At 33.9% G+C, this 72,089-nt stretch overlaps 1 protein-coding gene and 1 pseudogene across 3 annotated transcripts; one reads left to right on the forward strand and one right to left on the reverse strand.

Annotated features, from left to right (window-relative positions):
* The first annotated feature begins 23,567 nt into the window (after nt 1-23,567).
* Nucleotides 23,568-30,309, forward strand: LOC107949703 (probable aspartyl aminopeptidase; annotated as a pseudogene).
* Nucleotides 30,310-30,393: 84 nt separating this feature from the next.
* On the reverse strand, nt 30,394-34,902 carry LOC107949701 (calmodulin-binding protein 60 A). Of its 3 annotated transcripts, none has more exons than XM_016884434.1 (7): nt 34,764-34,902; nt 34,035-34,113; nt 32,618-32,670; nt 32,035-32,522; nt 31,503-31,663; nt 31,147-31,353; nt 30,394-31,052 (listed from the first exon to the last, which is right to left on the reverse strand). In XM_016884434.1, exons 1-7 carry the CDS (start codon nt 34,817-34,819, stop codon nt 30,516-30,518), a joined length of 1,581 nt encoding a protein of 526 aa, XP_016739923.1. In that variant the 5' UTR covers nt 34,820-34,902; the 3' UTR covers nt 30,394-30,515. The 3 variants fall into 3 exon arrangements, with proteins under 3 accessions (XP_016739923.1, XP_016739922.1, XP_040946065.1); XM_016884433.2 differs by having other exon boundaries at nt 34,418-34,894; XM_041090131.1 differs by having other exon boundaries at nt 30,394-31,078; nt 34,418-34,894.
* Nucleotides 34,903-72,089: the final 37,187 nt, after the last annotated feature.

Raw genomic sequence — 72,089 nt, forward strand, 5'->3', positions numbered from 1 at the left:
TAAAGTTTTTAAACTATCGAGTTGACGTCATGACTTCAAGGGCTAATCATCGCGACGTTCAGGGCTCGATGTCGCAACGTGTCCAGCTGTTTCCAAAAGGGTCCAAATGATACCAATTTGCAACACCTAAACAACCAAAGAAATATTTCAATTGCATCATTTTAGCAAATATACCAATTCCATATGTTCAATTTTAGCCTCTAATATCACATAAAAAAATACATTACACAATTTACCATTTCTATTTTGATACCAATTCATTTCATTCATTCATACATCACATCAGTGGCGTAGCCAGAGGGCTGACAGGGGCCTCGGTCTCCCTAAAATGGAAAATTTTTCATTTAGTCCCCTTTAAAATTTATAAAATTTTAAATTAGTAAAGGTAAAAGTGCACTTTAGCCCCTCTAAAAATGATAAAATTTTGATTTAATCCCTTAAAAATGATAAAGATAGGGTATTAAAATGGTGAAATTGTATTTTTACTATAATAAAAATATACAATTTAATTTCGCCCCCCCCCCAAAAAAAAAAATTTTGTCTTCACCCCTGCATCACATATGCATATCAAAGTCTTCTCAACCAGAATAATCTCAAAACATACTCTCTACAATACCATTTGACCATATCAAGTTAACCCTTACTAACCTAAATATCAACATGATCATATAATATACAAAATGACTCACAACCTAAGTACTTGCCTTATATCAAAATGAAAAGGGCTATGTAAACATTGTTGAGTCAAGGCTACGAATTGGATGATGAGTTACTTCTTGAGACTTCAAGATCCACTCACACCTACGCACGGAATAAAAAAACTGTATGTTAAGTGATAAAGCTCAGCGGTACTTCCATGATTCAAGTCATATAATTGAATACATTAACATGATAAGAATGAGAACAAGCATGTTTAAGTTGCAATTATTCTAATATCACCTATCCATATCACATATATATACAAATATGAATCATATATTCTCAAATTCAATAATTCCATAGAACATGTTATGATATACTTTTTACTATCATATACCATTTCAATTCATATCACCTGAACAATCTAACATATGTTTCAATTTAACCAATTAACCATATCACACTTTACTTTCTGTTAGCATCTATGCATTCGATTTCATTTCAATTCAAACTATTTAAACACATCATTATCTCGTTTCTGTATTGAATATATTGATTCGTTATATTTCCATATTGGCCTTCCAGGCTCGTATAAATTGACTCGCATGGTCTTTCACATGTTATCTTTAATTGTTTTTCATATATAAGCTTTTATAATATCAATTCAATTCATCAATTCAATTCAAACGACATCTTTTTTCCAATTTATCCATTTTATTTCCTATTAACCTGACTCGAACTCTGGACAGATACATGGATAGTTCAACCAACATACCAATACGACACCCAGTGCCTCATCAGAACGTCTAAAGAAAATATTGTGCTCCATGTCTCATCGATATACTTGAAGTAGAATGTGCTCAGCACCTCATTTGAAGTAATAAAATGCTCTATGCCTCATTGGAAAAACCGAAGAATAAACTAGTATACAAATCTAATCCTATGGCATGACAGCTATATTCGACTTTGCCCGAAGAGTTAATAAGGTACCAGATATCCAATTACACATCATTATATATATATAATATCATAACCACAATTCATTTAATCCATTCCTAATTACTTGACATTATCAAGCTTGTTTTACACTCGTTTACGATATATTCACGTCTCAATTCAATTTTTAATATATTAAAGTTTTATACCATATCCATTTCAACATAGTTCACATCATTTTCATATCACACATCATATATCAATAATATCACGCTCTTTTATACTATATTTGTAACATCCAAAAAATCAGAGGTTAGTAGAATCGGGTTTGTAAATCAAGAAAGAGTGGTCATGCCTTAATTTTTGAGATTATCTATGCATTTTTAGAAAATAAATGAGGTATTTATTTTTTAATTAAGTGTTAAATGAGGTATTGATTTGTTGGCTAAGTGTTAGTGAAATGTTCCTTGAAACCCAATTTCAAATCCCTTCTCTCTCACCATTTTTATTATTTTGCAAATTTTTCCTTAAACCCTAGTTTGTGACATGTCTTATTTTTTAAAATAAATATTTCAAAATTATATCAAGAATGAGTTATTGGTTTGATTATTAAACATTAGTGAATTTATCCTTGAAGTCTTAACTTCAATTCCATTCACATGCAAATAATTTAATTTTTTTGACAAAAACCCCTTGTTTTAATGTGTGGGCCATCCAAGCTTATTCAATTTAGGTATAAATATTAACTTTTCACTAATAATAAGTCTTTAATTATCCTTCTCATTTACCTAGCCATTCCTCTCCCCCTCTCCTTCTCTTTGATTTTAATTTTTTTTCTTTCATCCATTGTTGTTGTCGCCTACACCTAGTTTTACCATCTCTTTCTTTTTTTTTTTCTTTTTGCCACAAGATTTGTCAACATATTATCCACCACATTGCTATCATTTATCCTCAAAATCATCCCCAAATATTAAATCTTTAACTCCAAGATCGATCCCGAACATTACCAAGAAAGTGTCATTGTTGTTTCTCTCGATTAGCTTGGGTAATGTCTCTTTTTCTCTTCAATTTTTTGATTAATTTTGTCAATTAAAAACCAAGATTTACAGATCTGAAATTTGTGGGATTTTAAATGATTTCAAAGTTATTTTTCCAGATTTTAATGAGATCTCAAACCATTTTAAAATTTAGCCCCAATTTTGGCCACCATAGGTGGTGGTGCGTGCACCTATGTGCAAGAAAGGGGGTTGTTTTGTTTCTTGCTTCTTGCTTCTATTTTTCCAGCCTTAATTTTAGTTCATGAACCCTCATAATAATCTTTTAAACTATTTCAATTAGTAAAAAATATTCTTGATCGATTGGCCATTTGAAACCCACAAATCGGGAAGCATAAGTGCAATTAAGGGTAAGTAGTTTGTTATTTCGACATAGTTGTTGGATAAAGGTTATGAATTGATTAAATGAATAAATTTAATCATTAATTAGCTAATTATTTTCCAATAAATTATTGAATTATGTGCTGAGCCAAATGCCCCAAATCATTCGTAAAGGCGAAGAACGATTGTACGTACAGTTCGTTTCGATACAGTGTAAGGAATCTAACTAGTTTGTATTCATAAAATAGTTATAATTTCAATGATTAGTTTGAAATCATAAGTGGGTGATTGGGGTATGGTTTAATAGTAAATTGATTGAATTTTCATTGAATTTTGGTTTTGGTTCGTTTAAGGAATTATTAAGGAAAATTGGAAGATTCGCTAGTGTGCTACAAGGAAACGAAAAATAATGTGTGGGTCATAAACTCATAAATTTTTTTGAAAATGTTAAATATCATGTTATATTTGATAAATTAGCTTGCTGATTGAATTGGCTTAATATCCAAATTATTAATTTTGTGAGTGGTCGAGCCAGGTATGTTTCGAGCCTTAAAAGACTGACATCTTTGCAAAATTGCTAGTTTGGTAGTATGAATGTTTGATTGAGTTTGTAATTGCATATTTGAGTTATGAGATATGAGAATGTTTTACTGAATGATACAATGTGCTGAGATATTAAGCTTATGTATGATTTAAATGCAAGAGATATTTATTATATTGTGTACTAAAAAGGGTGTTATATATGCACAATGAAAATCTGCAAAGTGTGTGAAATTGAATGATATTAATTGATGCCAACACAATGGTAATTTGAAAGATTGGAACATTGTTTCCATTTACTGAAAACATGCTATTATTGAGGACATGCTGAGCATGTCAAATGAATGTGAAAAGTATTGAAATATGATTATGTATGAGATTGTGTGGCATATTACATATGCATTGGGTTGGGATTTTGTGGTTGACGGAGGAGTTCCATGGGGTACCAATGGCATATTAAGTTCGTACTATTCGTAGTCAGTGTGCTGCACCTGGAGTACCGAGTGGAATGGTGATTTATCACATTTTTATTGGCAGCTTGTGTGCATTTTTACTGGCAGAATTTTCTACATATTGTTATCAATGGTTTTAACCACAACGGACTTAAGTCCATAATGTTTTGGAGTTCGAGTGACAGGTTCTGGGGAACTTGTGGTGTGTAGGAGATGGTATGGGTAGGAACCTTTTTGTAGTGCATCATTTGCACGACATATTCAAATGTTATTAATTTATGCTACTATTCTATTTTGTTGTATTGAATGGTGTCGGAATTAATGATTGTTACTTGAATGCATGATGACCTATGCTCATACACCATTTGACATCGATATTGATAATGGTTATGTAATGATATGAAGTTTTAGTGATGGTTCTGTATTCTTCTCTTAATGCTAATATGTTTCACTGTATTTGATTTTTTTTCTGTTTAAATAATTGTTTGACTCACACTGAGCTTTTCATAAGCTCACCCCCAAATAGTGTTTAACTTTTCAGGTAAACCTCAAAATTAGGACTAGACTTGGCATTCAGAGAATCACCTTGGACCTCGGACAATTTTTAATAAGTATTAATAAATTTCTATTAGTTTTGGTTTGTATTTTTTTAATTATTTTTTGTCTGTGTCTTGGTAAATTTTCATTTGGGGATTTTTTGCATGCATGGATTACTTAAGCATAATAATTGGATAATGCATGACATCGGGCTTAAGCAAAATTTTATATTTTTCCCCAGTTTCCGCTGCATTGCAAAGGAACTGTTTTTGAAAAACAAATTGTTAAGCCAACTAAGTTTCCAAAATGACTTGAAAAATGGTTTTTTCGCTGCTTTAGTTTAACATCGATTTTTTAAAAAAAAAGAATAGTGACAGGCAAACAATTTTTATAAAACAACACTATCAACAATAAAATGAATCCTAAGTATACACAACCTAATGAATGAATGCTTTTAAGCTAACTCAAAGTACAACTACGATTTTCTCTAAAATGAGTTTATTTAAGGTCTTCAAAAGTAACGTAAGTTAGCTTACCATTTCGGTGGCTAATGTAACATTCTCAATCTATCCATAATGTCTAGGCCAGGTTTGAGAGGTTACATTTAGTGGTATCAAAGCCTTGGTTCAAAACCTCAGACTGAGTTTTTAAATCTACTTGAGTAAGTCTACATGTATGTATGCATGAAAAAGGGGAAATTTGGGAAAAACAAGCCACAAATAATTTTGAAAATGATATTCTACAAAGAAAATAAAGTCCGGGACTCCGGTGCCAGTTACCATAGGAAATATATTGTTAAGTTATAGGTAAACATTTAAGGTGTATTACTATAGACATAGAACTGAAATAGTTAGTATTTACTTTTTTCTTTGAAACTTTAAGATAGGAAACTAAAAATTGATTGAAGGTAGCTAGTTATTTTTTTTTCTAAAATTGTAGATCAAATTTAAGATTGTAGGATACATAATGAATAGAAATAGAATGAGGAACCATGGGGCTTAGCATCAAGCTAGCCAATTGGAGTCATTTTCTTCTCAAGGAATTGTGCCTAACCCTGAGACGAATGACATCGTGATTGCACCTATTTGTAAAGGAGAAAACCAGGAGGTTGGGTATGATGTAGTGTCCCAAGCTGTGTTAGGAGTCAGAGAAAAGGTTTTTGAGATTAAGGTTGAGAGGACTAAGATGGAGGAAGGGACTAAACACTTGGAGTGCAAAAGAAAGGAAAAGAATAAAGTTCGGAATAAGAAAAGAAGTCTACTTCCACTGGTCCAAATTCACGACCTTTAAAGTGGGACTGAAGAGTCGGACCTCAACGAAAGGTTGTAGTAGTTACTATTGGAGAAATTATTAGATTAACTAAGGTTTCGATTTGTAGATATTGTGGTAAGCGTAATCTAGTAGAGTTTTTGTTAAAATTGGGAATTAGGGTAGAGGAATTTGTTAATAACATTTTCGTAATTAGATCTGCCAGATATATGTTAGGAATTTAAGGAGACGTATTGTCTGAAATTGTGCTGGAATCAGAGTTGTGCAACGAAAGCTTAATGTCCCGATTTGAAGGAAAAAGGGGTAACAAATTTTGTGACTAAGAAAATTTCGAGGACGAAATCTCTTTAAGAAGGAGAGAATTGTAACATCCAGAAAATTAGAGGGTAGTAGAATTGGGTTTGTGAATCAAGAAAGAGTAGTCGTGCCTTAATTTTCGAGATTATCTATGTATTTTTAGGAAATAAATGAGTATTGGTTTGTTGGTTAAGTGTTCGTGAAATGTTCCTTCAAACTCAATTTCAAATCCCTTCTCTCTCACCATTTTTATTATTTTGTAAATTTTTCCTTAAACCCTAGTTTGTGACATGTCTTTTTTTTTAAATAAATATTTCAAAATTATATCAAGAATGAGTTATTGGTTTGATGGTTAAACATTAGTGAATTTATCCTTGAGGTCCTAACTTCAATTCCATTCCCATGCAAATAATTTAATTTTTTTTACAAAAACCCCTTATTTTAATGTGTGGGTCATCTAAACCTATTTAAACTAGGCATAAATATTAATTATTCACTAATAATTAGCTTTTACTTCTCCTTCTCATTGTCCTAGTCGTTCCTCTCCCCTTCCTCTTTGATTTTAATTTTTTTTCCTTTCATCCATTGTTGTCGTCGCTTACACCTAGTTTTACCATCTCTTTCTTTTTTTCTTTTTTTCCACAAGATTTGTTAACATATTCTTGACCATATTTTTGTCATTTTTTCTCATTAAAATCAGCCCCAAATCCACAATCTTGAACTCCAAGATGGATCCCGAACATTGCCAGGAAAGTGTCATTGTCATTTCTCTCGACTAGCTTGGGTAAGGTCTTTTTTTCTCTTCAATTTCTTGATTAATTTTGTCAATTAAAAACAAAAATTTATAGATCTGTAATTTGGGGGATTTTAAATGATTTCAAATGTATTTTTCCATATTTTAATGAGATCTCAAACCGTTTTAAAATTCAACCCCAATTTTGGCCACCATGGGTGGTGGTGAGTGCGCCTATGTCTAAGAAAGGGGGTTGTTTTGTTTCTTGGTTCTTGCTTATATTTTTCCATCCTTAATTTTAGTTCTTGAACCCTTCTAATAATCTTTTAAACCCATCTCAATTAGGGAAAAACGTTCTTGATCGATTGGCCATTCGAAACCCACAAATCGTGAAGCGTAATAGCAATTAAGGGTAACTAGTTTGTTATTTTGACATAATTGTTGGGTAAAGGTTATGAATTGATTAAATGAAGGAATTTAATCATTAATTAGCTACTGATTTTCCAATATTTTATTGAATTTTGTGCTGAATCACATGCCCCAAATCATTCGTAAAGGCGAAGAACGATTGTACGTACGGTTCACATCGATATAGTGTAAGGAACGTACGGTTCACATCGATATAATGTAAGGAATCTAACTAGTTTGGATTCATAAAATAGTTATAATTTCAATGATTGGTTTCAACTCATAAGTGGGTGTTTGGGGCCTGGTTCAATGGTAAATTGATTGAATTTACACTTAATTTTGGTTTTGGTTTGTTTAAGGAATTATTAAGAAAAATTGGAAGATTCGCTGGTGTGCTACAAGGAAATGAAAAATAAGGTGTGGGTCCTAAACTCATAAAATTGTTTGAAAATGTTAAATATCATGTTATATTTGATAAATTAGCTTGCTGATTGGATTGGCTTAATAGCCAAATTATTAATTTTGTGAGTGGTCGAACCATGTATGTTTCGAGCCTTAAAAGACTAACATCTTTGCAAAATTGCTAGTTTGATAGTATGAATGTTTGATTGATTTTGTATTTGCATATTTGAGTTATGAGATATGAGAATGTTTGACTGAATGAGGTACATTGTTTCCATTTACTGAAAACATGTTTTTATTGAGGACATGCTGAGCATGTCAAATGAATGTGAAAAGTATTGAAATATGATTATGTATGAGATAGTGTGACATATTGCATATGCATTGGGTTGAAACTTTTTGGTTCACGGAGGAGTTCCATGGAGTACTGGCGACATATTAAGTCCGCATTATTCGTAGTCAGTGCACTACACCTAGAGTACCGAGGGGAATGGCGATTTATCGTATTTTTACTGGCAAAATTTTCTGAATATTATTATCGGTGGTTTTAACCACAACTGAATTAAGCCCTTAATGTTTTTGAGTTCGAATGACGAGTTCTGGAGAACTCGTGGTGTGTAGCAGATGGTATGGGTAGGAACCTTTTTGCATTGCATCATGTGCACGACATATTCGAATGTTATTGATTTATGCTATTATTGTATTTTTTTGTATTGAATGGTGTCGGAATTAATGATTGTTACTCGAATGAATGATGACACATGCTCATACACCATTTGACATCGATATTGATAATGGCTATGTAATGATATGAAGTTCCGGTGATGGTTCTGTATTATTCTCTTAGTGCTAATATGTTTCACTGTATTTGATTTTTTTTGTTTAAATAATTGTTTGACTCACACTGAGCTTTTCATAAGCTCACCTCCAATAGTGTTTAACTTTTCAGGTAAACCTCGAAATTAGGACCGGACTCAACAGTCAGAGAATCACCTTGGACCTCAGACTACTTTTACTAAGTATTAATAAATTTCTATTAGTTTTGGTTTTTTTTTTGGTCTGTGGCTTGGTAACTTTTCATTTAGGGATTTTTTGCATGCATGGATTACTCAAGCATAATAATCGGATAATGCATGATATCGGGCTTAAGTAAAATTTTATATTGCTCCCCAGTTTCCGCTGAATTGCAAAGGAACCATTTTTGAAAAACAAATCGATAAGGCAACTAAGTTTCCAAAATGACTTGAAAAATGGTTTTTCCGCTGCTTTAGTTTAACATCGAGTTTTTTTTTTAAAGAAAATAGCGACAAGCAAATGATTTTTCTAAAACAACACTATCAACAATAAAATGAATCCTAAGTATACACGACCTAATGAATGAATGCTTTTAAGCTAACTCAAAGTACAACTACGATTTTCTCTAAAATGAGTTTATTTAAGGTCTTCAAAAGTAACGTAAGTTAGCTTAGCCATTTCGGTGGCTAATGTAGCCTTTTCAATTTAGCAATAACGTCTAGGCCGGGTTTGGGAGGTTAAAATATTCAATTCAATCCAAATTCTTGATATTCAATATCGTCAACACCAATCAATTCATGGAACAAGTCATAATCTTACCTCAATGGTTAGTCATGCAATTAATATGTATATGCATATAAATAGTATGATCTCGAATCATAAAAGTACAAACCAAGTTCTCTGGTCACTCGTCAATGATTCTCGCTTTTCCTTTCCCTTTCGACGACCCAACATTGTCTTTTCCTATGTTTGATAATTCAATAAACAATAGAATATCATATTTTATTCAATTCACGTTCAAATACAATGCCAAACATATTTTATATTTTATTCAATTTAGTCCTTATACTAGAGATATGTGTATTTTTCAACATCTAACATTAGATCGAAATCTGATTTCACATTATTTCATTAAGGACCCTATGCTTTCTATTTATAGCATAATTTCATGAAAGGTTTTCAATTTATTCAATTTATTCCTAATGTTACAAAGTTATCTAATAAGCTTTATTAGTTTTACAATCTAGTCTTTTTCATGATCTAAGCTTAATATCTATCAAATTTAAGTCTAATTCATCAATTTCTTGACAATTGGAACTTGCTAAAAACTTAACAATTAAACAAAATGATAAATGGATTTAGCTAAATCAAGCGCCCATTATAAATAAATATAAAAATTACATGAAAAAGATTTTGTTACAATTTTGCTTGTTTGAATGTATAAAGGAGTTTTAAGCTTTCTTCTTTTCTAAACAAAGGCGGACGGTGAGAAAATAAAGAAGACGATGATGTTCTCATCTTTTTCCCTTTTGTTTGATATTTATAGCATGATTAATATTATTTAATCTTATTTAATTAACTTAATTATGATTTAATTATAATAATATAACTATTAATTAAACTAAATGGGAACGTCATCATCATCCACTAACTATAAGAAAACAATGATTTAATAACCATTTTAGTTCTTTGGATAATTTCTATCTAAGTTCCCAAGCATTTTCTAAATTAAAACTCAATAGCAATTGAACTTTTCCAATTTAGTCCTCGAGTTTTAATTAACTACTTTTTTGGCTAAATTACTTAACAAATTTTTATTACAAATCATATTAACCCTATAAATATTCTTATTTTATACTTAAGGACTTGGTTTACGGAAATGAGTTTCTAAATTGCATTTTCTGACACCACAGAAAATCAGGTCGTTACATCATCTATTATTGTTAGCGACTAAAACCAACTTAACCGACCAAATCACGCCAATTCAAGCAAATCAGTTGATAAGTTTGATTTTGATTTTGGATAAATTAATAGTGTTAAACTAAGCTTTATTGGATTATATGTTTTGATATAACAAATCAAAGTGTTTTTGAATAAAAAGTAAAGTTGAGCAATTTGATAAAATCAAGTTGAAAAAGTTTCAATTGAGTCAAACACTTTCAAATATGCTTTAACCATTTTCAAACAAGTTAGAATTGCTCCTGGACAAAAAGTATCGATACTCTTTGTCTAAGTATCGATATTTTCAAGCTATCGATACCCTTCTGATAATCGATACCAAATTGACATTTTGTCATTTTCAAACCCTGGTAGGTACTGATCCAATATCGATACTTTTCTTAAGGTATCGATATATTTCCTAAGGCATTGATATTTCTGCTCCAACGATCACTGAAATTAGCATTTAATACAAAAAAACATCAATACCCTTTTAGTAGGTATCGATACTCGTTGTTGCAGGTGAAATTAATGACCTGGTATTTCATCCCTAACGGCTATATTCACTTCTACAACAACCATAATAGTTGGAAATCATTAGAGGGTATAAATACCATCTTCCAAAGGTTTAGCAAGAACAAGAAACATGTGCAAAGCTTAAAGATCAATCAAAACAACCTAGAGCCTAATTCTTTCATATTTTTTCTTGTAAACACTTGTGAGCTTTCATTGTATTCATTTAGCTCAAGTGTTCTTCTTTGTTTTAGTACTTAATTGGAAAACATCCTGATCTTGTAAGGATTATTTCTTTGTTTTTTTGTTTGTTTCTCTTTGAGAAAAGGTTTATTCTTAAGGTTTGGGTAGAAACCTTAAGGGAGTTGTATATTAAGATTTTGGGGTATAAGTCTTAAGAGAGATTATAAGGTTAAACTTTGTTCTCAAAGGTTGTCAAATTAGTGAATTTGGAGAAATCCTTAGTTATGGAAAGCTAAGGTAGTGGAGTAGGCAATTGAGGTCGAACCACTATAAACCTTGTGTTCTTTGCTACATATTTTTCTTTGCTTCCACCACAATTTCTCAAAGGTCAATTCAACCTCGCTATCGACGATCTCGAGTTGATCCTTCCAAGCTAACAAATAGTTATATATATGTATTAATAGTTTTAAAATATATTATCACATACAATAACAATAGTACATAATATAAAATAATATTATATATTATTTCTTATTATTATACTTCTTGAAATATGTTGTAAGTCCCTATACTCTTTGTGCATTTGAAATGTAGCCCTCCTACTATATTATATAATGCTATATCATATCATATCATATATAATATATATTAATGGTTTATATATATGTATTAATAATTAAATATAAATTGTTAATATATTAACAGTTTATATATGTGCATTAAGGTTGGGTTAGGTAATCTATTGATTTGATGTTTTCGATTTGGTTTCTTTAAACTAAATTAACCAACTATACACTTATTAAATTTAACAAATATTTAAATTCAAATCTAATCCCAAATACCAATAAACCCAAACTCAAACTTAAGCTCAATTTAAACTCTATTCAAAACTCAACCTAAATAAAAATTAACTCATTTCAAATTAAAAATTATTATAAAGGTAATAATATCAATAAATTTTTACCCTTAATAAAAATTAAAAATTAATAAAAAAAACTAAAACTAAAACATAATTCTCATATCATAAAAACAATCTAAAACCCTAAATTCTTAAATCGTAAATTTATTTGTAATGTTATTAGTATTATATAATAAATTATTTTTTAATAATTTGTGATAAGTATAACGCTATTTATTGTATTACTTTATTAATATGTTATGTTATTATATATTTTATAAATTTAAATTTTATAGATTTTAATAATTATTAATTTTATATATTTATTATACATATATAATTATAGTACTAAAATATTTTATATTCAATTAAATTTTTTAAAATTTTATTTCTGTTTATAATTTAACGTAAAAATTTATTATAATTAATTTTTCTATTAACAAAAATTTACTATAAATATTTTATTATTATGAACGCATTTTCATAAAATGAATAGTTATTTTATTTTATTTTTATTAATATCATAAAATTATATGTAACACCCCATACTCGGCCTAGACGTTACAATAGAATTATAGAGGTCACATTGCAAAACAAGGTACAAAGAAAACAAATTTGCTTAGTAAAAGAAAAGAAAACCATTTTTATGTGAATTGGATGTTACATCATTTGTTAATTGTAAATCATTTCGTTCACGTTAAAATCCCGAGTTAAAATCTCTTTAACCAAATCCTTTCAACTCATTTCATTGAAATCCTCAAACTTAACTTGTGGCGGCTATTACTTGAAAACTTATCATTTAATTTTAGTTGCCTTAGATAAGTTTATTAACCATTTTAGGCGTTGGCAAAACGTGCCATCTGAGTCCTAATGAACTAAACAATCCATAATTTGTCCAAAACTAACAATCATAATAAAGTCCATAAAGTCCAATTAAAACGAACATAATAAAACCACAAAATAATGTGTTTAAAGATGTGAAACTCGAGCCTCCCGGGATGCCGTCCACTGCTAGGCCGAAGGATTACCTGAATTAAAACATATAGAATCGTGAGCTAATAACCTAGTGAGCAATTTGGCCCATTGCCCCAATTCATGCATTTAATATACATTAATTTTATAGTAAAATATCACATAATGCATCTGTTCCAAATGTTCATATCATATCAAATCCATACAATAGTGTAACATGTTAGATTACAATTATCAAACCATAAGTCACATATCATAAACCTACCCCCATCTACTACACACCATCTTTATCCAACCAATCACACAACAATGGACTACAAAAGTCCATCTATCCAATCACACCAATATGTGGTGGGATGCCACTTAACAATCTACAGCTGAGCTACCACAAATATAATGTTGCGGTCTGGCCGCCATGTTTGCAGTATAAACTGCTATATACACTACCTCCATCATACATATCCCACCCCGACACATACGGATCATACACATGGTTAATACATATTGTACCCTCATAATATATGGCATATATTACATTTTTACATGTCATACTCATACACATAGCTACCAGATACATTTTTAAACCATTAGTTTTAAATAATATTATAACATATTTATCAAGCTTTTCAAACTATTTGAACGTACTTTAGGACAAAACTTTCAATTTTCTGACCCATGTGATGTCCTCGAATCCAGATATCACTTCCATTAAACGACATTTAATTAGGCCTAAAAATTTGCCACAATGGCCCACACGGCCGTGTGTCTCACACGGCCTAGCCACACGGGCTACACAGTCTCACACAGTCCTGTACTACACATGGCCACTAAGCACGGTTTGCAAACGCGGTCGCCACACACGGCTATGTGAAAATTGGGCAGTTTCGTAGCAGCCACTATTTTGCAATTTTTATCGAATTCTAAACAGATTTTTAGGTTGTTTTCACCCACCTGATTGCGTAAACGACCAACCACGCTATCGGAAGCCCAAGAAACCTACAATCAATCATTAAAATGAACTAATTACTCATCAATCATCATAAAATCCTACTCCAAATACCCTCTTTGCCATACAAACAATTTCCAAAGAATGAGTTCAAACACTTACTCTTCACGTACAACGATTAAAATCGACACTAACACCACCGGAGGATCTTGATTCACTACTCCTTCGCCTAGAAAGAACGAACCAATCGCACTAAGTATTAAAATTAAATATTTCTACATAACAAAACTAATTGTTAAACTACCAAACAAAGATGAGTAGAAAAGAACAACACGAAAAGAATACCCAACAACTTACACCAGTTTATCTTCAGTGTCGAAACCGAAATCAAAAGTACAAAAGGAATGAGCAATGGCAACAAGAAAACAAGATGAAAGTGTATGTAGCCAAACCAAAAATGAACCAAAAGAAGGAAATTTTAAGTTGCAAAATGGCAGCCAAAAAGTAAGGAACGTGAAACCACAAAAGAAGGATTTTGGGTTGTTACCAAGATTAAAACAAAATAAGAGATATTTGATTTAATTAAAATCTAATTAAATCTAATATGATCTTAATCCCCATCCAAAACCCCACATGCTGAAACTTTTAAATTTTAAACAAAACTCTAATTCTCAACAAACCCCACGCAAAAGAAAAAGAATCCACAATTCGCCCCCAACGCGAACGCCGAAGGCATCTAACCACCAAACTAAGTCAACTTATCTAACAACCAAACACATTCAAAAATCTAAAAATTTGGGACATTACAACTCTCCCCTCCTAAAAGATATTTTGGCCTCAAAATTTACCTGACTCGAAAAGGTGAGGGTACTGCTGGCGTATCAAGTCCTTAGGCTCCCAAGTGGCTTCTTCAGAACCATGATTTTGCCAGAGTACCTTAACCAGAGGAATGGTCTTTCTTCTCAAAACTTTAAATTCACGGTCCAATATCTTATCAGCTCCTCTTCAAAAGATAAATCTGGCCTTAACTCAATCTCTTCCACCGAGACTATATGCGAACGGTCCGATCGATAACGTCTCAACATAGACACATGAAAGACATCATGAATATGATCCAACTCCGAAGGTAACTCAAGCTGATAAGCAACCGACCCAACACACTTCAAAACCTGATACGGCCCAATAAAATGAGGGATCAACTTGCCCTTACGACCAAATCTGATAACTTTTTTCCAATGAGACACCTTAAGAAAAACAAATTCCCCAACCTCATACTCTATCTCAAGCCTTTTAAGATCTACATAAAAATTTTGTCTATCAGAAGCGGCCTTAAGTTGATCTTGAATCAAACAAACTTTGTTCTCGGTCTCTACCACTAACTTAGGACCCAAAACCTTCATTTCCCCTAACTCGGTCCAACAAAGAGGAGTGAGACACTTCCTACCATATAAACCCTCATAAGACGCCATCTAAATACTCGACTGAAAGCTATTATTATAAGCAAATTCAACCAGCAATAAAAAATCCTCCCAACTCTCTCGAAAATCAAGCACACAACTCCGAAGCATATCCTCCAAAATCTAGATTACCCTCTTCGACTGACCATCAGTCTGAGGATGAAAAGCCGTACTAAAATTAAGACGAGTACCCAATGCCTCATGTAGCTTTTGCCAGAAACGTGAAGTAAAACGAGGATCTCGGTCTGAAATAATAGATACTAGAACCCCATGTAATCGGACAATCTCAGAAACATACAACTTCGCTAACTTCTGCAATGAGTAGTCAGTCCTTACCGAAATGAAATGAGCAGACTTAGTTAATCTATCTACAATAACCCAGACCAAATCCTTCTTAGTAGGTGTTAGAGGCAACCCACTAACAAAGTCCATAGTTACCCGCTCCCACTTCCACAACGGAATCTTAACAGGTTGCAACAAACCAAAAAGAAATTGATGGTCAGCCTTAACTTGTTGACACGTCAAACAATGAGACACGAACTCAGTCACTTCCCGCTTCAACCCCGGCCACCAATACAAATCACGAAGCTTATGGTACATCTTATTACCCCCAGGATGCATAGCATAAGAGCTACTATGTGCTTCTCGTAAGATAGACTTCCTCAATTCCATATCCTTGGGTACACATATATGACCTCGAAAACAAAGAATTCCATCATCATTATACCCAAAATCTGTAGTCTTACCCTCATCCATTGACTGAACTCGCCTAACCAGAGACTCATCTTGGAACTGCTTGCTCCTAATCTCATCCAACCAAGACGGCTTAACTTGCAACTCAGCCAGAATCCCACCATCATCGAACAAACTTAGACGAGCAAACATCGCCCTTAAATCAATCATCGATCTCCGGCAAACACATTGGCCTTGCCAGGTTGATATTCTATCAAATAATGATAATCCTTAAGCAACTCGATCCAGCGATATTGCCCAAGATTTAATTCTTTCTGAGTGAGGAGATATTTCAGACTCTGGTGATCTATATAAATAATGCATCTCTCACCATACAAGTAATGCCTCCATATTTTAAGTGCAAAAACTATAGCAATAAGCTCAAGATCATGAGTTGGATAATTACCCTCGTGCTGCTTAAGTTGTCTGGACGCATAAACAACCACTTTTCCATATTGCATCAATACACAACCCAAACCAGTATGTGATGCATCACTGTACACAATAAACTCCTTCCCAAACTCAGGCTGAATTAGTATGGATGCCTGAGTCAAAATCGATTTGAGCTTTTCAAAGCTCAATTCTTACTCGCTAGCCCAAACAAGTGGAGCATTCTTATGTAACAACTTAGTCAAAGGTGTTGCTATCAACGAAAACCCTTCCATAAATCTTTGAAAGTATCTTGCCAAACCCAGAAAACTCCGAAGCTAAGTTACATTCCGCAACTGCTTCCATTCCAAAATTGCCTCTATCTTTTTAGGATCCACCCAGATACCTTCAGTAGAAACCACATGTCCCAAAAAGGTAACCTCACCTAACCAAAACTTGCATTTACTTAGTTTAACATACAATAATTTTTTTTGAAGAATCTGAAGAACTATACGAAGATGTCCATCGTGCTACTCCTTTGACTTAGAATAGACCAATATATCGTCAATAATCACAATAACGAATTGATCCAGATATGGTTGAAAAACTCAGTTCATGTGATCCATGAAAGCTACCCGGGCATTAGCCAATCTGAATGGCATCACAAGAAACTTGTAATGACCATAACGAGTATTAAAAGCAGCTTTGTATACATCAGCCTCCTTAACTCTTAACTGATGATACCCAGAGCGAAGAACAATATTTGAGAACACAAATACCCCTCGAAACTGATCAAATAGGTCCTCAATCCTCAGAAAGGGATACTTATTCTTTATCATCAACTTGTTCAACTAATGATAATCCACATACATCCTCATCGACCCAACTTTTTTCTTAACAAAAAGCATCGATGCACCCTACGGAGACACACTAGCTCGAATAAATCCTCTATCTAGAAGTTCCTTTAACTCTTTCGGTGTCATACGGTAAGGAGCGATTGACATCAGAGCTATTCCCGATAGAAGTTCAATCCCAAGCTCAACCTCTCTATTCGGAGGTAATCCCGATAATTCCTCAGGAAACACATCTGGAAAGTCTTTAACAATGCGAATCTCTTCTACAACTGAACTCTCACTACACGTGTCATGCACGTAAGCCAGATATGCGTCACAAGCCTTACGAACCAACTTTTCAGCCATTAAATTAGAGATTACATTAGACAAATAATCCCAACGCTCACCAACCATCACAACCTCTAAATCGTCCCTAATCTGGAAAGCCACCCGCTTGGACTCACAATCTAATCTAACCTGATGCTCCACCAACCAATCCATACCCAGATCAAATCAAATTCCCCAAAGAAAAGTTCCATCAAATCAACAAGGAATATAAATCTTGAACTTCCAGCGGGCACCTCCTATACACCTTACTAACTCGTACAGAATGACCTAAAGGACTAATTATAAAAAGTTCTCTACTAGTATCCTCACCCACAATTCCTAAATTCCCCACAACACCACTAGATACTTAAGAATGCGTAGATCCACAATCAATTAAAGCAAAATAAGGCAGTGAGAAAATAGTGAACGTACCAACAATCATATCAATCGCATCTCTATCCTCTCGGCGCCTCGCCGTATAAACCAACGCTGGTTGTCTACCCTTAACCTGACCCATACCTCTACCCGATGCTCTTTGACACGACCACTACCATTACCACCCTAAATTGGACCATGACCCCTAACAGGTTACTAACCAACTCTTTGAGACAAAATCTGACCCTGAACTGGAGCCCGCCCAAGCTCAACCATTTAGGGAAACTCACTAATCTTGTGCCCCACTGTACTGCACCTAAAACAAGCCCCAGTTCGTCTCTAACACTCGTCCATATGACACCTATTACAATAACCACATATTGAAACCTGTTCAGCTTTGATAGCTAGCTCCACTTTGGCAACTGGTTCTATCCGTAGCAGCTTATCAAATCTAGCCCGTTTCGTGGGCCACTGAGAAGAACTAGAAGGACCCGAATCTCTCTTGTTCATATTCTGACATTTCCCTCGATCCTTCCTCTCGCACTCAATGCGCTTTACCTCCTTAACTATCCTTGCCTTATCTATAAAAACTGCAAAGACCCGTTCTCTTTGAAGGGATATCAAAACCTTGAGGTCACACCTCAAGCCCTCCTCAAACCTTACACACTTTTCATAGTCATTAGAAACAAGTCCCCAAGCATACCGGCTCAATCGTAAAAAAATTGGCCTCATACTCGGCCGCTGATCTCTCTCCCTAAGTCAAACTTATAAACACTCACTTACGGGCCTCAACATAGCTCACCCCCACGTATTTACCTTGAAAAGCATTCCAAAAATAATCCCATGTCAGCTGCTCTAGCTGAGCATCCTCCTGAACTATCAGCCACCACTAATATACCTCATCGTGAAGCAAGAATATCGCTCCATTTAACTTCTGCTCAGGGGTGCAATCTAAGTCATTCATAATTCTCTCAATGGCTTCCAACCAATACTTAGCTGCTTTCGGGGCAACTCCAATGACACCCCTAAGCAGTTCAATTCCGTTAAACTAAAGTTGTTCTATAATCGACCCTCGGCTCCCTGATCCAGATCCAGTATGGGTCCCAGTGACCCTCTTCAAAACCCTCAACATTGCCTAAGATAGTGCGTCCTCCCCGGCAATCTGAGTCGTAGGCTCAGTTTCAGTAGTCGGAGTTCCGACGGTCTCAATCGTATCTAACTGAGGCACACTGCCCATTGAAAAGGATTCAACTCGTGTGCCCCGATGGCGTCCACCGCGTTCACGGGTGCTACGTCCATGAGAACCGCAAATACTTATTTTCTTATCTACATTTTGTTTCAAAAAATTTATGCAATTAGTTTAGGTTCCATTTTTATTAATAAAGTCTTATGATAATACTTATTAGAACATAGAGAACACATTTTTATTTTTATTTATTTTTTTCTTCTTGTACTATAGTCTCTAAATGTCATACCGTACACTATAGTTTCTCATACAAAGTGTCCTTATTGTATAACTAAAATTTAAAGTACTTACTTGGATCAACGTCAGAGTCTCGGTTTCACTTATCCAAAAGTTTCAAAAACAATTTCAACAAAATCCCAATTTTGGTAACATTTTTCTTAAAAATAATTTAAACCCAAAAACACACAGCTGAGTTTCTAAACCTGGCTCTAATACCATCAAATGTAACACCCCATACCCGGCCTAGACGTTATGGTCGAATGATAGAGGTCGCATTGCAAAACAAAGTACAAAGAAAACAAATTTGCTTAGTAAAAGAAAAAAACTATTTTTATGTGAATTGGCTGTTACATCATTTATTAATTGTAAATCATTTCGTTCACATTAAAATCCTAAGTTAAAATCTCTTTAACCAAATCATTTTAACTCATTTTATTGAAATCCTCAAACTTAACTTGTGGTGGCTATTACTTGAAAAACTTATCATTTAATTTTAGTTACCTTAGATAAGTTTATTAGCCATTTTAGGCCTTGGCAAAATGAGCCATATGGGTCTTAATGAACTAAACGATCCATAATTTGTCCAAAACTAGCAACCATAATAAAGTCCAATTAAAACGAACATAATAAAACCACAAAATATTGTGTTTGAGGATGTGAAACCCAAGCCTCCTGAAACGCCATCCATTGCTAGGCCGAAGGATTACCTGAATTAAAACATACAGAATCATGAGCTAATAACCCAGTGAGCAATTTGGCCCATTGCCCCAATTCATACATTTACTATACATTAATTTTATAGTAAAATATCACATAATGCATTTGTTCCAAATGTTCATATCATATCAAATCTATATTGTAGACACCCATTTTTATCCGAGCTCAACTGAGGGTCCATTTAAATTTTTTTCTCTCTTGGGTCGTTTGAAGCCCATTCGATTTTGGTCTATTTGAGATATTTAATTTTCTTTTCTTTTTTTCTTCTTTTCTTTTTGGGCCTTTAACAGGCCCAAATTATTATTATTATCATCACTACTATTACTATTATTAAATACTATTATTATCATTTTTTACAAATAAGCAAGATTAAAAAAATATTATATAAACATGAAAAGAATAGAAAAAAAAGGAGGAGGGTTTTCATTGTTTTTGTTCTTAAAAAAATAAGTAAAAAAAAAACACAACTACAAGCATTCTATTTCTTTTTTTTTTTCTTTTCTTCTATTTTTTTTACCCATAAACATGTCATGAGGGATTCGATTTTGGGTTCTGATGAAGGGGACGTCACCGGACCGTTGGTCCTCCGTCCCTACGAGCCCCCAAAAATCTCGTTTTTTCCCTCCCCTTTCTAAAATAAATGTTTCTTTTTTTTAAAAAGGCTTGATTATGGGACAAGTTTTGATTTTTTTTTAAATGAGAAAGTTTAGATTTTAACAAATAAAAACACTTACTCTTCACGCACAACGATCAAAGTTGATGCTTACACTACCGGAGGATCTTGATTCACTACTCTGCCTAGAAAGAACAAACCAATCGCACTTAGTATTAAAAATAAATATTTCTACATAACGAAACTAATCGTTAAACTACCAAACAAAGATGAGTAGAAATGAACAATACCAAAAGAATACCCAACAACTTACACCAATTTATCTTCAGTGTCGAAACCGAAATCAAAAGTACAAAAGGAATGAGTAATGGCAACAAGAAAACAAGATGAAAGTGTATGTAGGCAAACCAAAACTGAACCAAAAGAATAAAATTTTAAGTGGCAAAATGGCAACCAAAAAGCAAGGAATGTGAAACCCCAAAAGAAGGATTTTGGGTGGTTACCAAGATTAAAACAAAATAAGAGATATTTGATTTAATTAAAATCTAATTAAATCTAATATTATCTTAATCCCCATCCAAAACCCCAAATGCTGAAACTTTTAAAATTTAAACAAAACTCTAACTCTCAACAAACCCCACACAAAAGAAATAGAATCCACAATTCGCCCCAAACGCGAACGCCGAAGGCACCTAACCACCAAACTAAGTCAACTTATCTGACAACCAAACACATTCAAAAATCTAAAAATTTGAGACATTACATTATATTAATTATTAATATCTATTATAGATGTTCAACTATAAATTTATTCTTTTTCGGGTTTTAGGTTGGATTTATCTCAAACTCAGGCTAGATTGATTTTGGACTTGAATTCTTACAGAGTTGGACTTTCTCGAGCTCGAATTCTATCGGGCTCCCAACCATCTCTTCATTCAGGTATTCCTTTTCAGACTTAGAGGTGAGTCAAGTATTAATTTAGTGAAAGAAAAAAGGAAAAAAAATCAATTTAGCCTTTAATGTTTACAAATTTGTCACTTCGGCTTTAATTTTTTTTTTAATTATTTTAGCCCTCAACCTTTAAGCTTTAGTCAAACCATTTTGTTACTAAAATTTTATTAGCACTAACATGACAATTTACGTGGCAGTCTAAGTATACTTTATTGCTGACATAGATCATTTTTATTTTTTTATGAACATTTTTTAAATTTATTGAATCTTTAATTACTTTTTGAGATTTTATGAAGTACACAACCACACAAGTTGTCATATTAGTTCCATTAAAATTTTCACGATCCAATCAACTTTTTCATGTAAAAGAGATAAATTATTAAGGGTTAAATTTATAATTATAAAAAAATTAAGGTAGTTTTTAGAAAGTCACATAGTAATTGAATTTAGGTGCAAGCAATTACTCAAGGATGACATGTTTAAGTAACTATTGTAATTGGTGGATCCCATTGAATTGAGTGTAATTGAAGCACCTCAATAACACTTTCCAATTCATAAGGTGTGAGAATTGAAGTAATTATGCAGGTAATTATACCCAAATTCAATTTTTAAAAATTATTATAAAAGTTATAAAAATTATATTATAAGTATAAAAATATATGGGTGTTAGGGATGATTATGACAAAAAATTTCTTATATTATAAATTCTAAAAAGTTATATTATAAAAATAATTTGTATATTTTATAAAGTTATAACAAAAAAATTATTTAAATCCCAAAAAATTCTAAAATTATGGTAAAAAAATGTTATTTATTATAAAAATGTTATAATATATTTATTTATAAAAATTTATGGTGAAATTTAGACATAACTTATTTATATATCCATTCTATATATTATAAAAATAATATGCTTATGTATAAAAAAATATTATAGTTTTTTATCATAAATTATTTATAAAAAATAACTTTATGAAGTTATGATAAACATAATTATATTATTTAGAAGAATTGTTATAAAAGTTTTTGATAATTCATCAAACATTTTCTTATAAAGATTATATATTTTAAATTTTATATATTTACTTATTATAAAAAAATGATATAACCTAGGATAAATCTTCTCCAAATTAAGTTTATATAAGTTTTTTATAATTAAAGCTACAGATTATTTAGATTTTGAACTCAAAAATTATAAGGTCGATGCTATCGTGAAGTATGATACCATTTGAGAGAATAGTGTCAAACACAAGCACCATAGACAACTTTCGAACTCTTTAATTTGAGATATTTAAGTTTTGAAATGTGGTTGAGTAGACATTTGTTGTTCTAAAATAATATTTCTTATATTAACATAACCTTAGTATAGCATAATAAAGTTGAATCGTATTAGCAAGTTGCATATTTGATAGCTTAAAATTATAAGTAGAATTGAGTTGATCCATACTTCAGAGTACATAGGAGAAGGAAATTTTAATAATTTTAATGATGCAATTCAAATTCAAATGATGATAAACTCTGTTAAGGACCAATAGATGACAATAAGGAGTATATGTTAAATATTTAAAAAAAAAGGGGATAACCCAGTACCTCGTATTATCAACTACTTTTTTAGACTAACATAATAGATATGATGATTTGATTTTAATTTTTGGTACTTGTTTAGAAATCATTTTTATTATACTAATATTTTTTATAATAATTAATAATTTTAAAATTATAAATTATGTACTTGTAATTATAATTTGTACTACCAAATATGATTAAATTACGATATAATTAAATACGTCTGGAAAATTACAATTATTTGTAATTTTAAAAGTATAATTTAGTAATTAGGTGTTGTCTAAATATAGCCTTAAGTTTTAAGTGATATCAGTTCCATATTTGAATTTGGGTCTTGGCCCAAATAGTGGATATCTGGGAATTAGAAAATTTTGATGGATGGAATCCAAAATCTAAAGCTAAGTTTAAGATCGAATAGAAGGGACGAAGAGGCATGGCAGACACTGAAGTGAGCTCCGTTGTGTCTGATTTCATCGGCTTCTTAAACGCTTCTCCTACTGCTTTCCACGCAGTTGGTAATCCTTTTCTTCTCCATTTTCTGTTTGGTGGAAGTTTAACTTATTCAAGTCCGTTCAATCTAAGTAATTTACAATTATATTCTTTGTGTATTCATTTTTCACTTGGGTTTTATTGAATCTTTTTGCTGTGTTTTTATTTATTTATTTATTCACAGATGACGCCAAGACACGTTTGCAAAAGGTTGGGTATGAACAAGTAGTAGAGAGAGAGGATTGGAAATTAGAAGCCGGGAAAAGATACTTCTTGACCAGGAATCATTCAACCATTGTTGCTTTTGCTATTGGTAAAAAGTATGGTTTTTTGCTTTCTTAAGAAACAAATATTAGGACTTGTTTGTTTATTTTTGTAGTTTTATTTGTTTGGCAAGAAAATTTCAGGTAAAAATGGAAGTAAATTTACTCTCTTTTATTTTTGCTAATATGGACTTGAGAAGAACTGTGGTCTGACTAGGGATTGGGGGTTTTTGTTGTTGTCAATTACTATATAAAAAGATTGAAAGTTTATGTCTTTATTGTGATTAGATGATGTTTTAGTTAGTTTATCCACTAATATTTTGTATGCTTAGATATGTTGCTGGAAATGGATTCCATATAGTCAGTGCGCATACTGATAGCCCTTGTCTAAAATTGAAGCCTGTTTCCGAGGTAAAAAAATGTTTACCCAATAATTTATGATTGAAGAAAAAATGACTTGTGGGAATGATTAGGTAAAAAAAGCCGGTTATCTGGAGGTTGGTGTGCAAATGTATTGAGGTGGTTTGTTGCATACATGGTTTGATCGCGACTAGACAGTTGCAGGAAGGGTGATGATAAGAGAGGAGAAGGGTGGTTCTGTTTCCTATTCACATCGGCTAGTTAGAATTGAAGAGCCTATAATGTGTGTCCCTACCCTGGCAATTCACTTAGACAGGTAGGCTTCCTAGATGAATTCCCAAAGTGCTATATGCTTGTGATTGTTGTAAATAACTGCTTTGTGGGATTTAATTCACTTTACTCTTTGAGGAGTTTGATTTCTTACTATCTCTGTTAGTATTGTTGATAGAAATTACTTTGTTATTGCATGTCTTGTGAGTAGGGGTGTTAATGATGGATTCAAGGTCAACGCACAAAGTCATCTTTTACCGTGTTTTATTGCATGCTATATTTCTGATTTTAGTTATTCATCATTTCCATATCCTAACTTCGTTTATTATTGTGGACCTGTGTCAACCATACTACAACAGTTTAAAACTTTATTCCAGTGAAATAGGTAAAGGCCTTTTACGTCTGCATTTGGTGTTTCGATAGTTGCTTCTTTGTTATCTGCTGCTTCGTGACTAGAAACTAATAATATAAAATATCATATGACTATATTGCACATTTAAGGTCTGTTTGATTGACGGAATTGATTTTCTGGAAAATCATTTCTAACTTTTCCAGCGTTTGATTGGCGGAAAACATTTTCCATTTGGAAAATAAACTCCAAAACAAGAGAAAATGGGTTACATTTTAGGGAAAATGTCTTACCCTTTCAATTTCCGTAAGACATTTTCCATGCTCTCCTCTCTATCGCCTCATTCATTCCTTCCTTCATTTCCGGTAGAAAAATGCTTCTGTTTATCGATTTTTCAGTAACTTGTTTTTTTAATTATTCAATACTTATTTTTTTAACACAATTACAAATAATTTATTTGATATTAGTTTTTTTCAATTTATAGCGATTAATATTGTAGCTTAATAATTGAGTATTATTATAAATAAATCATTGCAATATATGTAAAAATAATTTAAAATATAAAAATTTATTAATATATATTAATATATGTAAAAATAACTTTTTCGAAAAATATTTTCAAAAAATCTGCCAAGCAGCAGAAAATATTTTACATAGATTCAATCAAACACCAAAAAATATTTTTCAGTAAATCATTTTACAAAAAAGTAAAATATTTTTTAAAAATTATTTTACGGAAAATATTTTACCGGCAATCAAACAGATTAGTGATCCATTTATATTGTTACAGGAACCAAAGCCACTTCAGGAATGCCAGTGTTGAACGATATATTGATAAATGAATCATACGATTCACATCTAACAAATTATTTCTTCAGCTTTGGCAGTTCATGATATTTCTCTTTTCAGTTATAGATTACGTAGTTTAATTTCAAGCTTGTTTAAATGAGTTCATTTTCACGACTGACTAGAACATCATTTTTTCTGCATTTCTGCTGGACTAATAATTGCTTTTCTTTGTTCTCTTTTCAATCTGTTCAACCGCTTTTCACAGGTGGAGCTCAATAAAGAGTTTGCTGAAAATGGTTTGGTTGAAAAGACGACAAACAAATCAAGACATCATGCATTCCTGTTACAGGTTTGATAATAATAATAAATTTATTACTTTTTTTGTATCTAGATGATTGCAAATAAGCTCGGATGTCAACCAGATCAAATATGTGATTTTGAGTTGCAAGCATGTGATACCCAACCAAGTGTAGTAGCCGGTGCTGCAAAGGAATTTATCTTTTCCGGAAGGCTTGACAATCGGTTTTTTTACCAAACTAACCTAAAAATAAATTATATTTGTAAAAATAACTCAAGTTCAAAAATAATCAGCAAAAAAATCTAAAATAAACAGTACTCACTCTTTTTTTGCACCAATGATTGGCTAGTCATTGTGTCAGATTTAAAAAATTATTTTTTTGGGTTCTGGCCTGTCAATGGCCGGAACCAATGTATTTTTAAAAAAAATTTGTATAATACTGATATACGAAAAAAAAAAAAAAATTTTGGGTGCCGGACCCAACAGTAAAAAAATTTTACTTTTTTTTCATTTCAGAGTCAGATATAAATATACGGAAAAAATTTAAAAAAAAATTTTGGTTGGTGGCCTGTTAATGGCCGGCACCTAGTACAATTTAAAAAAATTTCTTTTTTTTTGTGTCAAAGTCAGATATAAATATACGAAAAAAATTTAAAAAAAAAAGTTTTTTTTGGGTGTTGCCTGTCAATGGCCGGCACCCAGTACAAATTTTAAAAAAAAATTCTTTTTTTTTGTGTCAGAGTCAGATATAAATATACGAAAAAAATTAAAAAAAATTTTTTTGGGTGCAGGCCTGTCAATGGCCGGCACCCAGTACAAATTTAAAAATATTTTTTTTCGTGTCAGAGTCAGATATAAATATACGAAAAAAATTTTAAAAAAATTTTTTTGGGGTGTTGGCCTGTCAATGGCCGGCACCCAGTACAAATTTAAAAAAAAAACTAAATTTTTCGTGTCAGAGTCAGATATAAATATACGAAAAGATTTTTTAAAAAAAAAATTTTTGGTGCTGGCCTGTCAATGGCTGGCACCCAATACAAATTTTAAAAAAAATTTCTTTTTTTTTTGTATCATAGTCAGATATAAATATATGAAAAAAATTTAAAAAAAAATTTTGGGTGCTGGCCTATCAATGGTCAGCACCCAGTACAAATTAAAAAAAAATTCTTTTTTTTTCGTGTTAGAGTCAGATATAAATATACGAAAAAAATTTAAAAAAAATTTTTTTTTGGTGCTGGCTTGTCAATGGCCGGCACCCAGTACAAATTTAAAAAAAAAATTCTTTTTTTTTTCCTGTCAGAGTCAAATATAAATATATGAAAAAAATTTAAAAAAATTTTTTTGGGTGCTGGCCTGTCAATGGCCGGCACCCAGTACAAATTAGATTTTTTTTTCGTGTCAGAGTCAGATATAAATATACGAAAAAATTAAATTTTTTTTTAAATTTGTACTGGCGGCCATTGACAGGCCAGCACCCAAACAAAAATTTTTTAAAATTTTTTTCGTATAATTATATCTGACTCTGAAACGAAAAAAGAAAGAATATTTTTTTTTAAATTGTACTGGGTGCCTGCCATTGACAGGCCAGCACCCAAAAATTTTTTTTTTATTTTTTTCCTATATTTATATTTGACTCTGACACGAAAAAAAAAAGTAAATTTTTTTTTTACTGTTGGGTGTCGGCCATTGACAGGCCTGCACCCAAAAATTTTTTTTTCCTTTTTTTTTCTTTTTCGTATATAGTATTATACAATTTTTTTAAAAAAAATACATGGATTCCGGCCATTGACAGGCCAGAACCCAAAAAAATAATTTTTTTAAATCTGACACAATGATTAGCTAATTATTGGTGCAAAAAAAGAGTGGGTACTGTTCATTTTAGGTTATTTTGGTGATTGTTTTTTAACTTGAGTTAGTTTTGCAAATATAATTTATTTTTGGGTTAGTTTGGTAAAACAGCCCTTGACAATCTTTGCATGTTGTTGCTCTCTGAAGGTATGAATAGCTTTTTGCTGATCTTTCCCTGTAAGCAAAATTATAGGTTTATGTTTGAGTTTATTGACTCTTGTAATATGTAGATGTGGTTTTCTGTTCTTTGTTCCAAATGGGGAATATTTGGAACCGTGCTATATTAAACCTGATGATGGTATGCATATTGTTTGCTTCATTCCTTTGTCATGATGTAATTTCGTTACAGGCATTAATTGATGCTACATCCTCCGACAGCGACCTTGAAAATGAGAGTGGTGTTAGAATGGTGGCATTGTTTGATCATGAGGAGGTTGGATCTAATTCAGCACAAGGAGCGGATCTCCTGCAATGGAATATTTGGAACCGTGCTATATTAAACCTGATAATGGTATGCATATTTTTTGCTTCATCCCTTTGTCATGATGTAATTTCATTACAGGCATTAATTGATGCTACATCCTCCGACAGCGACCCTGAAAATGAGAGTGGTGTTAGAATGGTGGCATTGTTTGATCATGAGGAGGTTGGATCTAATTCAGCACAAGGAGCGGGATCTCCTGCAATGTTAGATGCTCTATCACGAATAACTTATTCTTTCACCTCTGATTCTAAGGTGTTTACGGATCCTCCACCTGTACTTTCTATATCCACTTTTATTCAGTTACCTTTTCTGATTCCTATTAGGTGAAAGATAAGGTGAAAATTTAGTCATGTGAACTGGAGTAACATTCATCATTCCATACCAGATTTTCCAGTTTGAGAGCAATTAGCACATATCTGAGCATATAGATTGACATTGCTTCTTTCAGATGCTAACAAAAGCTATCCAGAGAAGTTTCCTTGTTTCAGCTGACATGGCACATGCCCTTCACCCAAATTACATGGTATGTTGTTGGCTAACAAATCATAACTATTTCCAGATAAGTTATTTTCTTGCATTGCGGTAATATGGTGTTATGTACATGACAAACATGGGGAAAGCCATCAACCTAAGTTGCACGGGGGTCTCGTTATCAAACACAATGCAAACCAATGATATGCGACCAATGCAGTCACATCTTTCATATTTCGGGAAATAGCTGTGAAGCATAACCTTCCTATCCAGGTCAGTTCCATCCTTATCTTAACCATAGTGGCTATGAATTATTTGATGTACTAACTTTAATGAAAAAGAAAACTTTATTTCATGTGATTTTTAACTTAAAAGAGCTTTTGATCTCTTTGGCCAAAATAAAAAATTAAAAGAACAACAAAGAGCATTTGATCCCTTGGAACTGAATCAGTAATGACCATCATACTTCTTTAAATAAAACTGAGTGTAATGGGAGGTGAGCTTTTGCTGAAAATAATAAATTTATTCAGTCCTCAAAATCTATGTTTCTCGGACTTAGCTGTGAGTGCCAGACACAGGTATGAGTCCGATACAGCTATGTTCATCTCCCCTACCCAAAGATTTCTATGTATTTGAAGGGTCCTTAGAGTCTCCATCACCATACCCGTGTTTGGATATGCATTGGATGTGGGTACCCAGTACATGGAAAAATGAAGAGTTGAAGCATCATCACTGAAATTTTTACTGGTGATTCAAGGGAGAAATGTTCTGGCATCATGCTCTATCTGAAGACTGTAGGGAGGAAATGCTTCCGTTATAACAAGTGGTTTAATGCATGAACTGATTTTTGGTTTAGCTGGTGTATGTTTCTAGATCTACAATGCATGAACTGTAGGGAGGAAATTCTATACATGCAGGATTTTGTGGTGCGGAACGATATGCCTTGTGGTTCAACCATTGGTCCTATCTTAGCTGGTGGTGTGGGCATCCGTACAGTAGATATCGGTGCTCCGCAATTATCAATGCATGGCATACGAGAAATGTGTGCTGTTGATGATGTGAAGCATTCAAATGAGCATTTCAAGGCATTTTTCCACGAATTCTCTCAGCTTGATACCAAGATCTCTGTTGACACTTAGATCCTCTTATCTTCGATGGGAAGGTACAATAAACCAAAAATAACTTCCAAATGGCTTGCTCAAAAATGGACTGCAAACATGTGACGCATCGTCTCAGTTTTTGGTTTAGTTGGTGTATGTTTCTAGATCTACAATTTGTATGGTGGCTTGGTAAAGTGTTATTTCAATGGCATCAGCTTCTGGTACCATTCGAATCTGCTGCTGGTGGATGCTCATGAAGGCAGGCATGCAATAGACCTGACCTTCGTGTAGCATCCATTATCATATATTTTATATTTTCAATGTTTAAAGTATTGTAATTTTATTTTTAGTATCTTGTCGTGTTAGAGTTATTTTTCTTATATTGATGTCTCCACCGACGCAACCATACTTTTACAACAAAAAATCAGCCTAATTCTGTAAAGCCCATCTCTCTGTATAGACACACACACATCGCAATTTAATATGATATTACAGGGTTGCATTTTCTGAAATCCACAAAAACAAAGGAACCCGTAAAAATACGGCAATCCATGGCTATATTTGAAGACCTCGGAATTTTTCTTTAACTCTTCTTTTAATGGAGAACCATTTCAGCACACTGAAAATCTTAGTCCATCTCCTCTGTGCTTGAACAGCGACAGTACGCCGCAAAAGGAAACCGTCAACCGCAGTTTGTAGATCCGCTTGTGATTCCAAACCAAGGCTCTGGGGTTGAAGATCACTATCGAAATACCGAAGGTGATCTTCATCACAGAAAGTCTGAGTAATATCTGTGTCACAGATCAGGGAATTAGTGACTTGGCCAGGATAACTCAATGCTTGCTCATATCCATGCAGCGCATAATCGTCTAAGCCGCTCAAACCCCCAACTGAATAGATGGTTGAAATGATATCTGGAGAAGAAGCACTTGGTTGTGCATAATCAAATCCACGTATCTCTTGAGAAGCCAAATACTTGGTACCATTAGAAATCTCCCTCTTGACTGAGCTTGTCAGTGAGGCTTCATCATCGAATGAAACAACTTCTTCCCAGTGTTGCAATGCAGAAATTACCAAGTTTTGGGCTTCAATCTGATGGTGGAGCAGATAATCAGAAGCTGCTAATGATAAAAGTAAAGTAAATAAATAAAAATAGATAGACAAAATCAGATAAGAGTAAGTGTACCTTCTCAGTTTCAGACAGCTTATCAATTGTATTATATTGGCATTCCGAAAGTAGACCCATCACTTGTCCAACAATGTTGAAGACCACACCAGATTTCTGTTGAGAACCAGGAGGGCAGTACAAGTGCATCCTCTTATCAAGCACACATGTTCGAGCATGCTCCACCGTGACTTCCCACATCTTGGCAGACATACCTGTGCCAAGGATCTGCATAACCAAATATTCATGCTATTAGTATTTTAACATCGTCAAAATCCTAAATGTCGATGAATAGTCAACATGAAACCTGGCTAAACAGGAAACCTTCCATAAAAATTCTAAGCAGCATGCTAAAAGAAAGAGCAGTCGAGTCTTACATGGCGCAACCTTGGAGGATCTATGAAGAGCATGGTCAAGAAATCCTTTACACAGTTGATATTTTCCCGACTCAAGCGCTTATGGAAAGCCCCATCTTTGCCAATTTTCTCTAATCTCCACACTTCATCAGAAAGAGATGGAGGATGGTGCTTCTTGTATACTGCAACCAGAAACTGAAAGTTGAAAAAGAGTTCTTTCTATCTTCTATCTCCTTCTCATAATGGCTTAAAAACAACCATGTCAATGCATATACAAATTCAGAAGCCGAAACGAAAGAAAAAGACAGCAATGTAACTTTTATTTTTCTTGTTGTGATTGGAATCCTGAAGAGTATTTTGATATTTGCAATTTAATAATAGATTAAAAGTGGAGAAAGAAGGAAAACGATATTAGAATTTGTTCAACAGCTTGATATCATCAATAATAGACAACTACAGAACACTACTCAAAGTGACAAGCATCTGATTTCGTAGCCAGAAAATTTCTATTTCGTGTGCTATATAATATAGGTACTAATAAAAAAGTACTTACATTCACCACGATGATCCCTGACAATGAAGGATTCCGTCTTTGCTTCTCTTACTCTAGTTCCATCGGAGCCATCAACAACTCTGGCACCAAGTCTGAATCGACGGCTTCTTGTCCAGCTTGAATTATCCGAGAACGAAATTTCACCCACTAATCCAATTCCCCTGGTAAGAGTTAGAAATGCGTCTCCGGCAAGAAGAGGTTTCTTTCCTTCTCTCTCTCTTACAATGTTATTCTTAAACTCTTCAAGTGTCCAATTGTCCCCCTCATCACCATCAAAATCTCCCTCAAGAACCACAACCTCTACTTTGGCAGAAGACTCAGGGCCAGAGGAAACTATTTGTCCAGTAAGAGAATCGACTATGGCCACCTTAATGACAGAACATTCTTCTGCTTCAATTCGAGTTCCAGTGAACACGGGAAGAGAGAGATTATTTAAGAATTGGAGTTGTAAGATTCTTGATGTAGAATTTACATCCTTCCCTCCATTCCTTTAAAAAAAGAGCAGAATCGCGTGGTTAGTATACTATGAAGCTAACCCAACTTTCTGTAGAATTTTTTTCCCTTCTTTTAATTGAATTTGTACCTTTTCATATTGTTCAAATGCTTTCTAAAAGCCACTTCAACTTCCTCTTTGACCTAAGGAACATAACATAGTTAATGTACATATGATAAAGAACTACCAAAATATATGGGAGCTTGCCACCGATGGATAAGAATACAAGTTTTTGCTCGCTTTTCCCAGAATAACTTTGAAATTAGATGTCAGACACAATAGCATCGGCATTAGAAAAAGACAATGAAAAACACAACAATATTAGGCAGCATGTCCATCCAGTGAAGCAAAATAGCATTGATATAACATTCACAGAAAGGTTGAGTGAAGATGCCAAGAGAATGTGTTGAACTGAAAAGCATACAAGACATATCTGTATGACAGACATAGAATCGAGTATCAAGAGTTTCAATTATTTTAGAAAGGCCAACTGTCTGTTTTCTATGACAAATTCAGTTTACACCTTCAGTTTTGTTTTATCATGCTTCCTATCTGATCTCAAAGCTTAAGTGAAATAACTAGAGAAAAAGACAGCTAAGTCGAGGAAATATGTTCCCAAGACACATGAAGACAACCAATTTTGTTGCTAAACACAAAGGTGTATATGGTCCAACAAATCTTAATGGGGTTAATGGCTAAGCTATGATCATCAGACTGAAAACATACTTTCAATAATATAGTTAAACCTCCAAACTAAAACTAATTGACACGAAGTGGAGATGTAAGGATCAATGAGATTCTCCATTCTCAACTTCTCCTTATAAAGTGTCCATCTATTTCAATATGTTTGGCTCTATCACGTTGAACTGGATTGTGGGTGATACTAATAGCCAACTTGTTGTCACAATACAACCTCATTGACTCATTCCATTTAACCTTAAGATCATCCAAGATGATCTTTATCCACAAGAGTTCACAAATGCGTTGGGTCATAACCCTAAACTCTGCCCCTGCACTTGATCTTGCCACCACTGTCTGTTCTTTTATTCTTCCATGTCACTAAGTTCCCAAAAGGTAGAGTACAATACCTGGTAGGCGATATACTATCAGTGACATCCAACATTTATATATAGGCCCCTTTGGTGTGCTCCCTTAAGGACTGAAAACTTTGGCTTAATTCCCCATTGTTGGGTAATAAGTTTAGGCCTTCCAATTATAAGGAAAGCCTTAAGGAAAAAACTGCAACATGCAAATGTCAGCGCTGTATGTGTAACCGTATCCAAAATTTTTTACTCCCGTGTCCAAGCAGCGTGGACTATAATAACTGCTAAACTAAACCTCATTAAGCATAGGACACGGTAATTTATGATTTCAACTCTTGAGAAAGGCAAGCTCACTAATACTCTCTTTTACCATGTAAATAAAAATCTACACCTATTATATGCAGGAAAATGATAAATAATGTAGGAGCACTTTTGAAATAACATGATTAAAGAAAGAAACATACCACCCTACGAATTAATGGCTCCAAAACTGGCTCCAGCAAATGCTGGACTGATTGCAACTTCATCACCTCCTGAACCACACTACCATCGTTTACAAACAGATTAGCAACCAGAAGAAACACTATAAAAATAATGCATAATATTAGATGGATTATATTACCAATTCATCACAACACATGGATAGGTGTAAGTGAGGTTCAACCAAATGCCTAATTCAGTTATTTTAATTGGTTACAATATCAGCCAACAACTTTACTAAGAAATAAACTCAGTACAAATATTCACTCATTTAAACTTAAATATACCTAACAAGAAAACCCCAAATTATGCATCAATAAGGGAAAAAAGAAGAATGAAATTAAGGTAAGAAAGGAAAGGCGTGTACTTTCTCAATGTAGGAACCCTTCTCCGTTTATCCTGATCAGGAGTAAAGGCTTCTGAGGGTCGACCCTTAGTACTATCTTCTTGGGGTCTCTTATGAGACATTGTTAAAACTATTAACTCCAACAATGAAAACACCCCCAGAAGCTAAGCTGTTTGGATGGTGATGAGGTTCATTCACAAACACTAAAGAACCCAACATGCGGCACTTCAATTGAAAAGGAAACCAGCAGGAGGAGATACTATTTATTTATTCATTCATCAGTAAATGATAATCAAAGAGTAAATCCAAAAGTGGAAAAAAAGAAGAAGCAAGAGTTAAAACCCTTTTTCCCATCCCACTTTCCTACCCATTGTCTGAATTTGGCTGTGTCTGGGATGCTTCTTCACCCTGAATCTCTTTCATGATCCTGTATTGGCCCTTTCTCTCTCTCTCTCTCTCTCTCGTCTGAGTTTAACACTTTAACTGCTTGGGTAGGTGGTTGTGTTTCTGTGTTGTGTGTTTATATGTAACCAAAGGATATCCGTCTGAATGTGGGACCCCACTGACCCCGTTTTGGAACTAAACAAATCTATAAACATGATGTGCTGTCCTTTCTCTTTTTACTAGGGAATTATTGGAAGAAAGGAAATTTGATTTTCCTAAATTATCTATTAAATTTTAAATTAGCCTCGAGACTTAAAAAATTATTTTCTTTTTCTATTAGCTTGTTTAACATAATTGATTTTAATTTGTTTATTTATTCTTCCTATTTCATATATAGGTTAAATAGGCAATATATGTGGTTTTTTAATTGATTAAATAGGTCGTTTTTTTAAGATTTAGGAAAATAGGTCAATTTTGAAGACTGTTTGTGAAAGCGCGCCTAGCAAGACACGTTTACACACACTCTCCTCAGCCATCAATTTTTTTTATGATTTTTTAGGGTTAAGGTTGGTATTAAGGTTAGATTTTTTTGTTTAAGAATTAGGGTTTTTATTGGGTTTAAGGTTTTGAGAGTGAAACTGTGAAAGTTTATAGGTAGATTTGAAAGATTGGGGATACAAAAACGTATCTCAAAACACATACACTTCATATGTCATGTCAGGATAGGACCATTACCTAAGAAATTCATCTTATATAAGTCAGCTTTCAGGGTGACAATGCTTGATACAATCACGGGTTGAAGTCTAAGTGGAGGTCCTAGTCAACGGTCGTTATGCGGTCACAGGTTTGAGTATAACTGGGGGTCAGTTGGCGGTCGTTATGCAGTCACGAGTTCAAGCTTTTTGGATACCCGCAAATGATGCCTTATATATACCATACATAAGATTGATGCCATAATCATAGGAAAAAATGAAGGGCTTTTCGATGTAATCAATGTAATTTTTTTCTCTATTTCCAAGCAGTTGATATCTTTAACCTTTCATTCTTATCTGAGGGTTGGCATCGAGGTTGACACAAGAGGGCTCTCAAGCGAAAAACGAATGTTCAGGTGGAGTAAAAGTCAAACTTGAGTCGGTGCTACAACAGTTGTAGTTATTAATGATTTTTTACTAACTAAAAAGAGCATCACCTTTACTCCATCGAAATAGTCATTGCCCGCCGAAGAGTCCTCCTACGTCCACGACAATGCTGACCTTCTTCTAAGAAGGAAGGTTAAAGATATCGACTGCATGGAAATGGAGAAAAAAAATTGCGCCGATTATAGCGGGAAGCCCCACAGTTTTTCCTTATGGTTATGTCTTTAAAATTTTGTATGGTATTTATAAGGCAAAATCTTCGGGTGTCTAAAAAGTTTGAGCTCGTGCCCACATAACAACTGTTAAGTGGCTCCCCAGTTATACTCTGACCCGTGACCATATAAAGCATCGTCACCCCGGAACCTGACTTCCACAGGATAGGTTTCTGAGGTAATAGTCTCATCTTGGCAGGATATATGAAATGTGTGTCTCGGAACAATATCACATCACCGAAACTCAAGAATACCTCAAATAGGAATAAATATTATTGACGAAAATTTTGACCACTAAAGTAGGGAAGAAAACTGAGAGAGAGAAATATTTTAAAGTGGAAGGATGATGGTTGAGAAAGATGATGGTTAGGTATGATGGAGTATGAAAGGAGAGACCCTTTTTATAGGCGCGGGGGAGGGGTGAGATTGAAAAGGAAAAAACAACTTATGGTTGAAAACACGTCATAGAAGAGGCGTTTTCATCGAATATTTGAATGATGTGCCTCAAATCTTACCCAAGATTCCAAGGATCAAGGCACTTTGGCAGGCTTTGAATGGTGGCAGATAGAAAGCGAGTTCATCTAGCAAGCTTTTTGGCTGCCACTACGTTTTCAAGCACGCGTATGTTCAAATTGATTATGCTGAAACACATTTTCAAGCACAGAAGATCCTTTCATTATTATTATTCGATGAAAATGTGTTTTGAAGCGCGCCTTCCCTCTCTCTTTGTTCTTTTTTGTTATTAAACTACCGAAGTATTCAGTACTTAGACACAAGCAAATTAGTTCTTTTTTTTAAGAGTTGCATTGCGAGTGTCGTCTACATTTCTTTGGATAACCATCTGAAGATTTTTTGTTCTAAATATTTAATTTTTAAAAAAATGAAATGAGTTGACAAGTGAAATCTGTAATTTATTATAACAGTCAAATTTTCAATACAGACGTCGGGATTGTATTTGTAAGAGCCCAGTCCGTGGAATTGACTTTCAACTGTACCAATCAATTACGTGAGCTACAGACTAGAATCAAGAGGAAAACCGAGGGCTCAAGTTAGGGAAGAATTTCGAGCTTGAAATATAGATATCTGGCATTAGTGGACCCTTTTAAATATGAGCCATTTGATGTTAAAGGCGAGTTAGAGCCGGAGGCGATCATAAATTCGCATTACTCAAGTGGAAATGCTACAATAGAGTTATATGTTGAGTTTGCTGAGGTTGATGTAGCTGTTCAATTTTCGACCAATGTTATGGCTAATGCAAGCACAGAAGCAGAAATGGAAAGTCCTACAACACAGTTGTGCGGTGGGTTGACTGCTTTGTTACAAAACTCCCTTTGTAATGTCCCCGAATCATCAATAGGAAGACATTATTCGGTTTCAGGCACTAATTTCAACTTCGAAGGCCATTATCAGTCGAGGTATGAGCGTAACTTAAACCTCGACACCTGGGCACGACATTCAGTCAGTGCGTTCGATTTTAACTTTGGTGGTTTGATGCCCTAGGGCAAAAGTACTTATACTGGTATGCCATCAACCTACACTGGTTGGAAATCCGATGCAAATGTTGACTGTAACATGGGGTATAGAAGAATTGATGATTTACTCCCTACATTCGTGTCTCTGGACCATGTAACAAACTGAGACCATGCTAACCTGAAACCTTCTAATTGCAAAAAAGCACACGGCCATGTCACATGCCCATGTGTGACACACGGTCGTATGTTATCCCATATGCACAAAAATAAACTTTACAATCGAGTTACCTTAACCCAACTTTTATCTAGGCTATATACATGCAACAACCAATTCTTAAACTTATTACAAGTGCACCAAAATCACATTTAAAGACATAATCCAATCCCATTTCTAACCAATATACCTCAAGGCACCTCAATCACATTCAACTCAAAATGAATCATTTCAATTCATCTAAACATTTCTATCAAACAACAAGTTACAAAAAACATGCAGACATTTATGATAAGGTGTGAATCAGGTTAAATAACAAAGAATAGATTTAAACAATAATGAATCGATTTAAACATAACGACAATCGATTCAAAAGTAGTATTCTAACATTTACCACAAACATATCAGTAACAATTCAATCCTTACAGAAAGTCGAACTACTTGTCACATATTTTTGCCTTCCCCATTCTTTTTTATGCTCCCACATCAACTTTAGCTACGAACATTAGTACGACAATGCACAACATTATTTTTCCAACTAAACTTACAATCAATCGTAAACTCTTACATATTTTGACATTTATTCAATTTAGTCTCTAAAATCGAGACTAACATAATTTCAATTTAGAACCCAAAATTTTAAACCGATTCCACTTTAGTCCTTTGTATACCTCCTATTTCTCATTTTTACCACAAATTTTGAAATTTATACACTTTAGTCCCTGTTGTACAAAACTACAATTTAACTTCACAATTTAGTCATTTTCACAACTAAGCTTAAATTCTAAAAATCTAATACCTAAAATTTCAAAGATTCATCAATGGCATCATTCTAAAACTTTAACAGTTCTAAAAAATATCACATAGGTCAACTATATTGAGCTCTCGGGATTTTGAAAAACATAAAAATTACGAGGAAATGACTAAATTAAACAAACCACTTGAAGCTTTAAATTTTAAGACCCTAAGTTCGATTCTTTCTCCTCCTCCTCAACTTGTTAACTTCGATTTGCATGAATGAAGAGATGAATGGTCTCTTTCCATCCACCTTTGGTTTTATTTTTATTTGTCTTTCATTTTGTAACTAATTATTAAATTACCAAATTAACATTATTAATGTTTAACATCATTTGCCACCGTCTACTAAAATTCATATAGTGAAAACATTGCCACTTTAAGCCCTAATTTAAGTTCCAATTAAAATTTCTCTAGTGATTAAACTTTTACCATTTTTACAATTTAGTCCCTATACCTTAATTAATCACTAATTCGATAAAACTACCTATCCAAAATTCAATTCGCCTACTATATAACTTCTTAAATATTGAATAAAAATTATCTATCCAAAATTCAATTCGCCTACTATATTAACCACTAACTTTCGGGTCGTTACGTGTTTCATATCAAATATTATATATAAAAAATTTCGTACCATATAGATTAGAATTTAAAAAAGACAATTGTGAGTTGAAACACAAATATAAAAAAATTGATAATATTTTATTGAAATTATATTTACATCACAAAAAATAAATGAAAAATATATCACGGCTTCGTCGGGCTGAATGTGTGCCACATGGCAGTGGCTGACAGTTGCGAGTAAGATTTCTACATACAACTTGGGGTGTCGATTCCTCCTATTCATCTTGATCTCAACCCTCATCTTCATCTTTATCTCCACCCTCGTTTTCATCTCCATCTCTTTCTTTTGTGGTTGAGTGCGATGTCATCCTAGCCTCTCATCATGTGTCCTCCATTCTATGAGAAGGTGGTTGCAACGATGAGCCACATTGATAAAACAACAACACGGTGGGTGTTTATGACACTATCGGTGAACAGCCATATGATGTCGTAAAACTCGGTTACGCATAATATCTGGGAACCATTGTTGTTAGTGGATATGTTTACATTGATGTCAGCATCGGGTAATATGCTGGGGACAGAGGTATCGCGAAATACACACCTACAAGAGGTATAAATGCAAGATGCTGCGGTGGTGCATAGTGTGGTGCTTGTGAAAAATACATGGGGTTAGTGAAAGGAACAAGAATATGTGGAGGGAACTGACCGAGATATGGTGCAGACATCGGTGCCCTTTGTTGGGTTGGAGCCAATAATGTACCCGTCGCGACACTTGTTCCAGACATACGAAGCTGGGGCGATCATCGTGACCTCTTCGGATGAATTTGCCTACTTTTCACCTCCACTGACATTAGATATGACTTGCTGGTAAGTCTAAACAAAGGCATGTACTCCATAGACGTCACCATGTCCAGTGGGAAAAAATGTTCGCGAATGGGTATGAAATCCATCATACGATCTCAAATTTCGATAAACTCATTGTGAAATTCTCACTATTTTTTATCGGATTTCCCCTAGAAATCAAGCTTATGCAATGCTTTAATGTTTTGCGGTGTTGGCGGAAATTTTTGCCTCCAACCTCACTTGATCCGATTCCTGCATCTCCACCATCGTGTAAACTATCAATGGCACATTCGCATCCACATACTTCAAATGGCCAAAAATTTGGGCAGAACGCATTCTATGATATCCGTATCGGCGTATGACATCTATTCAAACTGTAGTACATAATTATAAATTTTTTTATCTATAAAATTTTAAATTCCAAATCATTGCATAATTATTACAAGTTTGAAAAATTCAATAACTAACCTGAGCTTTCCAGTGTTGATCTAACAACAGTCGGAGGTAGTCCCATATAACTCGACCCATAGTTCCACTTACTCAAACAATACGTTAATTCAAACATATAATAAATAAACAACATTTACTATGTTAACTATATATTATTATCAAATGAATTTTATCTTGTCACAAATGGGAATGTATAAGGGTTGTCCACTCGGGGACTTAAAAATGGCAGCCGCCACCACGCCCATGATTACAACAAGAGCAGATAACCACCGATTGACATCTTATCTGGTTCCGCTACTCGACACAACTCTCTATACAATGTGACCAACACGGTTGATCCCCAATTCAGTCACCGCATTCTTTGAAGTTGACTAGGTGTAGTAACCACCTTATATGTACCGAATTTCGAGATTTATCGGGCATTAGATGCCTTCGATTAACCTTAGGATGAATGTTCGAGCGTCTTATTCCTTTTCAATGTTAGTTGCGTCCTCAGAAAGGTCTTTAGAATTATTTTCCAACCATTTCATCTCTATCTGGCCATGTTGAAATTTGGCACATTCCTTAAAAATGTCTCGCAAAGGTCCTCCTTACCAGGAACAACCACTGCCCCCTAACTCCTCTAAACGTACCAACGTCCAGAGTAGAAATCCTACATGAAAGATGTGGAAACGATATCTGCAAGTATATGAGTCAGGTTGTAAGATAGTTACAACAGAGTACGTGAGTACTCTGAGGATTGTACCCAAGAGAGGCGAGCACTAAATTAATTATAATTTTAACATAAATAGATCTAACTAATAATTTAATCAAATTACAGTACGAAGAATTACAAGAAGAGTTTTTGGATTATAATAAAATAATAAAATAAATAAAGGAAAATTAAATGAATGAAAAGTAAGAAATCAATTAAAGAAATATATATATCAAATTTGGGCATGGGTGATTAGCTCACTTCAATAATCTTAATCAACTGTCGTATCGGGTTCTCTTGTTCAATCAACTAGTCAGTGCCCTATTAGGATCTTTCGATAAGTCCACTAAAATACTGAGTCGACAAGAACTACTTATCTTTCGACCTCACAGTTTAAACCAGTTTAGGGTTAAGGTGTTCACGGATAGGCCATACCAATTTTGGGTTAATTCCCACCTTGATGACTTCCTACGGTTGTCAGGCCTAGGGTTTAGGTTCTTCCTGTCCTGAACAGCTGATCTGTTAAGAAATCCCTACAAAATAGTTAATTACTCATTCCTCCACTCGCTAATCCCCCACAAGAGGATTAGTTCCTCATGGATCTAATCAACAATATGAACTTGAATAAAAGAATGAACATAAAGAACGATTTCAAGAATAGAATTTAAAAAAAGCCTGATTGTATTGAATTAAAGCATCAAACCTTCTCAGAGTTTGAGAAAAGTTTCAGAATCTGATTGTTTCCCGAAAGTAAATAACAATAATAGAAATAAAGTTTAAACTTTAACGGAAAAGAAAAACTAAAATTTAAAACTAAAGAGAAAATTATACAAAGGAAAAGGGGGTCCATAACATGTGTTAGTTAAGCCTATTTATAGACTAAGAATGGTTGTCTTCCTTAATCCTAGGTGAGCTGACGTTCTCGAGCTTTAAAGTTGGATTGTGCGAACCAAAGTGCCCCTAGCTCGTACTATTTTCCTGTGTAGAAGCGATGTCGTGACACATCAGGTCTTGTGTCGCGACACATCAGGTCTTGTGTCGTGACATCGAGGGCAGCATGCTCAGCTTCAAGGTATCTTCAGGGGTATGTCACGACATCCTCAAGCTGTGTCGTGACATCGAAGGCAATCTTGAACTTCTTTAGTTCTACTCCCTATGTTACGACATCTAATGCTTCAAGTTGCAACCTTTAGATGTCGCAACCTAGTAAACAATATTGAGTTATAATGCCTTCTAATGGTCTCTTGTACACTCACGAAGTGTATTAGTCCACCCTTAGGCCTCTTCTAGCCCCTAAGGTCAATAAAAGACTCAAATAACACATTTTACTACACTTAACTAAACTTGCTGAAAGGTAATTAAAACATAACTAAAATACTTATGCTCAAGCTCCTAAAGTGCGAAAACTAGTTTAATCTGCTACACTGAATTACGACAGATCACCCCATAACGACTGGCCCATCCACCAATAAATTGAGTTGTAAAGCTACATCCTCAAGTGTGATTGTACACTCACCACATGGAAGATGGAATGTGTGTGTCTCATGTCTCCATCTTTTCTTAAATGTTTTTATAAGTGTAGAATCCAATTTATAGCTCCCGAGCATACGAAACGCATGTAAGAATCACGCATCTTGCAAATAACCACAAATTTCACTATTTTGGCTCTTTGATAAATTATGTATGAACCCTTCCAAAATACAATCATACGCCTATTAATATCAACAAAATAAAATAATTTTAAAATTTTTAAAAATTAAAAAACTTTAAAATTAACTTAATTGAAAATGAAAAATTTTAAAAATTTTCCTTACCATTATCGATTGAGCGGCGAAAATGTGCTTGTTGTCAAAATGAATAAGAGAACTTGCCATTAGTGAAAATTTAATAGAAATGAATAATCTACGAAATAATAAAATAAAACTATAATATTTTTATACAAATGTATTGAAAAATTTCGAACAAATCTTGAGAAAATTGAGAGAATTAAGAGTTTAGAGAGAATAGCGAGGGTTAGATTTGAGTGAAAAGAACGAAAAATGGCCTGGTATTTATAGGAAAATAAAATAATCGTTGAACTGCTTAAAAATTTTACCGTTGGTGCATTTGAATTTGTACAGTGGGAGGATCCAACTAGATGCGCTTTCACACTCTCTCCAAACTCGACCTATTTTCCTAAATCTTGAAAAAGACGACTTATTTGACCGATTAAAAAAATGACATATTTATCATATTTAGTCTTGTATATGATCCTAAATAGTTATTCTAAATTTAATTTTTATAATTAATATAAAATATAATGTATTAATATTATTTCAATTTAAATATAAATAAATAATTTTTACTAAATAAAATTTAATTTGAAATTAATTTATATATCAATCGGTTTATTAAATTTATAAACATATATAAAAGAAAATAAATGGAAATACTTTACATGTGCTAGGTTAAGAAAATGACCATTGTTTTTTTTTAATCTTTCATTGTAGGTTATAAAAAGAGAAAATACAAATGAAATAAATGGAAAAAAATCATTATAATATATGTTCTTAAATCATCAATCACTATATTTTTTTATTAATTTTTTTATAATAAAGATATCTTTCGTATTCGTTTTATGGTAAATGAAAATTAATCTTTTAAAAATTTGTGGTTACCTCTCTTAACAATGTTATCTCCAAAAATTTCTATTAATTTATTTAAAATGGTTGATTTCTTAATACTACAAGTGTTGAATTATTATTTGCATTTTGTCCTAAATAGTTATCATAAATTTAATTTTTATAATTAATATATATTAAGATTACTACAATTTGAAAAGAAAATTTTAAATAATTAATTGTTGCATAAAAATAAAAATAAAAATAATTTTTTATATCGATCAATAAAAATTATATTAAAATAATTTTTTTAAAATTATGCAAAAAATTTAAAATTTCATAAAATTCTAAAAAATATATATAAGAAAGTCCAAAAGAAACAAAAAAAAATTGATCATTTCTTTTTGTCTTCTCTTGTGGCACGTTGTTTTTTTTTCTAATTTTTCTTGTTGTGTTCAAATCTCTTGCCTATGTGGGTACGATATGTCAGAGATCTGGTTGGGTCTATTCGATTTCAGCTAAGTGGGTGTCTATTTGTTGTGTGTTGGTGGCGCTGCTAATTGGCTGTTAGGCTAGTACGATTGAGGAAGGAGGATGGCATTGCTAGATTACATTTGGATGATGGTGAGAAGGCTTGGCAGGTAGATCTAGAAGGATTACATTTGGATGATGGTGAGAAGGAGGATTGGCAAGTAGATTTAGAAAATTAGATCAAGGATGCCAATACGGGGCTTTATTTGGTAGGGTGTTTTCCGGCGGCTGTGTGGGGCAATTTCGAGCTATGCGAACTACGCTGACAAATCTATGGCATCCATTGGAAGGAGTATCTATTATGGACTAGGGGTTGAAGCAATATCTTTCCAATTTTATTATGAGTAGGATTTGGCTAGGTTTGTTGATGGTGCTCCTTGGACCTTTAATAACCATTTTTTGGCTTTTCACTGGTTGTAATTTGGCCAGGATTTGTTTCAGTCCCGTTGTTTTTTTTTACTAACTTATGGGTTCAAATCCATGATTTGCCGGACATTCTGGTGTCAGAGAATATGACAAAACAATTTGAGAATTTTATTGGATAATTTATAAATTATGATGCGAAGTCCATTACACGAGGGGCTCATATAGTTACGCGTGTGCGGGTTCATGTGGATATTCATGCTCTTTTGAAGAGAAGGAAAAAGATTGATTTGTTGGCACAAAAGCATGTTTATGCCTGGTTTCAATATGAGTATCTTACTCTATTTTGCTTCATTTGTGGGAGGCTTGGTCATGGGGAAATTTTCTATCCGACCTGTGTTAGTCTAGGAAGTAAAGAGATGAATATGGAGTGGGATGAATCTTTGTGGGCAAACCCCAAGTGAGATGCCCCATCGAAGAGCATTTGGCTTCATGAGGTCTTTGATATGTGATTCCCAAATTTTTGAGGGGAATGGACAAGATATGGGGAATGATTTAGGGATTCAAATATTTATAATTTTGTTAATGGGATTAACATGAATCTAGGAATTAATTTGGAAAGGAGCTCAAGTGGTGAGAATGAAAATAATAGACCTATAGGGGATGGGGCTTTGGATATGGATGGGAGGGGCCTAGATAATGAGGAAAGTCCTTTGGATCTAGTTGATGGGAAAGAGAGGCCTAGATTAGGCTTTCATGCTTCTTTAGTTTCTATTTATGAGGATTCTACTAAAGCTTCAATGGGTCAGTCTGTGGCTCAAAATGTTTTACCAGCTGGACCTAGTAAGCATGTCAACCGAGCGCAATGAAAATCCTTAGTTGGAATGTTCATGGGTTGGGGAACCTTGGTCCGTTCAAAGTTATGGGAGTACAATCCCTAATTAGTGTTTTTTATCAAATCCAAACATAATAATCAGAGGATAGAGAGGGTGCACAGGTAGTGTGGCTTCTATCACAGGTTTGATGTGGCAGTGTCGAGATTTAGAGGTGGTCTATCTCTTTCTTAGAGAGTATGGATTAATATAAGTTTATGCAACTTACCTGGTAGTCATATTGATGATGATGCCAATGATGGGGCTGATGGGAGGAAGTGGTGGTTAACGGGTTTCTATGGAGTATTAGAGTTGTGATTTCGAGCTAATTCTTGGGAGTTAGTATGCCAGCTAGGAAATAGCTCTTTTCTGCCTTGGTTAGTGCTTGAGGACTTCAATGAGATTTATAAATCTTTCAAGAAACAATGGGGTTGCCTTTGGGAGGAACGACAATGGAGGCATTTTGAACTATTTTAAATCATTATGTTTTATTAGATATCTGGTATAAAGTGAGGTGGTTTACTTGGGAACGAGGACATTCGTCAAATGCCAATATCCGAGAAAGGCTTGATCTAGGTGTTGCTACTCCTAACTAGTATGAGTTGGCTTATTCTTTTGGTTTAATGCATCTACCGCATTATTTTTCGAATCATTGTCCAATTTCGGTTAATAATATGATGTGTAAAGAAGAGGCTCACATGGGAGATAGGAGGCGATGATTTCATTTTGAGGCTTGTTGGGTTCTTGAAGAGTCATACGAAGAAGAAATTAGAAAGCTTTGGACTTGAAATTGTAATATGGTAAAGTTTACAACGAAAGACTTCGGGAAGTAATCCCAGGATCATACCGAAGGGAGGTTGAATCAAACCAAAAACTACTTTCTGCACTAACATGACTAAACCATAAAAATCTAAAATTATAGTACGAAAAACCAAATCAAAATTAAGCAAAAAAGATAGCATAAATAAAATTAACAATAGATTCACTCAATTGACATATAAAATATTAACTTACGTTAGTGTTAATAATTCACTTTAGAATTCAGGTTTTAATGAACTAGCTAATAATTAGCTGTTATTACCTCTCGACCTCTAACTAATTAACTAATCGACAAAAACCACTTATCTCTCGACCACGTAGTTTAAACAGGGTTTAAATTAAGAGGTGCTCGGTAAATTAGTCTCTCGATCTCAATTACCTAGATTAGTTCTTAGGATTGTCAATCCTAGGGTTTGAGCATACATAATTCAAGCCAACCAATTCTAAGGCAAACCCTAATTCTTCCGTCAATTAATCCCACCTTTGATCATTAATATCCCTATGGGTTTAGCTACTCATGGGTTTAAATACAAATTTTCCTAACTTCAATTTAAACATGCAAAGCAAATATTAAACTAAAGAGAAGGGAAAAGAGAAATTGATTCTTTCGATATGGGATGTGCTTTGGAATGACGGAAATGTGCAAGTATACACAATCGTAACAAGTAATAAAGTGACAAGTAAATGTTGAGTTATCCTACTCACAAGGATTGTGAAAAGAATTATTTATGAATGCAATTTAAAAAACTTTGGTGAAGAAAAATATTTTGATTTGAGGAGGTGATTAAAAACTAAGATTTTAACTACGTAAAATAAATAAAAATAAAATAAAAATTCCAATGCATGATTTCAAAAGATGATTTTAATCAAGATGATATAATTGTGCTAGATTAATTACATTTCTTAACTTAGAATTATTAAACTCAAGTTTATGTTGTTAAAAAAAATTCATGGCAACTCGGTAATTTGCTAACTTATGAACATACTTACTAGAAACATGAGGGTAATTTACCAATAAAAGCCCTTTTTTTTCAAAAATTATTGAAATGGGCCCATTATTTAATTATTTACTGGAATGGTCCATTTTTTGCGAAATCGCGTCCACGTCAGCGCGATGTCAGGGTACGCGTCAGGAAATCGCATCCATATCAGCGCGAGTTGCTGACATGGCAGCAAATCGTGCCCTCAAGGACGCGATTTTGCTACCACGTCAGCAACTCGCGCTGACGTGGACGCGATTTCCTGACGCGTACCCTGACATCGCGCTGACGTGGACGCGATTTTGCCACTTTTCCCACGTTAGGTTTTTTTGGCTTTTAGGGTTTAGGGTTCAGGATTTTTAGGGTTTTTAGGTCCTTGAAGAAATAATTTCGAGTTGAATTTTCTGATCAAATAGTATAAAATCGCTTCTAGCAGGATGCTATTTGAGAAGAATTTGTGAAATCGCGCCCTCGTGGACGCGCTTTTGCTACAGTATGTCACGGAAGAAATAATTATTTTTTTGACGTTTCTTAGCAAATAGTATAAAATCACTTCTAGCAGGATGCTATTTGAGAAGAATTTGTGAAATCGCGCCTTCGTGGACGCGCTTTTGCTACAGTAGGTCACGGAAGAAATAATTATTTTTTTGACGTTTCTGAGCAAATAGTATAAAATCGCTTCTAGCAGGATGCTATTTGGGAAGAATTTGTGAAATCGCGGCCTCGTGAGCGCGCTTTTGCTACAGTAGGTCATGTAAGAAATAATTTTTTTTGACGTTTCTGAGCAAATAGTATAAAATCGCTTCTAGCAGGATGCTATTTGAGAAGAATTTGGGAAATCGCGCCCTCGTGGATGCGCTTTTGCTACAGTAGCATGTTTGGGCTGAGGCTATATAAATTAGGCAGAAAATGTTCTCAGAATGCATAAGTCACAGCAGAAACAATTTAGAGAGGCTAAGAAGGTTAGAGTTTCAAATATGAGTGAACGTATTAGTGTTGTTATTTACTACGATGGTGAGGTTTGCCACACCGAGAATGGTGTTATTTTTTTGTCGGAGAATACGGTGTGACTGGTTTTTAACCAGAACATAGATTTGACAGAACTTCGTAAAAGAATTAGGCGTAAAATTTTTGGAACGATGCCAATGAAAGTTCTGTCTATCACGTATCGATTTTGTTCTTCTGTTGATCTAGTGACATATGACTCGTTCGACATGAAAGGTGCTCGTAGTTTGGAGGCAATGGTACTGACTCATCTTGCTAGTGGAGCACCTTATATTGAGTTATATGTACAATTTACATCGCCAACTGATGCACTTGCGACCGGTGTTCGAGATGTATACACCACCTCTAGCCGACACTCGGTCAGCGGGTTACAAAATACGAAACAGCCCATGTTCGGTAGCGGTGTCGAATGCACATCCCCTACAAGACACTCTGTCGGTGGATGAGACATGTACGTCAGCGGCTCGATGTTTGATGCTGGAAATACGTACTAGGGAGCGTCATCAAGTTCTAGTGGGTGGCAATCTACATCCAATTGGGGACGTTATCAAATGCCCAGAAGAAGGGATGATGTACTCCCTATGATGTCAACCGGTGAGGGGAACTCGTACACTGCAGATGATTGTGGGTTAGAAGATGACTCCGATCTGGATCCACCTCGAGAGCCCGGGCCGGATGGTGCAGAAGTTGGCTTATTTTCTGAATCGGAGCCTATTCCAACAGAAGCTAAAGATGCTGAAATGAGTTTAGATGAGGAAGAAAATCCATGATTCAGAGCATACTCACCTCCAGCCCACATGCATAATGTCGATCTGTCTGCAGATGATGCGTTAGAGTTTCCAGATCTACCACACCGGTTGCGTGATCGTACAAGTTTGGGGGTAGATTTCGGTGAACTTGAAGTTGGTAATCAGTTTACCAACAAGGATAGTTTTATTGGTGCTTTGAAACAACATAGCATCAAAAACGGCGTTAACTACCACGTCGTTAAATCAAAATCTGATAAGTTTGAGGCGAAGTGTGCGGTGCAAGATGACACTTGTTAAGGAAAAGGACAGGGTTGTGGGAGATAAAAAAGTACAAAGGTCCACATACATGTGCTGCAGTTACAGTATTGACGGTATCTGAATAATACTTTTATTATGCAATGTTGCATTATTTAATGTACTCCCTTTATAGGTGTTTCACAAGATCATCCCAAAATGGATTCAGCTATGTTAGCTAGCTTGATACTGCCCACGATAAAAGCAGATCCTAGGACTTCAGTGCCAGTGTTAATTGCCAATATCCGTAGCCAAATGGGGTACACGCCCTCTTACCGCAAGGCTTGGATAGCTAAGCAAAAAGCGTTGGAGAATATGCATAGTGGGTGGGACGCCTCATATAATGCAATATGGCAGTGGTGTCAGGAGCTAGAGAGATACGTCCCAAGTGCCATCACAGACCTTGAAACGGAACATGCGTACTACAACGGTCGATTGCTACGTGGATGCCAAGTGTTCAAACGCCTGTTTTGGACCTTTAAGCAATGCTGAGATGCATTTCCATACTGCAAGCCGTTGGTACAAATTGACGGTACCTTCATGTTCGGTAGGTATACTCATCGACTGTTGCTTGCAGTGGCACAGGATAACGGTGGGAGAATTCTTCCAATTGCATTTGCAATAACACCGGGGGAGTCGTCTGATGACTGGGATTTCTTTCTCTCTAGGTTAAGGAGGCATGTGTGCCCCCAACCTGATATCTGTGTTATTTCAGATCGGGGCACTGGTATACTAGCTGCATTTGATCGAGAGGGAAGCTTATGACAGCGTACACACCATAGATATTGCCTAATCGCAATAATCATAATAGTTGAATGTAATTGTAAAAAATTAACTTTGTGCAATTATGACAGCGTACAAGTCGATCATGCCCTAATCGCAATAGTTGAATGTAATTGTAAAAAATTAACTTTGTGCAATTATTAATTGATAAATTGTATTAACTCAAAAAATTGTATTAATGGTTAGTAAAATTATCAAATTATATAAAATTATTAATTGTTAGTACCAGTCAAAACATTTTTCCAAATCTAACATTATGTGAATGTAAAATTATTAACTCTAAAAATTTTATTAATGGTTCGTAAAATTATCAAATTATATAAAATTATTAATTGTTAGTAGCAGTCAAAACAGTTTTCCAAATCTAACATTACGTGAATGTAAAATTATTAACTTAGTTTAGGGTTTTTAATTAAATTAAGTTAGGAGTAGGGTTTTAAAGTTAAGGGTTAGGGTTTTAAAGTTAAAGGGTTAGGGTTTTTAATTAAATTAGGTTAGGGTTAGGGTTTTTAATTAAATTAGGTTAGGGTTTTTAAAGTTAAGGTTTAGGGTTTTTAATAAAATTAGGTTAGGGTTAGGGTTTTTAATTAAATTAGGTTAGAGTTAGGGTTTTTAATTAAATTAGGTTAGGGTTTAGGTTTTTTTATTAAATTAGGTTAGGGCTAGGGTTTTTAATGAAATTAGGTTAGGGTTAGGGTTTTTAATTAAATTAGGTTAGGGTTTTGTATTAAATTAGGTTAGGATTTTTAAAGTTAAGGTTTAGGGTTTTTAAGTTAGGGTTAGGGTTTTTAATTAAATTAAGTTAGGGTTAGGGTTTTTAATTAAATTAGGTTAGAGTTTAGGGTTAAATTAGGTTAGGGTTTTTATTACATCAAATAAACTTCTATTTTATTACATCAAATAAACTTCTATTTTATTACATCAAATAAATTTCTATTTTATTACATCAAATAATATCAAAATAACTCAAAAAATTTCTATTTTATTACATCAAATAAACTTCTATTTTATTACATCAAATAATATCAAAATAACTCAAAAAATTTCTATTTTTTTTACATAAAATAATATCAAAATATTCAAAATATTTGTACAAATAAATTTAAATACGGCAATCAATGTCTATGCCTGGGGGATTTAGTGCCACATGGCGGCCGTCGACGGTTACGCTCTGGATTCCTCCTTTCTCTAGCTTCCGACGGCGGTTGTTGTTCCTCCGGTGGGGATTCTGGTTCTTCCGGTTCGGCATCTGGTTGTCGGACTTGGGACGATGATCCACCTTCAAAGAATAGTGTATGTGGAGGTGTTTGCATCAGGAACGACAACGGTGTTTGAAACCCATATGTTGGTGTGGATTGGTAAAAAGGAGAGCTCCCCAACGGCCCCCCTTGCGATCCCTCGTGCGCCGCTGGCCTATACATCGGCGGTTCGTTCGGCTTAACAGGAAATGGAGCTGAATCGGGCATTTGGCTCCATCTTGCCATAGGACTCGGAAAAGGATACATATAAGGGTTAGGGTACATATAAGGGCTAGGAAACGCACCTGGCATCATTTGAAAAGGCGGTTGCATGGGTATCATCGGTTGAACTGATGCGTCAGGTGACTACGTCGGTGCTCTCGTTGGGCCTGGTGATTGCATGGCCGCTGATGATGAGCCGGGTGAATGTCTGGGCCTCGTTGAGGGGCTGCCTTCGACGTCTTGTCGTCTTGGATTTAGAGGCCCACGCCTTTCCCTTTCGACACGTATTTGCCGCTGCCTTTCCTCTAGCGTTAGTAAATACGGCTTGCCATGGATCCTAAACCATGGCATGTATTCTGGAACGCAAGCTAACTCCGGAACAATGATTGGTTCCCGAGTAGGTAGATATTCATACCGATCTTCTCACATTTCCATGTACTCAGACCAGTATCTCGTCCAATCCGTATTCAATTGCCGAAGGTCGACTTTGTGTTGATCGTCAAACACCTCAGGATCCACCGGAATCGGTTGTCTACATCCAAACTGTCGTAGCACTCTGTTTGTCTGGTGCGGCTCCACGGTTGCGTAGTTGATCAACATGACTTTCACGTGCCAAGCTTGTAGATTTTGTAAAAACTCTTCCGAGATTACTGCTCGAATTGTCGGATCCTCGTATGGTGTCCATTGAAACTATATGAACATGATAGAAATATTAGTTATATACATAATACTAAATACTAAATACTAAATATCAATCGACTAGCGAATGTATGGAAATATCTATTTGCAATAACACTTACTTGTGCTTCTAACCGTTGGTCCAATAGAAGCCATATATCTTCAAGAGAGGACAGTAATCGAGCATAACTTGCCGGATGGTTCCACCTAATTAAATAAATTTTTAGCATATTTTTATTTTTAAAAATCTAAATAATAATTGTAAAATGTAATATAAAATTTATCTCGTTATGAGTGAGAATGTATATGAGTGGTTCACTCGAGGACGTAGAAATGGAAAGCAAAATCGTGTCCATGACTGCAGTAGTGACAGGCAACCTCTGATGTTTGCTCTCCTCGGTCGCGTCGCCCCGCACATCTCCCGATATAACGTTGCCAAGACGGCAGACCCCCAATTCAATTCACCGGCTGCTCTAAAATCAACGAGTTTCAGCAGCCATCTTAGATGTACGCGGCTCCGTGACGTGTCGGGCATCAGATAACCTCCAATTAATTGAAGAATGTGCCCGAGCATATCAGATTCTTTCAATTTCGGTTGAATCTTCATCCAGATCAGGGAATTTGTCACGTAACCAGCCCATCTCGACCTTACCTCCCTTCATTTTCTCCGGAATAGCGCCCAAAAGCTCGTAGCACACCGCCTCCCAATTGCTAGATTGGGCAGACCCGGTGACTGGGTACCCGTCCACCGGCAATCCCAATTGCAGACGCACATCTTCTAGAGTGAAAGTGCACTCTCCACATGGAAGATGGAATATGTGCGTCTTGGGTCTCCACCTCTCGATCAACGCACTGATCAGTTTCGCGTCCAACTTGCATCCCCAGCCTACCGTCGCCACGTGCCAAAAACCCGCTTCCCTCAGGTAGTTCTCTACCAACAGTGATACAGGAGCATGTATATTCCGGATATTACATTCCAATACCCAATCTACAGACTTTTATAACAAATAATAAATTAATAATTATCTAAAAATGCATAAATAAAAAATTCTTAAATAATATTTAAAAATTAAATTTAACACTTACCATTTCCATTTGTTCCACCGATATGTGATGCTTATCAAGACGAGTCAATGATCCGGCCATTGATGAAATCGTACAAATTTTTACGATTTATAAAAATATAAAAAATTTTAAAATTATTTTAAAAAAGGAAATTGAGAGAAAATTGAAATTAAATATGGATTTGAGAGAATTTTGGAAAGAAATTGAGAGGAAATTGAAATTAAATATGGATTTGAGAGAATTTTGAAAGGAAATTTTTGAGAATTTTTTACGCGATTTCCTGACGCGTACCCTGACATCGTGCTGACGTGGACACGACTTCGCGTAAAATGGACCATTCCGGTAAATAATTAAATAATGGGTCCAGTTCGATAATTTTTGAAAAAAAGGGCTTTTATTGGTAAATTGCTCGAAACATGAAAATATACACACCTTTTTATGCCCTTTTTAACTCAAATTCATGAAATGTCAGTAAAATTCTTGTCGAAAACTATATAATTATTATAAAATAATTATTTTGTACTTAAATTATTAACATGTTGAATTTTAATTAATTTTGATTATTTTTTATTATTTTCGACAGATTTGCACAAAGGACGAAAAACGGCCCGACAGACACTGCTAGAAGCACAAAACCAAGTAACAATTTTGAAGCATCAAGGCGAAATAATTTTTCAGCATAATACGGTCCAAATTATGTGTATTAATTTATAATATAATTAATTTTAATTTTAATCCAGTTTAATTTGGGTTAAATAAATTATTATTAATTAATTATGAAAAAAAGTCCAGCTGAGCTGAACCGAGACAACCAAACCAACCGAGCCTAGGCAGCCCAAAACCGTCCCACATGCTGACCCAATCAGCTTGATTGGCTGATTATTTGGATTGCAAAATGACCTTTGAAGACTCCTTCAAATTGCATTCAAACCCCTCCACTATTTGTGCGTTTCTAGATTTGCCCCTACCTTAAAATAGCAAGTTTGAAACCTTCAAACTTGCCACATGTGTTGCCGGCCATGGGGGGTCTCTATGGCTGCTGATTTTTGATAATTTTGGCAGCCATCTCAACCTATAAATACCCCCTTGGCTGCTCACTTCAAACACATCTCAACTTTTCTCATCTCTTCACTTCTCTCTCACTTATCTCTCTTCATTTCCCTTCCATTATTCTTCATTCCCTTGTCGATTTCACCTCTTGAAAAAGAGTCATTCCCTCACCATTAGGAGCAGCATTCAAGTTTTTGTAGAAGCCTAGGTTTAACAAGAGCAAGTGAAGAAGGAGTGGAGAAAACTAGTCAAGCCACGTAGAGAACACCGAATTTGATTCCTGTTCCCTATCCTTTTAATTTTTTTGTTGTTATGATGAACATGTCTATGAATATTTATGATGTTGAAATGCTTAATTTAATTAATATGACTTAAATTTAATTCGTGTTAGGTTGATTGCATTTCATCTACTTAATTTATTAAATTGTGTTTGTGTTGTTATAGGTCTCGGTAAGATGTTTGATTAAGTGAAACCATGACTAAGTTATTCTTCCATTACAATTGTAAGGTAGATAATGAATTAATTATTTAAACGAATTGAAATTGTAATTAATTGACATAGTACTTAATCAGTACATGTTTAATCATCTAACGATACATTAGTCTTGCATAACTTGCAAGATTATTGTGATTAAACTATTTCAAGGTAGAAATACATTGTTACCTCATGTAATCTTTTATGTGCTTAGGAGATTGAATTAATTGTTTGAATTGACATAGAGATATTTACAAGAGATTATTTTGATTTCATAAGTATGTATGTGCATTAACACATTTGCTTATTAAAATTTGTTTAATCGGTTGAATTGACATAGATATATAGTCAAGAGATAAATGAATTTTTGGTAAGTAAGTATGTCCATAGGTTAGCAAATTCCCGAGTTGCTGTGAATTTATTCGTAACAACATAAAAATGAGTTTAATAATTCTAAGTTAAGAAATGTAATTAATCTAACACAATTATGTCATCTTGATTAAAATCATCTTTTGAAATCGTGCATTGGAACTTTTATTTTATTTTTATTTATTTTACTTAGTTAAAAATCTTAGTTTTTAATTACCTCCTCAAATCAAAATATTTTTATTCACCAAAGTGTTTTTTAATTGCATTCATAAATAATTCTTTTCACAGTCTCCGTGGGTACGATAACTCAACATTTAATTGTCACTTTATTACTTGTTGCGATTGTGTACACTTGCACATTTCCGTTGTTCCACTTACCTACCAAAATCCATTTATCTCTTAACTATATCTCTATGTCAATTCAATGGATTAAACAAATTTTAATAAGCAAATGTGTTAATGCACATACATACTTATGTGATTAAAATAATCTCGTGTACATATCTCTATGTCAATTGAAACAATTAATTCAATCTCATAAGCACATAAAAGATTACGTGAGGTAACAATGTATTCCTACCTTGAAACAGTTTAATCATAATAATCTTGCAAGTTATGCAAGGCTAATGTGTCGTTAGATATCGTTGCTAATTGAACCCTCAGCTTATACCTTACATGATTAAACATTCACTGATTAAGTATCGTGTCAATTAATTACAATTTCAATCCGTTTAAATAATTAATTCATTAGTTACCTTACAATTGTAGTGCAAGAATAACTTAGTCATGATTTTACTTAATCAAACATCTTACCGAGACCTATAACAACACAAACACAATTTTAATAACTCAAGTAGATGAAATACAATCAACCTAACACGAATTAAATTTAAGCCATATTAATTAAATTAAACATGTCAACATCACAAATATTCATATACATGTTCATAATAACAATAATAAAATTAAAAGGATAAGGAGCAAGAATCAAATTTGGTGTTTCTCTGAGGCTTGACTAAGTTGCTCCACTCCTCCTTCTCCGCTTTGAACTAAGGCTTCCAAAAACACTTAAATGATGCTCTAAATGGTGGTTAAAGAACTCTTTTTCAAGACGTGACATCAGTAAGGGAATGGGGAAGGAAATGAAGAACAATGAAGAGAGAAAAGTGAGAAAGAAGTGAAGAATGAATGGTTTTGAGATGTGTTTGAAGTGAGCAACCAAAAGGGTATTTATAGGTTGAGAAGGCTGCTAAAAATAGCCAAAATCAGCAGCCAAAGACTCCCTCCATGGCTGACCACACATGTGGCATGTTTGAAGATTTCAAACATTTTATTTTTAGGTAGGGGCAAATCTTAAAAGGCATGAATAGTGGAGGGGTTTGAATGCAAATTGAAGGAGTCTTCAAGGGCCATTTTTCAAGCCCAATAATCATCCAAACAAGCTGATTTGGTCAGAATGTGGGACGATCGAGTTTCTCAGTTCAGCTCAACTAGACCCCTTTTTATAATTAATTAACAATAATTTATTTAACCTAAATTAAAGTGGATTAAAATTAAAATTAATTATATTATGAATTAATACACATAATTTGGACCGTCTTAGGCTAAAAAATTAAATTTCCTTGATGCTTCAAAACTGCTTCTCGATTTTAAGCTTCTAGTAGTGTCTACTGAGCTGTTTTTCGCCTTTTGTGTGAATTTGTCGAAAATGACCAAAATTAATAAAAATTTATTATAGAATTAAGTAAAATTAAACATGTTAATAATTCAAGTACAATTTAATTATTTTATAATAATTATATATTTTTTGACAAGAATTTTACCAAAACTGCATGAATTTGAGTTAAATAGGGCACGAAAAAATATGTATATTTTCGTGTTTCCATGCTTATAAGCCAAAAACCCTTTAACAGTCATCGAGATAACATCGATTGCAAGTGAAAACCAAATAAAAATTATAAATTACTGGATAAAAAAAACTTGGAACCAGATAGAGTCCAAGTCTGAAAAAAGAATAAAAATCCTGTTGATAAACTAAAACTAAATTGAAAATAACTTGAAGTTAAATGAAATTGAATCAATCTCTCTAGGGTTTCTAAAAGCCCTATTTATAGGTTGAAATTCATGGGCTAATTTGATTAAAATATCCCTAAAGCTATTAGAGTTTGACTAGGAAAATTTAGCAGAGTTTAACTAAGAGAAGAAACTCGGTTTAGTAGGGAACACATCGCCATGTTGTGACATCGTTTATCAGCTCGTCAGGACATCAATTTCTTCTCATCGAGATGTCGTGTGTCGCATCATCAGGACGTCAACTCTTCCTTGTCACAACGTCAACTTTGTTTCATCCAAAATGTGAGGCACACTCCACATTAGGTATATTTGGTTATGCATTGTATTAGTACGGCTTGTTATTCCGTGGTGATGAATGGGAGGTTAAGTGTGTCATTTCAGCTTTTAAGGGGTTTGCGTCAAGGTGATTAAGGCTTTGCGACTCTTTTAAAGTTGGCTAGACACAGGGGGCAATTAAGGGGCACAAATATGTTGGCGGAGTCCCAACATTTTGCATCTCTTCTTTGTGGCTGATAGCATTATTTTCGAAGATGCTTCTCGAAAGTATGAAACTATTCGGGGCAGTGCGTCAATTTTGAGAAATATATTTGCTTATTTCAACACTAATTTTTTTGTGGATCAAAAAGGTGTTGTACAGGTTTTTGGGATGAGAAACACTAAGGACGTGGAGAAATACCTTGGCCTTCTGACTATGGTGAGGAGAAGGAAACAGGCTGATTTTAATTTATTGAAGATTGTCTCCATAGTAGGATCTCAAATTGGAATGTTCCAATGCTTTCTCAATGGGACAAGGAAATGTTTATTAAGTCAGTTTCACAAGCTATTCATGCATGTTCCTTGTCTTGTTCCTTGTTGTCGCATTCATTATGTCGTGATTTGGAAATGATTATAAATGCTTTTTTATGGTACAAATTGAGGGATCAGTCGACGATTAGATGGTGTAAATGGGCTGACCTTTGTAGACTTAAATAGAATGGTGGTATGAGCTTTCTTGACTTAGATAAATTTAATGTTGCACTATTGGCCAAGCAAGCATGACGACTTATGGTGTATCTAGATTCTTTGGTTTCTAGAGTGTTTAAAGCCAAATATCATCCACACTCTGACTTCTTGGGTTCTAGGTTGGGGTCTAATCCTTCACTTATATGGAAAAGCATTTGGAGTGCTAAGAGGCCCATTGAAGCAGGGATATGCTGGAAAGTTGGTTTGGGTCTCAACATTTTAGTTTGCAATGATAGCTGGTTGTCGGGCCCATTTTCGAGCAAAATTCAAGAATCTACTATTAATCTAAGTATGGATCAGGTCTCAAATCTTATTGACCAGGATATTAGACACTGGAAAATTGGTTTGATTAATGCCATTTTTATCACCAAGGAAAAGCAACGCATTCTTTGTATTTCATCGGCACAAGGGTGATCTGCCGTAATTCATTGTAGCAGATTAAACCAATTTCCATACTTGAGGAGCTTGTATAGAAGCAATTTAGTTATGTTTTTACTTAATTTTCATCTATAGTTCATCAATAATAAGAAGTGTGATTTGAGTCATTTATATGACCTTAGTGCCAAAATATGCCTAAAAGAAGGCTAATGTATCTTTTGAGTGTGCAGGACATCATTCGGAGGCATAGGAACACAAGACTGATCGTAATATTGCAACACGGAGTGTTGATGTTGTAAACTCTAAATTATATAGATTTTTATAGCTATTTATATCACCTTTTTACTTCAAATTTATGTTAATCCTGAGTATTTGATATTTAAATTGGGTGATTTCTGTTTATATTGAGACAATGGGCATAATTTCAGTGAAGTATGCAATTTTATAATTTTTTTATATTAATTTTGCATAGTTTCACTATTTTCTATTACATATTAATTTCTATGTTTTAATTATTGTAGTGGGACCATTGAATTAATAAGAAGGGAAGCTTATTCAATTCATGCATGGATATGAATTAAAATCCCCCTCAATTGGATGAAAAAGACAACAAATTGAGCATTCAATTTGATCCAGTTGACGTTGTCTTGATTAAAAAGAGCAAGCCTAATTAATTGGATCACAAAACCATCCAAGTAGGGGGAGAGGAGCCCAAATTCGGTTAAAGCATGAATAGTAGCCCAAGATTAGCTTTGAGATAATTAATTTGGAGGTCCCTACACTTGTAAACAAATTAGAAATCAACTCTCAACTTTTACCCAAGAAACGTCCACCTTCTTGCATGATTCATGCATGAAATCAAGCATGAATCAAGCAACCATCAACTCCTTCCTCCATAATTTATGGCCGGCCAAGCAAAGAAGAAACCTAAGGGATATTCAAGCTATTTTTAGTAAACTCCTTAGCCATCCCTCTACTATAAATACCATCCCTCACTTCACATCCATCATTCATTCTTCACTTGTTCATTTCCTCTCCTCTTCACGCATAAATCCTCTCATTTTCCCCAGTCCCCTTAGCTAGCAATTTCTTGAGAAAATTCTCTTGGTCGGTCACCTTGAGGAGCACTTTGTGAAGAAGCAAACACAAGGATCGAAGGAAGCCACTATGACTGATTTTGGGAGGACAATCGAAATCATTCAGAGTTTCTTCTTCCTTATCTTTAATTTGTTCTTAGTTATTAAACATGTTCACAATTTTTTAATGTTTTTTCATCAATTTTGTTTAGCTAGAATGATTACATTAATTTTTTTCATGCTTCCAAATTAAAATCATGCATGTATTTCATTCGTTCAAATGTGATTGAATGCATTAGAGTTAGTTGATCGATCCTGACAAGTTGGCAGTTAATGGACGTAATAATTAGAAGGTGCATGCTTAATTTAAATCCTGATCCAATTAAATTAAAGGTTTGTAATAACTTGAGAGAGCTCTATTACCTTACATAACTTTAGGGTTGTGTGATTAAATTGTTGCAAACCTAGTTTGTCTATGTTACTTCACATAAACTCTAAGAAACCCTTAGTTAAATAGGATCATGGTAGTATGCATGTTTTTCTAAGTAAAAGATTCTGAAAGGACTTAAAATTGGTTTCAAAGTTAATGAATGATCGAGTTGCCATGGAATATTTTCTGGAACTTTATTAAGCATGATGAAAATGAACTTAGTCAAATGTGTAATTATTCTATCTCATTCATGTTATTATTGTTGAATATTGTGAATTTGTTGTTAAACAATCTCATTTCATTCATTGCATTTAGATTAATTCATTTTCATTTAATTAATTTACTTTAACACCTACCAATCAAAATTATTGTGTTTTATTAACAACTTGTAATCTTTAATTTTGCAATTATTTGATTAACATATACAGTGTCTGTGGAGACGATAACTCTTTTACTTACTTATTACTTGCTAACGACTGTGTACACTTCCACAAATCCCCAGTGTTACAAATGTCGCAACATAGTGAGCATAACACTCAAAAGGAGCAAACTGCCTTCAATGCCATGACACAGTCAGAGGGTGTCACGACGCAGCCCTATAATCAAGCCTCAGCTCGTAAACTACCATTAGTGTTGCGATACAGGCTAGAGGGTGTCACGACACCACCTTGACGAAAGAAATTAATGAGCTAAGGGCATTTTGGTCCGCACAACAAACCTTAATACAAAAATGTTAGCCGAATTAGGTCAATGGATGATGGCCCAACCTAAGCCTATAAATAGACAACTCTAAACACTTCATGAATGATTTTTATTCAAGTTTTAGGTTACGAATTTCATTTAGTTTTATTTTCAGTTTCTTTCTAGTTTATTCTAGACTTAGGTTATTTTCATTTGTAAGTTTATTCTAGATTTTATTTTCATTTGTCGAGGAACTCGATTTGTGAATTCATCAACTCTTCTCGGATTGTTGTTTATGCAATTATCAATATATATCAGGATTCTTCTTAAACTCTATTCTTGATCTATTATTTATGTTTATATTTTCAATCAAGTTTATGATATTTATTAGATCCATTAGGAACTAATCCTTTTATATGAGATTAGCAAATGGATGTGGGAGTAATTAACTTCTATGTAGGGTTTCTTAGTGGATCAGCTAGTTAAAATAGGAAGAACTTAAAACCACTAGGCCAAACAACCCTAGGAAGCCATCTAGGTGGCAATGAACACAAAATTGGTATTGCCTATCCATGAACAGCCTACCCCAATCCGGTTTAGACTGTGAAGTCGAGAGATAAGTAGTTTTTTCGGCTCATTAGTTTAATGGAAGATCGAGAGATCCAGCTAGGTTAATGACTAGTTGATTGAATAGAACCCGAAATAGGAGTTAGTTATGATCACCAAAACAAGTTAGTCTTCCATCCTTAGAATTGATAAAGTCTACAAATTAGTTTCCCGTCTTTATTTTAATGCATTTTAATTATTTTCATACAATATGATTTTTCATCACCTTCAGATTTATCTTAATATAGTTTAATTAAATTACTAATTAGATATATTAATGTAGAAGTTAGAATTAGTCTAATTTCATCTCCCTTGGGTACAATCCTCAAAGTACTCCAATACTTCATTGTATAAATCTATTTTACAACCTGACCCATATACTTGCGGAAACAGCCTAATGCTAATATTTGGTTGCAGGATTTACACTCTAGATGTTAGTGCATCCGGACGCGGTTAAGTTGTTGGTGTCGTTGCCAAGGAGGCAATGCTACTAGATTAATTTTAGTTTTTACGTTTAATAGAATAATTAAGAAAATTTTAAATTATAGATACATTATAATTTTATTTTTATTTACTTTTATTCTTCTCTATTAACATTTTTCTTTTCTTTGAAGATCTCAGTTCACATCTCAGAAGAGGAAAATACCTATTCAGCCAATAATTGAGAATAACTTGGCAGTATTATGATGGACAAATTCGATTATCCGTGGTCTGGTGATGAAATGAACTATGATGATCAAATATATGAAGAGGGAATGGAGTGTATGAAGAATGGGATATTATGGAAAATCAAATATTGTTCATGATAGAGTTGAGCCAACGAAGAAATGAAGCCTTAACAAGCCAATGGAATAGCAATAAAGGTTCTAATGTAGTCGAACATCCACATAAGTTTTTAGAGAAATTTATATATTTTTTATAGCATGTTTTCCCTAAATTTTCCTTATATCCCTTATTTTACAGGTCACCACATTTAAATGTTTCAATCTCACCATTGATTTTTATTTCCAGTTCATTTTTCTTTAAGTCAATAGTGGACTTAGAGGTGGTTAAGAAATGTCTCCCTAGAAAAATGATGGTCTCACAGTCGGTTTCAAACTCTAGGATTACAAAGTCAACCGAGATGGTAAATTTGCACATCTTAACCAACACATCTTCAAGAACCTTTTTCAGTTTAACCAAAGATCTGTTAAATAGATCTAGTATGGATCGGGTGCTTTTAAGTTCCCTTAACCTGTAACACCCCAAACCCGTCCCAGACGTTATGGCCGGATCTAGCGATATCACATGATAAGGTGTTTAAAAACCGTGTCGACGCGTTAAAACCATTTCCTTTAAATTCCTTATCTTAATATCTTATTAGTTCCAAGATTGTGTTGCTCATTTAATTGATAGTTTCAAAACGTTATTCGTTTGCAGAAGCTTTTAAAACAGATTAAACAATCATGCTTTTAGGAAAAAACATTTGTTTCTTTTAAATCTGAGGTTTCCTATTACTAGCAGTTGTAATCCATAAGGTAAAGATAATTAAAACCCAAAACCTAAGTCCGAAAGTCCAATTACAACCCAAAAACTTAGCCAGTAAAAATAGAATAGAAATAAAACCAATTATCGTAAATATGAGTTAAAAACCATGAAAGTCCAAAACTGTGGTCACCGCCGAGTCCTCCGCCTCACCGATCCATCTAGATCTGGAGATTACCTGTGCACATTTAAACAAAAGGGGTGAGTTTACAAAAACTCAGTGTGTAATCCCACAGAAAAAAAATAGCAAATCATAGTGCACAGTTAAAGCAGTCCTGGGCCTAAGCCCTTTTTTAGTATCAGTAACAGTTTGGGCCTTAGCCCATCTCAGTACAGTATCAAATATGCAGTAGGGCCTTAGCCTATCATAGTATCAGTAGCAGTCATGCAATATTCAGTAACAAAGTCCTACCCAACCAGCCTCTACACACCATCTTCGTCCAACCCTACACTCCATGGGGGGATCAAATCAACCCACCCATCCCTACACTCCAGGTAGTATCGAATGCAGCACAAAACAGTAATTTGCAGCTAAGCTGCCAGTATGTTAGGCTTAAGAGCCTTTCAGTACACTTCCTCCAAAAATAATTAACCCAACCCCATGCAATGCAACATACAAGTCATGACATGTTATCTCAGGACATCAGTACATATAACCAGTTCAGTATACAAGCATATTATCATCATTCTCAACACATATATAAATCAAACAGTCAATACGTATAATTAGGGGTCTAAGTGATGCTTACCGACCCTACAGTAGGTTTACAGTCGACTTGGGCGACTCGTGCATCCTTAGCAATCAATTTAGTTAAAATGGGCTCACACGCCCATGTGGTCTACCAGTGCGGGCCCACACGCTTGTGTGGCCCACTTGGACCAAATTGGCCTTGGCCGCGTGGTTCATTTTTAATATAACTCGTGCTAGCTAAATATTCATATATGTTTTCACTATTTACTTATATGTTCCTTCAGAGTTGTCTACTTGAGTCACTGTTACTAAATTATTTATATCTTGAGCTACAAAATTCCAAATTAAGATCCGATTGATCTTTTTGAAACTAGGCTCAAATACCTTTCTACCATAAAATTTTCAGAATTTTTGGTTTATCCAATAAGTACAGTAAAATCTTCAATCTTACCCCTATTCTGCTGTCAGATAGCTTCAACCTTTCTTTGCTAAAAATTATTTATCTCTTAGTAAAAATTGTGGATGATGTTACCATTTGTTCATATTAAAAATCGATGCATTAATAATTTAAACATGTAAATTTTAACCCCTAATTATTTTTCTCCAATTTTTTATGGTTTTCGAAAGTTAGAATAGGGGAACCCGAATTCATTCTGACCTTGTCTCACAAAACTTATTATATCTCACGATTTACAATTCCATTACTTACACCGTTTCTTCTATGAGAAACTAGACTCAGAACCTAGAATTGACATTCCCCAAAATAGCAAGCAATTTTGGCTTTTCGTCGAATCTCATTTTCTGCGTTTCGGGTACACACCTGGTTCCGGTTTGACACACTCCCAAGACACTCAGAACCTAGAATTGACATTCCCAAACACAGAGTCAGATTTTAAAAGAGTTTTTAAAATGCGAATACGAACGACTATAGCACTAATCAAGAGACCAATGCTTACCCCAACACCCTTAGCGATTTCAATTATGTGGTGACACGAGGAAGGAAGACTACGTTCTTCTCGATTGTCTGCTTTCCAAAATAGAAAATCACAACCTTCAGTCGGTAATTGAATGCCACTTACCAAACGGGGAAAAACGCAGCGATCAAACAAAATCCCGAGCAAAGAGACACGTCTTGGTCAAAACAATAAAAGGAAGAAAAAGGGATTTGGTAACACAAAAAGACAGAAAAATGGTAGAGGAGAATTCGTCAGGGAGAATGGAAGGGAAAATGTATAGACTTTTTTGGGAAAAAAAATAAAAAGAAAAGACTGACAGAATATTCGATAACCACCATTAATCCCTTATTTTTGTCTTAAAAACAGTCCACCACACTCCCACTATCTCTCAAACTCCCCAAAAAAGCGTCCACCATATTCCCTTAACAATCGAATTCAAACTTCACTCAAACACTTCAGTATTTTACTTCCCTTCAAACTCCCACACGGCATAGATAACAAAAAAATAACTCGCTTGCATGCACAGAGATTCAAACTCAAGACCACCAGCATATTAGCACTCCACTTAACCACCAAACCAACAAGCCCATTCTGTTATATTCTTACAACCAAACAAATGCAGGCCTACTAAACAAGAGTGAGGCTTTATTCAGAAAAATTCCAAAATTTCGCCAAAGGCATGGCTTAAACTTGGGACCTCATACACACACCTAGAACACTTAACCACTGAAGCAGACAGATATTTTTGTCATATTTTTACAAAAAAAATATATATACATTTTTGGGGCGTTACATCACCCAAGTTTCTTAAATATTGATAAAGGCATCGGATTAATATTAGTTCCTAGGTCGCATAAGGCCTTACCAAAGTGTATGTTCCCTAGTTCTATTAGAATCGTGAAACTCCCTGAGTGTTTCAATTTTGGGGGGGATTGGTATTATTGTGGGGGCAAGTTCAGTGCTTGGCACATTCTCAGGTTCAATTGCCAACTCGACCACTAGTTCTGACTCAGCTTTAGCATCCTCCTTTGGAACAATCTTTCTTGAGAATCAATTGCATCTTCTTTATTTTCATCTAAATTCAGGTCAGCCAGGCTATTCAAAACTTTATCGGTGCAGAATATTGTTGCCATCGGTTGCACCTTCTTAGTTTTCTGAGAATTATATTCAATATTGCCCTGAATGCTAATGAACTAAAGTGGATGTTCGACCATATCAGAACCTTGATTGTTATTCCACTGGTTTGTTGAGGATTCATTTCTTCATTGGCTCAACTCTATCATTAACAATATTTTATTTTCCATAATCTCTCATTCTTCATACACTCCCTCCTCGTATATTTCATCATCATAGTTCATTTCATGGTCAGACTACGGATAATCGAATTTGTCCATGATAATACTCCCAAGTTTTTCACAATTATTCACTGCACAGATATATTCCTCTTCCGACATGTGTACTAAGATCTTTATAGAAAGGAAAAACAAGAGTATAGAAGAATAAAGTTAAATAAAAAATTAAAATCGAATCTATAATTTAAAATTTTCTTAATTATTCTATTAAATGTAAAAACTAAAATTAATCTAGTGGCGTTGCCTCCCCGGCAACGACGCTAACAACTTGACCGCCTCCAGACATAATATTTTCGGAGACCGTTTCCGGAGTCGAGCATGAGGCATTACTTGACTTAACTTAAAAGTTCAGGGCATAAAAATTTCCTTCTAAAAGTTATTTCACTGTTCATAATAAGGCTATCCACCTGCGCAGCAGTCACTAAATCAATTATAACTCGAGCTACAAAACTCGAAATTTAGATCCGTAAATTTTTCTTGAAACTAAACTCATATATATTTTTACCATAAATTTTTCAGAATTTTTGGTTTAGTAAATTATTACATTTTATTAGTTAAATTATCAACTATTTCATTGATCGACTGTCCTGACCTCTCATCAATAAAATTCAATTATCCCATTTTACAGACTTCATATGGCGTTCTCACTTGTTTCTACAAAAAATAGACTCAATAAGGAATCTAGACATATAAATTAAAACTCATAACTATCTTTTTACAATTTTTAATGATTTTCCAAATTAAGAACATGGGATTTCGAAAACCACTTTGACCTTGTCTAACTAAAATGCAAATATCTCAGAATACATAATTCCTTTGTCTACATTGTTATCTTTCTATGAAAATAGACTCAATAATATTTGATTCTATATCTCATCCACCCTCTAATTCATTTTCTACTATCCTTGGTTATTTTTCAAAATCACGTCACTACTGCTGTCTCAAAACTGATTTACTACCAATTTTTACTTTTTCATGATTTCTATGCATAATTTAGCACCTAGACATTTATAACAACAAACACCTTCATACTTAGCCATTTTAATAACTATTCATCATCAAATATTTACATATCATCTTTTGGTCATATCTTAAGAATATACAATCGAAATGACCAAGTCCCTATACATGCCATAGCTCAAAACATTTATCGTCTTAAAATACCGAGTTGTGGTGGTTGATAGTGTGAACGCTCTCCGATGTCTTCAAGATCCCGACTATGCTTGATAATACTATATGAAAGAAAAAGAAATAAAAGAAATAAGCATAAGTCTTAGTAAGTTTACAAGTAAATAAATAACAACATTTATCATAAACAATTATATTCATAATTTTTTATTAAGCATTAAGATCTTTACTTTCTTCTTTACTTACTCTCTTACTCGTTTACTTACTTGCTTGCTTAACTTACTCCTTCGTTGCTGAAATTTCTTTTCTCAACTGATAACTGAGATACTCTTAATCTTATTAACTCACTTGAACTTGTCTATTAGGCTTTTACCTGAACTTTCATGTAACACCGTCTATTTATTAGCCCGTTGAATCACTTGGAATACTAAGGATACTCGGGTCTCCTATCTGAATATAACATGCCAAAGCTATGTCCCAGACATAGTCTTACATAGGATGTTTCTTGTACTGCCAATGTCATATCCCAGATATGGTCTTACATGAGAGTTCTCATATAGGTGCCCATGCCATGTCCTAGACATAGTCTTACGGGGGACCTCTCATCTTGGTGCCAACGCTATGTCCCAGACATGGTCTTACATGCGACCTTTTATCTCGGTGCCAACGCCATGTCCCAGACATGGTCTTACATGGGACCTCTCATAATCTCAATGATGCCAATGTCATGTCCCAGACATGGTCTTACATGGGATCTCTTTACCCAAATGTCATGACATTTGTATCCAATACATTCCCAATGTTTCAATGGGACTTTTTAGCACTGATTCTCTGTCATCTCATACTTGAGTCAATATTAAATAATTTCATCAAATAAATACATAATTGCTGAAAAATAACAGCATTAATGATAATCATCAAACTATTGCATTTAATTACCGTAAACTTACCTCGGTACAAAATATGATCAAATCTAGTACTTTAGTCCTCAACCTTTTTCTTTCCCTGGTCTAATTTCGGATTTTGTTCTTCTTGATCTATAATAGAAAATTTAGCTTATTTAATACTCGCATTCATCAAAACAGTCCTTAACTCAAACTTTGACAAAATTACGATTTTACCCCTAAACTTTTGCATATTTACACTTTTGTCCCAAAGCTCGGAAATTAAACTTCATCTCTTATTCTTATGTTTTATGACATGCTGAACATTTTTCCCTTCTATGGCAACATCAAATTCCCACTCTAACACTTACTTATGAACATTAGGTATTTTTACTTATTATGTCTTTTTACTCGTTTTCACTTACAATCACTTAGAAAAAGTTGTTTAACATAATTTCAAGCTTCATTTTCTACCATAAAACATCAAAATAAACACATTTCACCTATGGGTATTTTTCCAAATATGAACCCTATGTTAAATTATTGCTAGAATAAGCCAAATCAAGTTATCAGGACTCCAAAAACATAAAGAACATTAAAAACGGGGCTAAAACAGACTTACAATCGAGCTTGGAAGCTTGAAAAACCCTAGACATGGTTTCCCCTTGTGAAATTCGGCCATGGGGTTGAAGATGGACAAAAATTGGCTTTTAATTTTGTTTTTAATTCATTTTAATAATTAAATGGCCAAAATGCCCTTAATGAAAAACTTTGGAAACATGCCTAACCATGTCCATTTTTGTCTACCAACTTAACCAATGGTCTAATTACCATATAAGGATCCCCAATTTAAAATTTCATAACAATTGGACACCTCTAACATGTAGAACTCAACTTTTGCACTTTTTACAATTTAGTCCTTTTGACTAAATTAAGTGCCCAAACGTCGAAATTTTTACAAAATCGTTTTTTAAAATCGTAGAACATAAAAATATAATAAAATGATTTTTTTTTTCTCATCAGATTTGTGGTCTCAAAACCACTGTTCCGACTAGGCCCAAAATCAAGATGTTACACATACTAACGTCTAGACTATAAATCCTACAACAAATATTATCATTAGGTGGTTTCAAAAAGTAAACAGGACAGGTTGTAATATAGATTTATACAACGAAGTATTGGAGTACTCTGAGGATCGTACCAAAGGGAGGTAACACTAAACTAATTCTAACATCGAAGTTAATATATCTAATTAGTAATTTAATTAAACTATATTACGATAAATCCTAGGGTGATGATAATTCATACTTTATAAAAATAATTAAGATACATAAAAATAAAGACGAAAAACTAATTTTTAAATTTGATCGATTCTAAGGACGAAAGACTAACTCGCTTCGGTGGTCATAACTAACTCCTATTTTGGGTTCTATTCAATCAACTAGTCATTAACCTAGTAGGGTCTCTCGATCTTCCACTAAACTAATTGTCGAAACCATTATTTTTTTGAAAAAAAGGGATCGACTTAAATTTTAACAAAAGAAACGAAAATGGAGTCGCCACCAATCCTTTTTATTTAGGTGTGATCGGATCACCTCATAATTAAATCATTTTAATAAAAATTTAAATTTACTAAAACAATAATTTTTTGGTCTTATAAAATCCAGAAAACGGGTTCGAAATTCGGTTACGCACGAGGAAGGGTTAGCACCCTCGACACGCCAAAAATTGATACCTTGTTGATTAATTAGTGCCTTAATATCGAAAATGAAAAAGATTTTAAAATACAATCCTTGTAATAAAAAAACTTGTATAAATTAAATTACATGTTAAGACCCTCTCATTTCAGAGAAAGAAAATGTCACACCCAATGGGTTAGGGCATGATATTTCACATCCTCAAAAATGAGCTTGTCCTTTAAAAAACTCATGCAATGAAATTTAAAAGGATATTCAATGGTTTAAGTCAGATGAAGAAATCGAGGCCTAATACCTTAGGGCACAATTTCTCAAAATTCCAAACATTGAATATTGCCTTTATTATTTTTTAGAAAAATCCTCATCTCGAGAAAACAACATGTCATATCCAATGCGTTAGGACACAACGTATCGAATTCCCGAGAATGAGCTTTTTATTTATGTTTTGGTTAAAAAGGATACTTGATTATTTAGATTCAACGAGAAAAATTAGAACCCAATAAGTTAGGGCTCAATCTTCTTACAAATCTTAAATACTAAGTATTGCTTTATGTTGAAAACTCTTGAAATAAACGATTTTAATGCTTAAATGAAATGTAATCTTTTTGACAAATAAAACGCAATGGGATGATCATGTATAATGCGAAATGACAATTCGTAAATTAAAATGTACACTAATGAGCGACAAAGAATCAATAAATACGAATAAACAATACCATACGCATAAGGACAATAGTCACATATTATGGAAATACAAACATTAATTTTTGCGAGCTAATCTAAAAAAAACCAAAAAAATTAACAAATATGAAATGTGACAAGTTTTTGAAATAACTAAAAAACAAACAACATGCAAGAAGGGAAATTATAATCAATAAATTATATGTACAAAAATGAAAGTTTGAAATGAATCAAAATAGCATTAAAAATAAATACTACATAAAATAATAGTATTTAAAAAATATATATATAAACACATTTGAAAGAAAACTTAAAGTTAACAATTATAATAATATGAAATCAATAATATATAGAATAAAAATGCTTTAACATAAATTATACATGTATATAAAATAGTATAATAAAAATATTTTTATATAAATCTTCAAAACATAGTAATATATATAAAGTGAATTTTTTTAAAAAAAATACATTACAAAATAAAAATCATTAAAAATATATATTATATTGGATTTAAAAGTTAATACATTATAAAATTAAATAATAATATATGAAAATAATATAAAAACCTATAGTAGAATAAAATTACGTATATAAAAAGGTTAGATTAATATAAACAATATAATAATAATACTAATAACAGCAATAATAATAATAGATTAATATAAAACTAATTAATTTAATAGAAAAAATCACCAAGCAATGGACTAATTTGTAATGAAAACAGAAATTTAAGGGCAAATCTGAAATAAATAAAAAGAAAAGGATTGGATCGAAACGCGTTATACAAGCGGAGGGACCGTTTACGCAAATATCCCTCTAAAGGAACAACACACGGATCCTTCCCCTGGAACGAGTCACCGCGCAGGTCAAAAGCCACCAAACGGCGTCGTTTTGGCGCTATGGACCTTAGCTCAAAACGACTCCGTATTATGCTATTATTTAAACAAAACCCTTTTTAAAAAAAATTATAGCTTGAGTTTTAAAAAAAATTGATGCTTATGCTCTGCTAGGGTTTCAACCCTAGTTTCACGCCGCCGAAAGCTCTGCCGATCTTCGACCTTACAGCCCTTGCTCGAACGTAGACTGCGACGAAGCGAACAAGGATCCAATCGCGCTAACAATGAGGTAAATCCTTTCCCTCTTCTTTATTTTTATTTTACAAACATCAACAATAACAAACGAACATCGAAGAAACAAAAAGAAAAAAAAAAGAAATCGAAAAGAAAAAAAAATCAGATTTCAAATCACCTCTAAAAAATTTAATTGCTTTCTAATTTCTTTGGTACCTTTTTTTTACTGATTTCGTATTGTTCACCGTAAAAAAATTACAAAGGTTTTCCCTTTCGTTTTATAGCCAAAATATCCGAAATAAATAAAAAATACAATATATGTTTTTTCTGTGCTATTTTTTCGTCCTATTTGCAGGTACGGAGGCCAGCTGGCGGTGTACGGAGGCGGTGGCGCAGCACGCGCTTGGCTGAGGCGACTGGAGGCGTGCAGCAACTGGGTATGCTGTGTAGTTTTAGGGTTTCTATTTGGGGTTTGTCATTGGGTTTTGTTATTAGGCTTGGGATTGTGTCTGGGTAGTTCAAGTTAAAAATGATTTGGGGACATGTTGGGCCTATGTATTTGGACTGTGGACTATTTAAATTTGGTTTTAATATTTGTTTT

This window comes from Gossypium hirsutum, chromosome D03, assembly GCF_007990345.1.
Source record: "Gossypium hirsutum isolate 1008001.06 chromosome D03, Gossypium_hirsutum_v2.1, whole genome shotgun sequence".
In the NCBI taxonomy this organism is placed as follows: Eukaryota; Viridiplantae; Streptophyta; class Magnoliopsida; order Malvales; family Malvaceae; genus Gossypium; species Gossypium hirsutum.

Excerpts from the sequence above, each read along its gene's own strand:
- LOC107949701 (XM_016884433.2), bottom strand. The coding sequence starts at position 34,518 with ATGTCTCATAAGAGACCCCAAGAAGATAGTACTAAGGGTCGACCCTCA. Across the intron at positions 32,523-32,617 it reads CATTTGAACAATATGAAAAG|GAATGGAGGGAAGGATGTAA; the intron begins GTACAAATTCAA and ends CTTTTTTTAAAG. Across the intron at positions 31,354-31,502 it reads ATCCTCCAAGGTTGCGCCAT|ATCCTTGGCACAGGTATGTC; the intron begins GTAAGACTCGAC and ends TTGGTTATGCAG.